General features: G+C 42.6%; 2 protein-coding genes across 2 annotated transcripts in view; both read left to right on the forward strand.

Moving 5' to 3' along the window:
• The first annotated feature begins 9,740 nt into the window (after positions 1 to 9,740).
• Positions 9,741 to 42,314, forward strand: LOC110493994 (fatty acid 2-hydroxylase). Its single transcript, XM_021568646.2, has 7 exons — positions 9,741 to 10,176; positions 35,749 to 35,838; positions 38,502 to 38,644; positions 38,866 to 38,966; positions 39,096 to 39,268; positions 39,551 to 39,803; positions 40,010 to 42,314. The coding sequence occupies exons 1-7, from the start codon at positions 9,895 to 9,897 to the stop codon at positions 40,075 to 40,077; spliced, it is 1,110 nt and encodes a 369-aa protein (XP_021424321.1). The 5' UTR covers positions 9,741 to 9,894; the 3' UTR covers positions 40,078 to 42,314.
• Positions 42,315 to 68,106: 25,792 nt separating this feature from the next.
• The window catches only part of LOC110494001 (anoctamin-10-like), a 15,592-nt gene continuing 11,609 nt past the window's right edge, over positions 68,107 to 72,089 (forward strand). Inside the window, exons 1-3 of the mRNA XM_036953388.1 lie at positions 68,107 to 68,284; positions 70,839 to 71,044; positions 71,370 to 71,543. Coding sequence (XP_036809283.1) covers positions 70,846 to 71,044; positions 71,370 to 71,543 — 373 coding nt within the window. The 5' untranslated portion in view covers positions 68,107 to 68,284; positions 70,839 to 70,845. The remainder of the gene's footprint in view (positions 68,285 to 70,838; positions 71,045 to 71,369; positions 71,544 to 72,089) is intronic.

Here is a 72,089-nt window from a genome sequence, read left to right on the forward strand (position 1 = left end):
ACTGTTCTGCCTGCGGCTATGGAACCCTGACCTGTTCACTGGACGTGCTACCTGTCCCAGACCTGCTGTTTTCAACTCTCTAGAAACAGCAGGAGCGGTAGAGATACTCTTAATGATCGGCTATGAAAAGCCAACTGACATTTACTCCTGAGGTGCTGACTTGTTGCACCCTCGACAACTACTGTGATTATTAATATTTGACCATGCTGGTCATTTATGAACATTTGAACATCTTGGCCATGTTCTGCTATAATCTCCACCCGGCACAGCCAGAAGAGGACTGGCCACCCTTCATAGCCTGGTTCCTCTCTAGGTTTCTTCCTAGATTTTGGCCTTTCTAGGGAGTTTTTCCCAGCCACCGTGCTTCTACACCTGCATTGCTTGCTGTCTGGGGTTTTAGGCTGGGTTTCTGTACAGCACTTTGAGATATCAGCTAATGTAAGAAGGGCTATGTAAAGAGATTTGATTTGATTTGTAGCGCCTTACGGTCAGATGCCGAGCAGTTGCCATACCAGGCGGTGATAAAACTGGCCAGGATGATACAACTGGCCACTTTTTGAGGATCTGGGGACCCATGCCAAATATTTTCAGTCCCCACTTCACGACTGTCTTGGGATATTTGGACCATGATAGTTTGTTGGTGATGTGGACACCAAGGAATTTTAAACTCTTGACCCACTCCACTACAGCCCCATCGATGTTAATGGGGGCCTGTTGTTCGGCCCGCCTTTTCCTGTAGTCCACGATCAGCTCCTTTGTCTCGCTCACATTGAGGGAGAGGTTGTTGTCCTGGCACCGGACTACCAGTTCTCTGACCACCTCCCTATAGGCTGTCTCATCGCTGTCGGTGATCAGGCCTACCACTGTTGTGTCATCAGCAAACTGAATGATGGTGTTGGAGTCGTGTTTGTCCACGCAGTCGTGGGTGAACAGGGAGTACAGTAGGGGACTAAGTACACACCCCTAATGGGCCCCAGTGTTGAGGATCAGCTTGGCAGACGTGTTGTTGCCTACCCTTACCACCTGGGGGCGACCCGTCAGGAATTCCAGGATCCAGTTGCAGAGGGAGGTGTTTAGTCCCAGGGCCCTTAGCTTAGTGATGAGCTTCGTGGGCACTATGGTGTTGAACACTGAGCTGTAGTCAATGAACAGCATTATCTGTTCACTGATCCGGTTCCAACCCCTAGTGGGAACATAAGTGTAGTTCTGGGAATGAATAGGGAAAATAATAGGATGACACGCTTGGTAAAAGGGACGCATTGTGTCATCATTTCATTGTTTGAATTGGGCCCCTGGTGCTCATGCTTGACTTAGACCACTTGAGAGGACTACTCTGTACCCAGAGGAGCGCTTCCATTGAGCATAAAGGTGTGCTGCTGTATGAAAGTATGCCTTATCTATGCTATGCTTCACATCATTGCCAGTAGAAGCTACATTATGTATGTTACATCCCATTCACAGCACTATTCATATACCAGAGCACACACGTACGCAGACAGACACAGACAGACACAGACAGACACAGACAGACACAGACAGACACAGACAGACAGACAGACAGACAGACAGACAGATGGGACACCTCATTCTAGGTTAAAAAAAACCCTGCTCTTTACAGTTCATCATGATTATATATAGGCCAGTTATTAATAACTTTATTTTGCCACAATTTTGCCAGGGGAAAAGAAACAGGGGAGACGTCCAGGCAGAAATGACTGAGAGCGGTCTCAACTGGTGTGCCCATAACCGAGTAAGATGGAGGACATTCATCAATGGCCTATGCTCCTGTCGTAGGAGCCCGAGGGTTTAAGTAAAGTAAGAACATTTTGCCATCAGAGGTGGTGTTGAATTACTGAGTTGAATCCAATTTGATTCCAGTCTTATGATATGAAGCTCATTTAAGTAATGTAAAAATCCTCCTAGAAAATGACAGGTTATTTTCCATCCTAATGCATGTTACTTTATGGGTGAGGAAAATACTCTCTGTTCTTCTGCCACCTATGGGGAGACTCTTGAATTGTTATAAAACTTACAGCACGGATGAGTGTTTTTAGAACGCTATAGAACGTTCATGTTTGTAGTTTGTTATCACAGCTTCTCTTAGAATTAAAAAGAAAATCATTGTGATAATTGAATAGTCATGACATGCCTTTTGTGTTGTTTTGTAGAGCTGGACTATGTGTCTTACTGTTCCACCAAGCATAATGATGTGTGAAAGTGACTGTTTTATGGAAGCTGTGCATGCCATTTTGAGTACTGCAAGCTTTGACCATGTGGGCCCCCTAGCAATTCAAGGTTTAGCCAATGAGGTTCAGCATCTTGCCATTTGAGTGAAAGCTAGCAAGAGGCCTGTCCCACGTTATCCAATGAGATTGCAGGGCGGGCCAAAGAAAAAGTAATGATGTGGTGCACATATCGACACATATGTGACATGGTATGCAATTTACAGGGGCCACTTTTGTCTCGTGAGCGCTACTTTCAGAACTACTGGCTAAAAAGTATAGAGTACTGGGGAATATAGTACTGGAGAATATCTTTAATATCTGTGCTACCTGGAACTGCACTGACTCCAGCTTTCTCCAACAAAGAGTGCATGCTCCAGGTGGATCGCCAATAACACCTCGCCAGAAATGGACCTGAAAACTTGGCCATGGTAAACTTGGTCTCATTTACGTATATATCTAACGAAATTTACGCATTTGCGTAAAAAAAAAAGGAAGTCACACTCTATACACCGTGCTTCTACACCTGCATTGCTTGCTGTTTGGGGTTTTAGGCTGGGTTTCTGTACAGCACTTTGAGATATCAGCTGATGTACGAAGGGCTATATAAATAAATTCGATTTGATTTGATTTGATATACAGTTCGGAAAGTATTCAGACCCCTTCCCTTTTTTCCACATTTTGTTACAGCCTTATTCAAAAATGGATTAAAACATTGTAGAATACCCCATAATGATAAAGGGAAAACAGGTTTTAGACATTTTTGCAAATGTATAAATAAAAAAATATATTATTTACATTTACAAGTATTCAGACCCTTCGCTATGAGACTCGAAATGTAGCTCCAAGACAGAATTGTGTCGAGGCACAGATCTGGGGAAGGGCACCAAAATAAGTCTGCATCATTGAAGGTCCCAAGAATACAGTGGCCTCCATCATTCTGAAATGGAAGAAGTTTTGAACCACCAAGACTCTTCCTAGAGCTGGCTGCCGGGCCCAACTGAGCAAGCGGGGGAGAAGGGCCTTGGTCAGGGAGGTGACCAAGAACTTGAAGGTTACTCTGACAGAGCTCCAGCATTCCTCTGTGGAGATGGGAGAAGCTTCCCCTTCCAGAAGGACAACCATCTCTGCAGGACCACCAATCAGGCCTTTATGGTAGAGAGGCCAGACGGAAGCCACTCCTCAGTAAAAGGCACATGACAGCCCGTTTGGAGTTTACCAAAAGGCACCTAAAGGACTCTTAGACCATGAGAAACAAAATTCTTCCTCTGGTCTGATGAAACCAAGATTGAACTCTTTAGCCTGAGTGCCAAGCATTGTTGTCTGGAACCTGGCACCATCCCTACGGTGAAGCATGGTGGTGGCAGCATCATGCTGTGGGGATGTTTTTCAGTGGCAAGGACTTGGAGACTAGTCAGGATTGAGAGAAAGATTATAACGGAGCAAAATATAGATACTGTAGATCCTTGATGAAAATCTGTTCCAGTCCGCTTAGGACTTCAGACTGGGGCAAAGGTTCACCTTTCAACAGGACAACGACCTTAAGCACACAGCCAAGACAACGTAGGAGTGGCTTTGGGACAAGTCTCTGAATGTCCTTGAGTGGCCCAACCAGAGCCCGGACTTGAACCCAATCTAACATCTCTGGAGAGACCTAAAAACAGCTGTGCAGCGTCACTCCCCATCCAACCTGACAGAGCTTGAGAGGATCTGCAGAGAAGAATGGGAGAAACACAAATACAGGTGTGTCAAGCTTGTAGCGTCATACCCAAGAAGACTCGAGGTTGTAATCGCTGCCAAAGGTGCTTCAACAAAGTACTGAGTAAAGGGTCTTAAAATATTTTAGTAAATGTGATATTTCAGTTTTTTAAAATGTTTAATACATTTGCAAAAATGTATCAAAACCTGTTTTTGCTTTGTCATTATGGGGTATTGTGTGTTGATTGATGAGGGAAAAAAAATATGTAATCTATTTTAGAATAAGGCTGCAAAGTAACAAAATGTGGAAAAAGTAAAGGGGTCTGAATACTTTCTGAATGCACTGTTTGCTCCAAAAAATATTATGGGTAAACCTAATAACCAATGTTTCGGCAATGCAGTTCCTTCCTCAGGGTTTCATAATGAATGCTTAAACCAGGTTATGTAGACAAAGATTGCAATTAGGGTAACCAATGAACACAGTGAAGGGTGAGTTATAGTAATTAGGCTAATGAGGGATGAACATCAAGATATTGAATACATTGGGCTATTATTTGCATTATCATATTTCAACATGATTAGATATGGTAGAATACATGTTATTAACCTCATTCATCTTTGTTGTTTCATTTAATTTAATTTGTTTCATTGTTTCAATTTAATGTCCTCTTTGTTTTATGTCACCATCTTGTGGTTCAAACACAAGGCATAATAAACATGAGTAGTCAGCTATCACGATCTCCAGTAGACTGGGCCTCCATGGTTGCTTGAGAAAGTTTGAATCCTATGCAAAACTGACCCGTGTGATCACTTGTGCTGCCTGGAAAACATTGATCATGCAAGTGGTCCAGCTTTAAATGAAGTGCAACTTATGAAGGCTTCATAAGCACTACATACATTTGTCACAAATCAACTCTAACTGTATGTCATGCTCTATAAAGGGTTCGTAGATGGGGCCTAACTGTGTGATATAACCATCAATGTCAAATATGACAAAAACCTATGCTTTTTAAAGGGTGGCATAACCACAGCTTAATAAAGGCTTTAAAAATCATTCAAATTGAGGCTTCACAAAGCATCTATAACCTTGTAATATCATACATTTCTAGGATGTCCCAACCTCTTTCCCTCTTGGGTGCATAGCCAATATTGGACCTGACCACAACCTAAAATGCAGTTATGGAAGTCACATTACACCAGGCAACACTTACTGTACCTTGATGAAAGGCCCCAACATAAGGAAATTGAAAGTGGCTTTCTTCTGGAACTAAGTTACATCTTTCTCAGTACACAAACATGCACCAGACGGACCAGTCCATCTGGTATTTGCCAGAATTGTCCTATGATGACAAGTCTGTCCGTGGGTTCCATATACTCTAACGTATGGAATAAATAGGCCTATTCTAACTTTGTAGACTGCTTTGGTTCTAGACTACATCCACAGCTTTTAAACCATACTAAACCATCATTGCTACATTCACAGCTTTTAAACCATACTAAACCATCATGGCTACATCCACAAGTCCGACAGCAAGTGCACTCAAAATATCTGGTCTGATTACTGTTTGACGGATTATTTAGGGCAGCTTTGGACTCCGACCGACCTTAATACACTAATAAACCTGTAGCGACCTTAGCCCAACACCTAGCAACCTTGTCAAGTGAACCAGGTTGGAGTCCCTGTTGGGGCCATCCTTAAAATTCACTACATTAGTAAGGGCTATTTGACCAAAAAGGAGAGTGATGTAGTGGTGCATCAGATGACCTGGCCTCCACAATCACATGACCTCAACCCAATTGAGATGGTTTGGGATGAGTTGGACCGCAGAGTGAAGAAAAAGCAGCCAACAAGCGCTGAGCATATGTGGGAAATCCTTCAAGACAGTTGGGAAAAGCATTTCCGGTGAAACTGGTTGAGAGAATGCCAAGAGCGTGCAAAGCTGTCATCAAGGCAAATGATGGCTACTTTGAAGAATCTCAAATATAAAATATATTTTGATTTGTTTAACACTTTTTTGGTTACTACATGTGTTATTTCATAGTGTTGATGTCTTCACTATTCTTCGACAATGTAGAAAATAGTGAAAATAATAAAAACCCTCGAATGAGTAGGTGTGTCCAAACTTTTGACTGGTACTGTATATACAGTGCCTTCAGAAAGTATTCATACCCCTTGACTTATATCTCACACATCTACACACAATACCCCATAATGACAGTGAAAACATGTTTTTTGAAAAGTTAGCACATTTTTGGAAATGTAACTACAGAAATATCAAATTTACATAAGTATTCACACCCTTGAGTCAATACTTTGTAGAAGCACTTTTGTTGACGATTACCTGTGTGAGTCTTTTTGGATGTCTCTAAGAGCATTGCACATCTGGATTGTGCAACATTTGCTCATTATTAATTTAAAAATTATTGATTGATTGTTTATCAGTGCTAGACAACCATTTTCAAGTCTTGCCATGTATTTTCAAGCCGATTTAAGTCAAAACTGTAGCCAAGCCACTCAGGAACATTCAATGTTGTCTTGGTAAGCAACTCCAGTGTAGATTTGGCCTTGTGTTTTAGGTTATTGTCTTGTTGAAAGGTGAATTCATCTCCCAGTGTCAGTTGGAAAGCAGACTAAACCAGATTTTTCTCTAGGATTTTGCCTGTGCTTAAAGCTGTATACCGTTCTTTGTATCTAATGCCAATGACAAGCAATACCCATAATATGATGCAGCCACCACCATGCCTGAAAAATATTAAGAGTGGTACTCAGTGGTATGTTGTGTTGGATTTGCCCCAAACATAACGCTTTGTATTCAGGACAAAAAGTTCATTTTTTGCCACATTACTTAAGTGCCTTGTTGCTAACAGGATGTATGTTTTGGAATATTTTTATATGGTAGAGATTTACTTATTTTCACTTTGCCATTTAGGTTGGTATTTTGGATTAACCACAATGTTGTTGATCCAGCCTCAGTTCTCATATCACAACCATTAAACTCTTAACTATTTTAAAATAACCATTGTCCTCATGGTGAAATCCCTGAACAGGTTCCTTCCTCTCTGGCAACTGAGTTAGGAAGGACGCTTGTATGGGTGTATTGACACACAACCCAAAGCCTAATTAATAACTTCACCATGGTCAAATCGATATTTAATATCTGCTTTTCATTTTTATCTACCAATAGATGCATGTCTTTGTGGTTGAATCGGTGCTTGAAATTCACTGGTTGATTGAGGGCCTTTACAGATGATTGTATGTGTGGAGAACAGAGATGGGGTAGTTATTCAAAAATCATGTTTTCCACCAATATTGAACAGAATGAATCCATGCAACTTAATGCGATTTGTTAAGCATATTTTTTATTCTTTATTACCATAACAAAGGGGTTGAATAATTATTGACTCAAGATGTTCCAGCTTTTAATTTTTTATTAATAAAAAACAAATCTACAAACGAAATTCTACTTTGACATTGTGCTATTATGTGTGACAAAATCTGAACGTAATTCATTTTAAATTCATACATTATTTTAATAGCAGGTCACTGTAAAGTCCATTATCCCTCTGAAGAGTATGAATTTGTCAAGGCTCAGGAGAAGACCCAGATGCAGACAGTTTTGAAGTAACAAAAGTTTATTTCAAAAACAGGGTGGCCCGCAAACGACAGATCAAGGGCAGGCAGAGGTCAGTAATCCAGAGCAGAGTCAGAAAGGTACAGAACGGCAAAAACCCAGAAAACAGGGACTAGAGAAAGACAGGAGCACAGGAAAAACACTGGTAAGCTTGATGAAACAAAATGAACTGGCAACAGAGAACACAGGTATAGATACACTGGGGATAATGGAAGATGAGCGACACCTGGAAGGGGTGGAGACATGTACAAAGACAGGTGAAACAAATCAGGGTGTGACAGAATTAGGCTGTTTAAATCCTAAGCAACCTGCCTACTTATTGTTGGAAGTACAATAGACCAACATAACCACTGTAGTAGGCTAAAGCTGTGTGCTGGAAAACCTTGGTAGAGCATGGGTACACCTTGTGGTGCTGGTGAATTTCCTTTATTTTTCAGCTTCAGACCAATGCCTACTTCTCACTTAGTTTTTTGTTTTTAATATCCATGGTTTTTACACCGGAAGGTGATTATACAACATAATACAGCAAAACACAGTAATAAAAGTAAAGGTAAAAGTACACAATAACAAATGGCAAAATAAATAATGCATTTCAGTATTTATTTTAAATTAACAGCTGATTTTCCAGAGGGAAGCAAAAAACCAGAAACCCATTTAAACCAATATGGATTAAGCTGGAAACATTTTCCCTGATCTCTTTAAACAAGACGATTGAGAAAGCTCATGGAAAATGCACAAAATAATCAAAATGTACTTTAAAGTTTAAATGGCAGTACAAATATGAAAAGGGGAGTACTCACAGATTTGGAACAGACCATACACAAAGTGCTACTGATGGTGTGCAATGTACTGTGTGCATATCAATAAACGTCATTTGTTTGTCAGCTCCACGTGTGCCAGTTTGACGAATTTCTTAGCTTCTCAAATGAAAGAAAGTGGCCCCTGAAAATGAGAAACGTTTACAACCTGTGCAACATGTCGTGTGCATTTGTATCATACTACGGAAGAGGGTTACGACATCTTCCTTGATAGTTTGAGAGCTGGTCTCTCCAACTTTCTCTCCTCGGTAGTAGCAAGACGCACGCACAATACAAGTTAACGTCACACTGTCCCTTGCCACTCAACGATGCTCAACCAACCCCAAGACCCTTTTAAGAAAGACCTAATAAATTACAATAAGCATGAGTGCGGGTGTGTGTGTGTCGGGAAAGAGAGGGGGATGTCAAAAACGATACACGAAAGAGAATGATCAAAATCTCCCCTCGGGTAGGCGGACTTCGAGTCGCACCGCATTATTTCCGCCTCATGCAGAAATTCATGTTGCTCATTTGACCAGAGAAAGTGAAATATTTATCGAAATTAAAATAGACATGACGAACTGCTAATAATAAAAATGCAGGTATTCCGATACACGTGGCTACTAATTCAGTGCAGCTGCAGCGCGAGAATCAGGAGTATGTTTTATTAAAACAGTGTTCACAGTGCTGAATAAAGACTTAATCATACAACTCTTTGCTGTAATTTTTGATGGTTTCTCTATGGTCATAGCTTTAAAAGTGACTAAATCTCAAGTAGGCAGGTATCAAACTTTGCTGTGGAGTACTCGGCACGGTGACTTGAGCTATCAGATTGTCCAGAGCAGTAGGCGCACTTGATTTACGCACAGCTCTCCTGATCGGCCGGGTAGGCGGAGTTTGTCCCTTCAGTTCAGACAAATTAAATTGTTCAAAATGTGAACACTGCCTTTTCGGCGCACAGGGTTTCTGAATCAAGTGCACGTAAAGGCAAAAGCGCAAAGTCGAATAAAAAAAAATCTAGTAATAAAGGACCGCAAGCATTTATCGTCGGCTTTTCTACATAAATGTTTGGTGGTCGACTGGGAATACCTAGATGGTCGATCGACCGGTTGGTGACCCCTAATATAGGTTATTGGTATTGAGAGGCGCCTACACGTCAAACAGAACTACGCCCATGAGGAAATAACACGCATGTTTAACAGGTTCTCTATTAGACTAGTTTAAAAGTGAGTTTTTATTTGATCTCAACCACATCTGAACATGAATTAACAATGCAATAATGATCTCATAGCTGTAAACATTGGGGGTAAAAAATAAGCTCGAGCGCTGTGAAGTTGCAGAGCGAGCAAAACGCAGTTAGATGAAAGACTGAGCTTTGAGCAGTCTTGAGTGATGAATAATTAATGATATGCTAATGAGCTGGTCGAGTAAGCCCAGTCAGGGCTGAGAAATGAAGTAGAAGTTAGTACGCGGTCAGTCGGCCTGGGGGTCTTTACGCGCTGCTTTCGTTTATGCTTTTTTTTTTGTGGACACTTCAACATCGCAATGTCTCCATTGGTGTCCCCTCGGGTTTTCTCTGAGATGGAGGTAGCCCGTCATTGCACAAAATACTCATGTTGGGTATTATTGGGGACGAAGGTTTATGATGTGACGGGATTCCTTCGAATGCATCCGGGTGGAGAGGCTCTGATATTACACAGGTCAGGGAATGATGTCAGCCTGGAGATGGAGGGACCCCCGCACCGCCATTCCGAGAACGCACGGCGGTGGATGGAACAGTACTACATTGGAGAGCTGGACACAGACAGTAATGCCGATGAAACTCAGGTACAGGCTATAATACTCTGCTCTGATAGCCTACTCTAAAATGTAACCCAAGCATAATTTATTATCGAATCAAATCAAATTGTATTTGTCACATGCGCCGCACACAACAAATGTGTGTTTACAAGCCCTTAACCAACAATGCAGTTCAAACAATAGAGTTAATATAATATTGACTAAATAAACTAAAGTGAAAAAAAATCGAAACAATCAAAAATAAACAATAAATGTACATAACAATAACGAGTTAACTATATACAGGGGTACCTGGACCGAGTCAATGTGCCGTGTTTATGTTAGTCGAGGTAATTTGTATAGTGACTGCATAGATGATAAACAGCGAGTAGCAGCAGTGTAAAAACAAAAGGGGTCAATGGAAATAGTCCGGGTGCCCATTTGATTAGTTGTTCAGCAATCTTATAGCTGGAAAGTAGACTACAGTAAATTAAGACGATGTACATGGCGGTGTGATTTTCACGTCTGATTTGAGACACATTGCCTATTTGCATCAAACAACAATCTCACATTGCCCCTATTTGTAAACCACATGCATGTGGTTTACAAATAGGAGATGATGATGGCACAACAATATGTCTATTAACACAGTCAGTGGATTTGGGAGAAACTTTCCATTACTCTAATGGTTGTAGGCTACATGCAAGTCAGTCGCAGTCGGTGCTGTTTAAGTTGAAGGCAGGCAATTTTCTTTTTTCTTGAGCATGGCCTTTTCTATTACAGCATATTGGATGACTGTCATTCATATTCCATTCACCCAGTTCAATGTAACATTGATAGGTTTAGGCTACTACATGATACTCTAATTTTCCCTATACCCATCATGAGGTTGCTACAACCTAGCCTATGAATTAAAGTTTACTACGTAGGTGTACACAGGTCAAGAGAAAGATTTGAGGTGACAGACAGTGACACATTCAATACCACCTTGCATACTTGATTATAGTTCAACAGTTGCAAACAAGAGTTTCTATTGGACAAATTCAGATATGTTTATTCCCATTTCATTCCGTTTGCTTCTGTTTAAGAAACGTTTTTCAACAGAATCGGCTAAATGAATACACCCCTGATCGGACATAAACCCAGTTCACTTTTACAGCAGCCACGTTGTATTCCTTCTCGCATCTACCCACTCTCCTCCTCAAACCTTTTCCCTTCGCTTGTGGACTTCAATGCACAACACATCAGCTGTATGCGACCAGGCTAAAAAACCTTTCCAAGCCAAACCATGTCATAACCGCTACACAGCCTACCTCATTGTCCCCATATTAGCTAAAGTAACGTCATAGTCAACATAGCTGATAGAACTAGAGTTAATAAACCCGCTACAATTATGCAGTAACGTTAGTGTACAGTACAGTAAGCAGTTTAGCACTTACACCGGTGGGCCCGATGGCAATAAATTAGTAAAACCAAAAGCTTACCTTGACTTGGAAGAGTTCCAGTGTTGTGTTGGATAGTCATAGCCAGCTAGCTAATATAGCATCCCTTTGATTGAGCTGGGTGTTTGAGTAGGTTAAACTAGCTAGCTAGCTGCATTTGCTGGCAAAGAAAGTGAAAGTGAAAAACAAGACAAAATATAGTTCTCTCCCTCTCTTGCTTCTCTATCGTTTTTGAAGAAATTAATTTGTTAAAAACTGTAAAGCTATTTTCTTTCTCTGAGTCATCTATCACCACATGTTATGCACTGCAGGGCTAGCTAGCTGTAGCTTATGATTTCAGTACTAGATTCATTCTCTGATCCTTTGATGGGATGGACATGTCAGTTCATGCTGCAAGAGCTCTGATAGGTTGGAGTACATCCTCTAGATGTTGTCATAATTACTGTGTGAGTGAATGGAAGGGGATGAGAACCATGGGCCCCCTAGGTGTTGTATTGAAATCAGATACAATTTTATTGGTCACATACACATGGTTAGCAGATGTTATTGCGAGTGTAGCGAAATGCTTGTACTTCTAGTTCCGACAGTGCAGCAGTATCTAACAAGTAATATCTAACAATTACACAACAGATACCTAATACACACAAATCTAAAGGAATGGAATCTAAAGGAATGGAATAAGAATATATAAGTATGTGGATGATTAGTGACGGAGCTGCATAGGCTAACATGCAATAGATAGTATAGAATAGAGTATATACATATGAGGTGAGTAATGCAAGATATGTAAACATTATTAAAGTGGCATTATTAAAGTGACTAGTGGTCCATTTATTAAAGTGGCCAATGATTTCAAGTCTGTGTGTAGGCAGCAGCCTCTCTGTGCTAGTGATGGCTGTTTAACAATCTGATGGCCTTGAGATAGAAGCTGTTTTTCAGTCTCTTGGTCCTAGCTTTGATGCACCTGTACTGACCTTGCTTTCTGGATGGTAGCAGGGTGAACAGGCAGTCGCTCGGGTGGTTGTTGTCCTTGATGATCACCCTCTGGAGATCCCTGCGGTTGTAGGCGGTGCAGTTGCCGTACCAGGAGGTGATACAGCCCGACAGGATGCTCTCAATTGTGCATCTGTAAAAGTTTGAGGGTTTAGGTGACAAGCTAAATTTCTTCAGCCTCTTGAGGTTGAAGATGCACTGTTGCGCCTTCTTCACCATGCTTTCTGTGTGGGTAGACCATTTCAGTTTGTCCGTGATGTGTACGCCGAGGAACTTAAAACTGTCCACCTTCTCCAATGCTGTCCCATAGATTTGGATGGGGGGTGCTCCCTTTACTGTTTCCTGAAGTCCACGATCATCTTCTTTGTTTTATTGACGTTGAGTGAGAGGTTATTTTCCTGACACCACACTCAGATCCCTCACCTCCTCCCTGTAGGCTTTCTCGTCGTTGTTGGTAATCAAGCCTACTACTGTTGTGTCGTCTGCAAACTTGATGATTGAGTTGGAGGCGTGCATGGCCACGCAGTCATTGGTGAACAGGAAGTACAAGAGGGGGCTGAGCACGCTCCCTTGTGGGGCCCCAGTGTTGAGGATCAACAAAGTGGAGATGTTGTTTCCTACCTTCACCACTTGTGGATGCCCCGTCAGGATGTCCAGGACCCAATTGCACAGGGCGGGGTTGAGACCCAGGGCACCAAGCTTAATAATGAGCTTGGAGGGTACTATGTTGTTGAATTCTGAGCTGTAGTCAATGAACAGCATTCTTACATAGATATTCCTCTTATCCAGATGGGATAGGGCAGTGTGATGGCGAATGCATCGTCTGTGAACCTATTGGGGCGGTAAGCAAATTGAAGTGGGTTTAGGGTGACAGGTAAGGTGGAGGTGATATGATCCTTGATATGATCCTAGTCTCTCAAAGCACTTCATAATTCACAGAATTCAGTGCTACAGGGTTAGTCATTTAGTTCAGTTACCTTTGTTCCTGTACCCAAGAATGTAATGGTGGCCATCTTGAAGCATGTGGGGACAACAGACTAGAATAGGGAGAGATTGAATATGTCTGTAAACACACCAGCCAGCTGGTCTGCGCATGCTCTGAGGAAACTGCTAGGGATGCCGTCTGGGCCGGCAGCCTTGCAAGGGTTAACACGTTTAAATGTCTTACTCACGTAGGCCACAAAGAAGGAGAGCCCACAGACCTTGGTAGTGGGCTGTGCAGGTGGCACTGTATTCTCCTCAAAGCGGAAAAATAAATTGTTTAGTTTGCCCGGGAGCAAGACGTGGCTGGTTTTTTTTGTAGTCCGTGATTGCCTGTAGACCCTGCCACATGCGTCTCATGTCTGAGCCGTTAAATTGCAGGTCAAGTGCACAGATGTTGCCCTACCGGAGTTACACAGTAATAGTGTTACTGCTATTGGCTTCACGACTGACAATTGGACCAGCGATATCAGCCCCATGAGCATGCTGATTCTGACAGCACAGTGGGTCGTCGAGGATTTCGTACTGAGGAAAGTCGTATTTCATGCTCATGAATGTGCTGGTTGTCATGCCGCTGCTGCCATTTCAATGGCATTTGAGAACATGTTTGAAACTGGAAACATTAAAACACTAGCTATCTCTATTCGAACAACTGACTCGAGAAATAAGCTCATCAACTGCGCCTGCAGCAGACGTGATACCCTCTGTCATGGCATTGAAACGCCTGCTCAACAAAACTGCAGACAGTCTGTGAACAAGTGATTCGGTGGCATTCTCTCATTACTGTCCACTACTTTGATGCAGACAAAAAACAGGTTTCACGTGAAATGTTACAGACACAGCTGGACAAGATGGAAACGGACACAGTGACAGTGCGCATCGAGGAAGAGAGGCCATGGACAAACAGACAGCTGAAACTTCACTGTTTGTCATGTATGATGAAATCCTGGTTGAGAATGAAACGACTGAACAAATGAACAATGAAACAGCACAGCAAGTAAGTGAAAGAAATATGTTTTGATGATGTTTTACTGTTAATGGAAATGCAAACAAAATAACTTTTTGGTCAGTGTGGTGTGTGTGTAAACTTTATTTAACTAGGCAAGTCAGTTAAGAACAAATTCTTATTTTCAATGACGGCCTACACCGGCCAAACCCGGACGATGCTGGGCCAATTGTGCGCCGCCCTATAGGACTCCCAATCACAGCCGGATGTAATACAGCCTGGATTCAAAGCAGGGACTGTAGTGACGCATCTTGCACTGAGATGCAGTGCCTTAGACCTCTGCGTCCGTGTGTGTGTTAACTATTTAACTGTACTAGAATGCTTAAAAGGCCGCTAAAATTTTAAATATCGGTTATCGGTATCGTCTTTTGGCAAGGAAAATATTGGATACCGGTATCGGCCAAAAATGTCATATCGGTGCATCACTACTTATAACACTAAGTTTCATTGGTCGACTCTGACTTTTGGAAACTGTTGCTACCTCTACAACCGCATCATAAAGTGTGAGTGTTGCAGAGAGGAGGTAAGGGATGCATGTGGTTGTCACTGCCTTGATCCTGTTTACTACAGTTAAACACGGTCACTGTGTTGATCCTGTTAACCACAGTTAAACACTTTACTGCTCCCTCATGCAAGTCTTTATGTCTAAGTATGGCATTCTCCTCTCTGTCAAAGTCTTATTTTATCACATGTCAATTCAAAACATTGGGTTCAGTTTCAATTGACAGGCTTGTGTTTACAGTGCTGTCAGGGTTTTGCATTGATTATAGTGCTGGTATTATAAACAAGAGTTTTGGCGATGCGCCTCTTGCTTATTCAGTGGTCCCTTTATGTAAACATTAGGGACCAACCCAGAGGACAATTCTCTTCACATCCTCCCACCCGCCCATTAGCCCATCTTCTGTCTCTCTTCGAGGTAGCAGAGGATGGAGGTACTGGTAGAGTAACGTAATGCTGCCGTGTCATAGGAGAGACGTTAATGGATGATTGTGTGATCCATGTCAATTCTTAATTGGATGGCATAAATGGGGGAAATTTGGAATAGAAATTGGAATTTGTTTTACTCTCTGACTTGACTGGAATTTTGATGGAATTGACCCCAACCCTGTTTTGTTGCTCTGGGTTTGGCTACTCAGAGTGGCATTCTGCTGTCTAGTATTTTGTAGCCTATCTTGTGTGTATGAGAAAAGACACTAATCTGGCTTCTGGCAGGCTTCCGTGCATTGGCAGGGCAGAGCAGCTTCGTCTAGTAAGATGAGGGGCGGGAGTGTGTGTCTATTTGTCAATAACTGCTGGTGCGCAATGTCTAATATTAAAGAAGCCTCAAGGTATTTCTCGCCTGAGGCAGAATACCTCATAATAAGCTGTAGAGCACAATATCGATAAAGAGAGTTGTCATCTATATTATTCGTAGCCGTCTATTAACCACCACAAACCAATGCTGGCATTAAGGCTGCACTCTACGAGCTGTATAAGGACATAAGCAAACAAGAAAATGCTCATCCAGAGGCGGCACTCCTAGTGGCCGAGGACTTCAATGCAGACAAACTTAAATCCATTTTACCTCATTTCTACCAGCATGTCACATGTGCAACCAGAGCCAAAAAAACTCTAGACCACCTTTACTCCACACACAGAGACGCATACAAAGCTCTCCCTCACCCCGCATTTGGCAAATCTGACCATAATTCCATCCTACTGATTCCTGCTTACAAGCAAAAACTATACCAGGAAGTACCAGTGACTCACTCAATACGGAAGTGTGTCAGATGACGCGGATACTACACTACAGGACTATTTTGCTAGCACAGGCTGGAAAATGTTCCGGGATTCCTCCAATGGCATTGAGGAGTATACCACCTCAGTCACCTGCTTCATCAATAAGTGCATCTAGAGACGTCGTCCCCACAGTGATCGTACGTACATACCCCAACCAGAAGCAATGGATTACAGGCAACATCTGCACCGAGATAAAGGCTAGAGCTGCCGCTTTCAAGGAGTGGGACACTAATCCGGTTGCTTAAAGAAATCCTGCTATTCCCTCAGACGAACCATCAAACAGGCAAAGAATCCTACTACACTGGCTCTGACACTTGTGGCAGGGCTTGAAAACTATTACGCACTAAAAAGGGAAACCCAGCAATGAGCTGCCCAGAGCCTACCATACAAGCTAAATGCCTTTTATGCTCGCTTCGAGGCAAGCAACACTGAAGCATGCATGAGAGCACCAGCTGTTCCAGACAACTGTGTGATCACGCTCACCATAGCTGATGTGAGCAGGACCTTTAAACAGGTCAACATTCACAAAGCCGCAGGGCCAGACGGATAACCAGGATGTGTACTCAAAGCATGCGCTAAGCAACTGGTAAGTGTCATCACTGACATTTTCAACCTCTCCCTGACCGAGTCTAATACCTACATGTTTCAAATTGACCACCATAGTCCCTGTGCCCAAGAAATCAAAGGTAACCTGCCTGAATGATTACCGCCCATAGCACTCACGTCTGTAGCCATAATGTGCTTTGAAAAGCAGGTCATGGCTCACATCAACACCATCATGCCGGAAATCCTAGACCCACTCCAATTTGCATACCGCCTCAACAGATCCACAGATGACGCAATCTCAATCGCATTTGACACTTCCCTTTCCTTTCCCACATGGACAAAAGGAACACCTATGTGAGAATGCTGTTCATTGACTACAGCTCAGCGTAGTCAACACCTTAGTGCCCACAAAGCTCATCACTAAGCTAAGTACCCTTGGACTAAACACCTCCCACTGCAACTGGATCCTGGACTTCCTGATGGGCCGCCCCCAGGTGATAAGGGTAGGCAACAACACATCTGCCACACTGATCCTCAACACTGGGGCCCCTCAGGGGTGCGTGTTTAGTCCCCTCCTGTACAACCTGTTCACCAACGATTGCATGGCCAAGACCTGGCAGTGTGGTACCAGGACAACAACCTCTCCCTCAATGTGAGCAAGACAAAAGAGTTGTACGTGGACTCTAGGAAAAAGATGAGCCACCCAGAATATTTACATTGATCCCCCCTTTCATTTTACACTGCTTCTACTCACTGTTTATTATCTGTGCATAGTCACTTTACCAATTACCTCAACTAACCTGTACCCCACGCACATTGACTCGGTACCAGTACCCCCTGTATATAGCCTTTTATTTTTTTACTTTACTTTATTTAGTAAATATTTTCTTAACTCTATTTCTTGAACTAAATGCCGAAATCAGTTTCGGTTTTCAAATCTGTTTAGGAGTACTGACTGTCCAAACAGCAAGCTACAAGTGACCAAATTTAATGTGTGTGTATTCAGGCCTGGTTTGCACATTTTTGGGGAATATTCAGCGGTGGAAACTTTCCGTGGGAATTATCGGAAATATATGCAAATTAATATTAATACCATTTAAGGAAGGACCAGTTGCGCTCTGAGGAGGCTGATGTTGGTGGGATTTGGAGGATGATGGAGGCAACAGGGGAAAGAGCCTCAGATCCACAAAGTCCCTTCTACCAGGTGGCTGATGAGATATGTTGGCACGACTGCCATATTGCATCACCATCCCAAAGCCCTCGCTTGGAAGTGTACTTCGCCAGACTGCGAAGAACCTTTCCCACATCCAGGCCAAGGTGGCGAGACACGGTAGTGATGACGCCATAGGCCTTGTTGATCTCTGCACCAGACAGGATGCTCTTGCCAGCATACTTGGGGTCCAACATGTACGCTGCGGCGTGTATTGGGCTTCAGGCAAAGTCTTCATGCTTTTTGATGTATTTCAGAACTGCAGTTTCCTCTGCTTGTATAACCGATGTGAAATGGCTAGCTAGTTAGCGGTGGTGCGCGCTAATAGCGTTTCAATCGGTGACATCACTCGCTCTGAGACCTTGAAGTAGTTGTTCCCCTTGCTCTGCAAGGGCCGCGGCTTTGTGGAGCGATGGGTAACGAGGCTTCGTGGGTGTCAGTTGTTGATGTGTGCAGAGGGTCCCTGGTTCGAGCCCGGGTATGGGCGAGGGGATGGACTAAAGTTATACTGTTACATTGATGCTGTTGACCCGGCTCACTGGTTGCTGCGGAAAAGGAGGAGGTCAAAAGGGGGGTGAGTGTAACCGATGTGAAATGGCTAGCTAGTTAGCGGTGGTGTGCGCTAATAGCGTTTCAATCGGTGACATCACTCGTTCCGAGACCTTGAAGTAGTTGTTCCCCTTGGCTTTTGTGGAGCGATGGGTAACGATGCTTCGTGGGTGACTGTTGTCTGTGTGCAGAGGGTCCCTGGTTCGAGCCCGGTATGGGCGAGGGGACGGACTAAAGTTAAACTGTTACACTTGGAGCAACAGGGAAGTGGGCAGGGCAGTACGGATTTCTTACATCTGCAAGCAGAGTCTGAACATCAGACAGGATGGCATTGTCTCCCTCAATCCGTGCAATGGCTACTGCTATAGGTTTCAGGAGTTTCAGGCTGCTTACCACTCTCTCCCAAATGCATCATCCAGGAGGATCCTCTTGACGGGGCTGTCCATATCGGCAGACTGTGATATGGTCATTTCTTGGAAAGACTCCTTCCCCTCCAGGAGACTGTCAAACATGATGACAACACCAGCCCAATGGGTGTTGCTGGGCAACTTCAATGTGGTGCTCTTATTCTTCTCACTTTGCTTGGTGAGGTAGATTGCTGCTATAATTTGATGACCCTTCACATACCTTGGCTCTCCATTTCCTTGGCTCTCTTGTTGAGTGTATCCATTGTTTTCAGTGCCATGATGTCCTTGAGGAGCAGATTCAATGCATGAGCAGCATAGCCAATGGATGTGATGTGAGGGTAGACCAAGTAGCCTTCATGTTCGCAGTATTGTCTGTCAACCTTCTATGGTCCAAGGTCATTGATGACTGCCTTCAGCTCATCTGCAATGTAGAAACCGGTGTGTCTGTTGTCCCTTGTGTCTGTGCTCTTGTAGAATACTGGTTGAGGGGTGGAGAGGATGTAGTTAGTTATTCCTTCCCCATGAACATTTGACCACCTACCAGAGATGATTGCAATACATTCTGCTTTCTCTATGATTTGCTTGACCTTCACTTGAACTCGATTGAACTCTGTATCTAGCAAATGAGTAGATAAAGCAGGTCTGGTTGGAGGGGTGTATGCTGGGCAAAGAACACTCAGAAATCACATTGCCTGTGAGCATCAGAGATGAACCAGTTGCATACACAGCTCGAGCAAGACATTCATCAGAATTTATCCAGGAAGACCATAAGCTGTTGCTATCGATAAGGTGTCTGATTTTTCATTTTCACCTCGAATAGAAGTAGAGGGACTTTTGTCAGAGGTTGCTTGTTGTGAGCGCTGAGGGAACTTTATGGAGTTGGCCAGATGGTTCTGCATCTTTGTTGAATTCTTCACATATGATTTGGCACAGTATTTGCAAATGCACACAGCTTTTCCTTCTACATTAGCTGCAGTGAAATGTCTTCACACATCAGATAGTGCCCATGGCATTTTCCTGTAAAGATGAAGGAAAAAATAAGTTTAAGAAAACCCAAATACAATTCCATGTTGTAACGTCTGCTTCAAACTCACACTCTCAAACACATAGATCCCCTGAACACAATCACCTGAATTCTGATCACCTGTTCACACACCTGTATGTCATTATCACACAGTATTTAGTTCAGTTCTTTGCACACACTTCTATTCAGAGCTCTGTTTTTCCCTTTAATTTAATCCGCCCGTGTATGATAGTTTTTTACTTTTTGGACCCCCGGTGTATGACCTTCTGCCTGCCCCTGGACCCAGCTACCTGCCTCCTCCAGTAGTCCTTTATAAATCAACACCTGCTGCGCCCTGCGCTTGAAACCATCTCTCTGTCTCCCATAGTGTTCATTACACATGTACAGATAAATAGTTAGGCAGTTAAATTAAACAACTCCTTTGTAGGATAAATGTTTTAAAATGAAACATGTATGGAAACAGGTGAATTAACACTTCTCAGTTAGTAGGCTCAAGCAAGCTAAAACCCACATGGTAGCAAAAACTAACTAGCAGAAATTGTTAACAAGTCAGAAATTATTTAAACACATTTTGCTGTAGACTACTATTTACTAGTTAACAAAACATAATGTATGTCATATAAAATATATTCACCACACCCAGTATTGTAATTAAAACTTACCAGAAAGCTTCTAGTCCTTGGCTCAGACAGTGTAGTAGTGTGGGCTCAATAGCATCTCATTAGTGTGCAAGATCTTGAGAATCAGCTGTACATGTGATGGAAGAGTGCACTGTGCATGTAGAGGGTTAAAATTCCATTGAATTGGGGATAGTTTAACCAAAATATGCCACAAGACCTAAAATTGCCTTCTGTGTATCCCACAAAAAAATTTACTGATATAAGCTAACTGTTTTGATGAATTTAAGAAAAATTACCCAAATTCCTGGGCTTAACTTCCCATGGAACATTTCCAGAAAAATGCTGGAAATTTACCGGAAAGTTTCCGACCCTTTGCAACCCTAGTTCAGACAGCAGTTATTTTATGACAAGGCTACACTAGTTGTCATAGTAATGATGGGTTTGTGTTCAGTGGTGTAGGCTGATTGGTGGTGGTGCTAGTGTTTGCTATCACTAAGAAGTTATGTGGCAAGCTAAGGTAACAACAATGCCTGCCATGGACGTTTCCCAGTTGCTTTGCATTTTCAAAATCATTAGGTTAAGAACATTTTTAAAGCCTCAAAGGATAAGATGATCCAACTTTCAAAACAAGTCATTTTTTGGCTAGCCACAGCAGTCAACTAGCTAGCTAGGTAGCTGTTTAGCTTTCTAGCATAATCACTAATTTGTTTGTAAACAATTAACAAGCTAGTTAGCTACCACATGTTCTTGTCAAACTGTCAACAGAGCAGCTAGCAAGCAACAAGATATTCCAAATAGCAGTCTAAAAAACACTTGAGGGCAAAATAAATCAGATTTGACCATTCAGACATGTCACATGGCCAGCTAACAGATTTATATCGGATTTCAAACCATCTATAAAGATGGTTTGAAATGTGGCTCGAAATATCCGATTCTATGTGCTTTTTGGCTGTAGGAAAAATAACAGATTTGAATCGGATATGCAAATAAACAGTCACTTTTTGAGTCACTTCAAACTGCCAATGTGAACATGGCTTCAGAGACTTACCCAAAAACATGTAATGTAACATGTAATGACTCAGGGTTGAATACTTATCTAATCAAGATATATTAGTGTTTTATTTTTTTGTATATTTTTTTTAAATAGTTGCATTTTTCAATCACATTGACATTATAGAGCAGTGCTGCCCAACCCTCTTCCTGGAGATCTATTGTCCTGTATGTTTTCAGTCCAACCCTCTTCCTGGAGATCTACTGTCCTGTATGTTTTCAGTCCAACCCTCTTCCTGGAGATCTACTGTCCTGTATGTTTTCAGTCCAACCCTCTTCCTGGAGATCTACTGTCCGGTATGTTTTTAGTCCAACCCTCTTCCTGGAGATCTACTGTCCTGTATGTTTTCAGTCCAACCCTCTTCCTGGAGATCTACTGTCCTGTATGTTTTCAGTCCAACCCACTTCCTGGAGATCTACTGTCCTGTATGTTTTCAGTCCAACCCTAATTTAGCACATCTGATTCAGCTAGTTAAGGTCTTATTGAGCAGCTAATTAATAGAATCAGATGTGTTAAACCCACAGGATGGTAGATCTCATAGATGAGGGTTGGGCAGCCCTGTTATAGACTATTGTGTGTAGATTGTTGACCAACAAACATAAGTTAAATCAATTTTAATCCCACTTTGTAACATAACAACATTTGTAAAAGTCAAGTAGTGCGAATACTTTCTGAAGGCATTGTATTTTTATGTGTGTGTGTATGCATAGGCTTTTGTGAATGGTGAATGTTGGCCATCTGGCCTGATGTGACCCTCCACAACTCTTTAGGACAGAGTGCCCTCAGAGAAAAAAGCTCTATCAGTGGGCTGATGATAACATTTTGGGAGGAATTTGTGAGGGCAGTCGGTGGTGCCTCAGCCCCGAAGGAATGTTTCCTCTTTATGGATCGGAATCACATTTTTTCTCTCAAAGGCCTTATTGTATTTCATCACTCATCCCCAGGGACATGACCAAGCATTATGCAGCAGGCTACTGAGGGGGTGGAAACTAGAGCGCCTCAAACGTTCAGTTTGTAGCCGCCATCTCATCTCCTTTTGTAATTTGACGGCAGAATTCATTCATAAAGTATATTTTATCTGCTGCAGTTGGCCTACGTTTATCATTGTGAATGCTAGTGTTGTTTAGCTTCTGCTTCCATGGAGACAGTTGTCACAAGCCTTCAATTGGCACACATCGTCATATGTAGGTCCCTCAGGTAATGCTCTACAACTGCTGGTTCGAGCCAAAGGGTGGTGAGGGAATAGGGGGATGTAAGCGGGGAGGAGAGGGCCGGAGAGAGAACAGGTTGTGAGGTCCGATTGATTAAGACGCAGCACAAACACAGCCGGCATGTTTCACCTGTCCTGTCTGAGGATGGCTGGCCTGCTCTGCCACAGTAATTGGAATAATATGTGGCGTGGGACCCTGGGAGAGGCAGCAGGGGCAGAGTTGAAGAGGTGAGACTGTCGTCACCAGGATATAGAGAGATCCAGCGGGATCTTATTGGCTAGTGTGGCAGGGTAGTCCCACACATGAGGAGCCCTGAAGACTGACAGAGACACAGCTGCCTGTGGCAGTGCTGAGGGGTGAGGGATGCCATGCTACACTGTTGCTTTATATGTCTCTGCAGCCTCCTGATTCTCCTTACCCCTCCCCATCAGGAGAGCCAGGGATAGTCAGTTTCTCGCTCACAGACATCATTTTGTATGATTGCAGACCAACTCATTAGTGATGGGGGAAAACATCAATCCAGTTATATTATTTTTGACAATATGGTTATATTTTTGCACTGGTCGGCTGTATTTGTGCCACTTTTTAAATAGTGAGCCAACATGTTTTTAGCACGTATTTTCATGACTGATCAAAACTCACTTTTCCACAACTCTCTCTTGTCCCTCTGCAGCAGACATGAGCAGCAAAATGTTTGGAACATCGAATCACAATAAAATCGCACTATCAAATCTCAATACATATAGAATTGTGAGAATCACAATACGTATCATATCGGCACCTAAGTATCATGATAATATCGTATCGCGTGGACCCTGTCAATTCCCAGCCCTACAAATGATACTGTAGCTGTTTAGCTAATAGGTTTTTGCTAACATGCTTAATTAATAGGACACTGCACAGGTCAGATTGTATAGCAAGGAGGACAAAAGGTGCTCTCATGATCATTTCTCCCATAGCTCTGTTTATTTCTAACACAGGCCTCTCTCAGCCTCCAGGGCCTTGAGGACCACTATACTAGAGCCTGTCTGTTGGTATTTATATAGGAAGGACCTAACTCTCAACGCCAAGTCAAGTTCATTGTTCAAGCACCACCCACCAATTCTCTGTCATGTGTATTTATAAACTGCCTATGGCTAAATGGTAGTAGCTCTATAACAAAAACGTGTTTTTATAAAACAAACCGTTAAAGGGTCGGTGAGCAAGTTTGGAGTGAATGACTGAAGGCACACCCTGGACCAGCATTTGGCTCATGTTAGGCGTATCTTGACAAGCTATGGTGATCAGTAGTTTAGCAATTGCTGAGTAACTGTAATCTTGGGTGGGAGGTTATTACCTCTCCCTTTAACAAAGTAGAACATCCATCTGGGTCAGCATGAACAGGAGCCTATCATTCCATTACTTACTTACTTCTTCTCCCAAACACATCCACACACCCTTTAAAACAATAATATCAGTGATTAAGTGGAAGGTAAATATCTCTCATGCTGAGCTAAGAGCACGTAGAACATATAAAATGATATTTATATTCCTATGCTAATATCAGCGTTGTTCTGGTAATTTATGATATGCATGTTAGCACACATGAACATGTGGATAGACCTTTGCACCTGGCTTTCCCAATTTGTGAGCAATGAACTACCTGCCACTAGTTATGAATCTGTGTATTGAAGAATCTCCCCAGTTTCCATGTCAAGAGATTTTCTGTGGTTGTCTGCTGCTCAGACTGAATCTAGGTCAAAACTCACTGGTCATCATGCCCATATCGTGTTTGAAGTCTATCATGGTTCTCCTGGTTTATTGTGGTAATATAATGGCAGTCTCTTGTCATACTCTGTGTATGTAGTAACAGGACACTCGGGCCAAAACGTCTCCAGCTACAGTTTGTCTCTGATTTTAGTACCATCCTCATCCACGATTGCGTGTGTGTGAATGAGAGTAATCTTCATTTCTTGCCAGTCAGGTTTGACTGGCTTTGTTACTAAGAGAAGCTGAGTGATCCTGCTAGTGTGTGTGTGTGTGTGTGTGTGTGTGTGTGTGTGTGTGTGTGTGTGTGTGTGTGTGTGTGTGTGTGTAATGAGAGGAAGAGGAGAGGGAGTCACCCACCTCCGCACCCTGTCACTGTTTCTCTCCACAACAAGTCTTCCACAATGAAAAGTCAGATGTTTTGTGAAAACATGAGAGACTGCTCTTACATATTCTAACAGAGCCATTTCAACTGATGTGTGTTTGAGACTGATCTGACAATGACACTCAGTAAATGGTTCTTATGTACATGTGTGTGGCAAAGGGGAAGTACACTTATCTCTCTAAACTCTGTAGCCCGTCCGACTGTGTACCCCGGCACAGATATGATAGTGATGCTTAACCATTAACCAGGATGAGTCACAAGACCTCTTCACTGTGACCAGGGATGGAACTATTGATGACATCTGGGATACACCTTTTTTAACTCACGTACACAAAATCCACCACCCTCCTGCTGTGACATATTGACCGGTGATACTGTTACTTGAATAATACTGATTGTGTATCTGTCGTGTCTCCTCGTGTTACCCAACTACTCTGGCTACACCATTTCGGCCTCCAGTGTGGGCTCAAGGACTCCAAGAGTGTGACTGTGAACTTTGAACCTGTATCCACATTGGAAATGACCATACAGCCCAACCCAGCAACTGTTGGCAAACACTTGAATAATCTGCTTCATACTGTTAAAAAAGAAACTCCCTGCTTTCTTTTACTACTCCTTTATACAACAAGCTATCCATCCATAATCTCTAACAAAAGCCTTGACGTAGCATGTATTGAGATTGTGTTCTGTTCCCTCTTCTCAGCCATTGACTCACCCCACTCATTATCAGAGCTGCTCTCTGGATAGGAGCAACACTAGCCTGTTATGTGTAGGTCTACTTCCAGTCCAGTAATGTGAGCGCCAGTGGTTGCCGGTTTTGTCTTGACAAAGAATAAAATAACAAGGCAGGATTGTGCTGTGGCTCTGGCCAGCTGGGCGGGCAGTTATTCATATTGCCTGTCTGTGACCTCACAATTCCCCATCCTAAACCAAGCATTCCCCTCCCAAACCACGAGCCCGCGCCTTCCTCTGCCACACCCATCCGCCCAGTGCCCCACCAACACACTATGGCCCCTGTTCTGATGGTACCAGCCTGGACTAGGGTCTCCTCTGTCCATCCCCTTTGTTTTTTGTCACTCATTCTTTCCTTAATTCTCCTTCCCAGCCTATTAGATGGAGGACACACAGAGTGCCTTATTACCGTTCGCTCCCCCACCTCTCCTCTCAGTGTAGGGCTGAGAGGACCGGGAATGAAGAAGCTCTATTGTCTGACTAAATGACTAAAATGTAACTGCTCAGTTCTCCCAGCCTGCATGCCTCCACACCAGCTGCAACCAGAGACAATTACCCCCATTCCCTTGAAACACTCAGACCCGTACTGTAGAAGTAGCAATAGGGGTAGTACTGTAGTAGTATAGAAACATGCAGTACAGGATATCTCTTATAATTAATCTTCTAGGTTTAGTCACCAGAAAAGGTCACATCTTATTTTTGAATGAGAATATAGTTTGATGTCTGGCAATGCGAAACTAGGCCTAATTTTTCCATTACTGTCAATGCCCACACTTGGTTCCCTACTATGAATACAGGAAGGTGTGGTATATTAAAGCTATAAGGCACGAGGGGGTGTGGTATATGGCAAATATACCACAGCTATTGGCCATATACCACAAACCCCTGAGGTGCCTGATTTGCTATTATAAACTGGTTACAAATGTAATTAGAACAGTAAAAATAAATGTTTTGCCACACACATGGTATACGGTCTCATATACCACGGCTTTCAGCCAATCAGCATTCTGGGCTCGAACCACCCAGTTTATAAAAGGAATTATAAACCAGGTTCCAGCCATGAATGCTGATTAGCTGAAAGCCGTGGAATATCCGACCCTATACCATGGGTATGACAAAACATTTATTTTTACTGTTATAACTATGTTTGTAACCAGTTTATTTAAGTGATAATGCACGAGAAGCCAGTGTTTGGAGGATATATTGGCACGGGTGTTGTTAGGCCAGAGATGAAGTTGAGGGCCAGCAAACCGTGCCAATACATCCTCCAAACGCCAGCTTCGAGGGCATTATCACTTTTATACAACGGGTTAACAACATATTCAAATAATGATTGACATATTTTTAAAAACGTTATTTTTCTGAATTTATTCATACTATTTCATCCTTCCACAAGAAGGTTTCTACCCAAGCCGGCTGGCCATTCATTCTATCGGTTCGGTTGCTAGAGACACGACCCAGTTGTTCAGTCTTTTTGTTCTGTATCTATGGACGCGACCCAGTCGTTGGTTGTAAATGTTCCATTGCCGTCCTGGCTGGCAACATTCTTATCCTTTGCTTGCAGCCAGATTAACAGAAAAGTACCTGCATTTGCGTTTGTTTAAGCTGTTTTCTAGTGACATTTATTTGGATACATCCATAACAATGAGCTAATGAGGTGCTATTTCGCCTGGCATAGAGAATGTGCTCTCTCATCAGGACACTGTTGTTCAGAGGAACTAGCCAACAACACAGCTAACACAATCACTTCAAACTGAAGCTGGGAAGACTGCAAACTAGATGCACTTCATTTCGTTTTACCTTTTTTGAATTTACATTTATTTGTATATATCCATAAAAAGGATGTCAGCTGATTCATGATTTTGACTTGTTGAGAAACGCTGCCTGCCTGCCTGCCTGCCTGCCTGTCTGTCTCGTCCCGACACGTTCATTACTATGGGACAGCTGGAGATCGAATTTGAATATTGAAACAATGTTGCAAATGTCGGAGACAGACAGCAAGGTTTATCCAAATCTCCGCTGTTGAAAACTAAATGTTATTCTAAAAGAAATGTGAGATAATATCTAGATGCTTTTTATAGTATAGATCAAGTTTATAAATTGCCTGGCTGGGCTGATGAGACAGTGGATTGAGCAGTCAGATGGAACAGAGTAAATAGGCATTTTAACGTCACAGATTTAGCCGGTGGTAACTTGTGGCATAGACACCGGCTGGAATGCTGTTTTAACCAATCAGCATTCAGGATTAGATCCACCCGTTGTATAAAATAGCAATAAGACACCTCTGGGGTTTGTGGTATATGGCCAATATACCACAGCTAAGTTCTGTATCAAGGCCTTCTGTGTTGAATCATGCATAAGAACTCTCAGGCCTTATTGCTTAATTGTACACCCACAAACATCAGAGATGAGTGGTCCATGACCTTTGAGTACGTATTTTGTTAACCTAAATTGTATGCTGTGACCAGGGGTGTAAAAAGTGTATAGTACAGTATTTGCAAACTCTAACAGTAATTCAATACACCATGTCACCTCTGTCAATATTCCTTGCGTTCCACACATTGTCATAGTTCACATAGTAGGTGTATACACAGGCACAACCCTATTCTGTGTAGTACACCTAGTCAGATTTATGCCGGCTTGTCTTGCCCCAAGCGATGAAACTAATGTGTGCGCATGTGACTGTCTGTTTTCACATTTTGAGACTGAGTAGATGTCTGTGAGGGGACACTGTACTCTACGCTATGAGCTGATGGGAGGCCCTCTGTCCGCTCCTCTACTCTGATGTGTTACCATGGTGAGGCCTACCTGAGTGAGTGTGTTCAGTGGATGGGAGGTAAACTGGTCTGGTGTAGAGGACCTTACTTAATAGCCCTGCCTCTCTCTTAGCAGTATCCATCCCTCACTTACCCACCCTGGCTGAGCAAATTAAAGCCTTCCGCTCTCTCCTCTCCTCAGGCCCTCTCCCATTTCACATGGAATAGTCAAATCCCTACACACACACAGTACACACCGAGACACTGCTCTGCTGGAGCAGCTACCAGTCTAGAACTTCAACGGATAACTTTGTATTTTTTTATTCAATTATATTATGGCTTGCTATAAGTATCAGTAAGCTAGTTGATTTACACACTTGTTGGCTCTGACGCCTGTGTTCGGTTCACAATAACTTACCCTAAAGTTCAGGTCCATGTTAAGAGTGGCCATATTTCCACACATGCTGGTTTCAAATCAAAGCCATTGCCCAGGGTGATAAAAACTAGGCCCTGAACAATCATTGCCAGACTCCAATTTGCTGCTGATTCCAACCAAGCCTTCCAATAAGTCAGTGAACTCAACTCCGGTTACAACGTAGAATCAGTTCAGGTGCTTCTACACTTCTTCACTTTCTCAGTGGTCTTATGACAATACTCTCTTAAGACTTCTCTGGGAAATAATATGTTCTGTTCCTCTTCAGAAATGCTAACACGCCAGCTGTAATATTCAATGGCATTTTTAGTGTTGTAATACTTTTTTTTTTCAATTGTTTTGGTGCAGTTTTCACAAGTACAGTATGTGGTACATTTTCACAACCCTTAGTACAAAACTCAAAGCAGATCATCATAAAGGTAGTTGTTTCAAAACTTTTTCAATTGACTTGGTACAACAGACAAATTCATAGTAAATTCTTCTCCAAACTTAATCAGTGTTTGATGTTCGCTACGCATCATGATACATGATTACAATACAGGTGGAAGGTGTATGATTGGGCGACAGAGACTACCAGAGCGCTGGGCCAGTAACCGAAAGGTCGCTGTTTTGACTATCCAAGCTGAAAAATCGGTCAATCTGCCCTTGAGCAAGGCACTTAACCCTAATTTGCTCCAGTGCGTACCACTATGGCTGACCCTGTCGAACAGCACATTTCACAGTTCCTATCCAGTGTATGTGACAATAAAACATTATTTGTATTTTTTTGTTTAAAGAAATTGCCATCGCCATGAGCGTGCCACCCTCCTTCTGGCAATGGATGAATCAAATCAAATTTTATTTGTCAGATGCGCCGAACACAACAAATACACCTTACAGTTAAATACTTACCTAAAAGCCCTTAACCAACAATGCAGTTTTAAGAAAAAATAAGTGTTAAATAAAAGTAACAGATAATTCAAGAGCAGCAGTAAAATAACAATAGCAAGGCTATATACAGTTGGGACCGGTTCAGAGTCAATGTGCGGTGGCACCGGTTAGTTGAGTAATATAAACATGTAGGTAGAGTTAAAGTGACTATGCATAAGAAACAGAGAGTAGCAGCAGCGTAAAAGAGGGGAAGGGGTGGGTGGGGGGCAATGCAAATAGTCTGGGTAGCCATTTGATTAGCTGTTCAGGAGTCTTATTAATTTTATTTTTTTAAACCTTTATTAAACTAGACAAGTCAGTTAAGAACAAATTATTATTTACAATGACGGCCTAGGAACAGTGGGTTAACTGCCTTGTTCAGGGGCAGAATGACAGATTTTTACCTTGCCAGCTTGGTGGATTCGATCTAGCAACCTTTCGGTTACTGGCCCAACGCTCTAACCACTAGGCTACCTAGCTGCTAAGTCTTTTGGACCTAGACTTGGCGCTCAGTAATCACTTGCTACGCAGGAGCATGCAATTACATCAATACTGACCAATGTCAGGCTTGGAATTGCCATGCCAAAAGGTTTTTCCAAGGTGCATGAACAATGAGGACATGAAGTGCTTTACTGCGATGTCAATGAGAACCTATGACCAAATGCTCAAGACAGGATTTGTGCATCAATGAATGTGAAAGATGTCTTCAATGATCACACATGGGATAGAAATGATGGAAATTTGATTTTCTATTTTATTGAAGTGTATTGCCTTATGAGGAAACATTGCAATGTAATGTAGCGTAGCGTAGTACATTCAAAGGGAAATTGTGAATTGTTTGCTATAAAATTAACTGGGTGTTAAAACAGCTAATCAGTTCAGTTGCACTAATACATTGAAATATCAGTGAGTCATAAACCAAAGATTAAAACATGCTGAAGCTCACGTATGAACGGTGTGTCTGCCTCTGGTGCCATAAAAGTTCTGCCTAGGTGATCATTAACTTTGTATTTTTTTGTGCATCTGTTTATAACTGTAATTGAGTTTCCATCATGTGAGTTGACATGTTTTTTTTTTGCTTGTGTGTTGTATTTGCATTCAACATAGTTTAAGTAAGCTCATGGAACACATTTATAGTGCCTTGAGAAAGTATTTTATTGAAATGTATTGAAAATGAAATTCAGAAATATCTCATTTACATAAGTATTCACACCACTGAGTCAATACATGTCAGAATCACACCTGTAATCGCTGCCAAAGTTAAGTCTTTCTGGATAATTCTCTAAGAGCTTTGCACACCTGGATTGTACAATATTTGTACAATTCTTCAAGCTCTGTGAAGTTGGTTATTGATCATTGCTAGACAGCCATTTAAGTCTTGCCATAGATTTTCAAGACATTTTAAGCAAAAACTGTAACTAGGCCACTCCGGAACATTCACTGTCCTCTTGGTAAGCAACTCCAGTGTATATTTGGCCTTGTGTTTTTGATTATTGTCCTGCGGAAAGGTGAATTTGCCTCCCAGTGTCTGTTGGAACGCAGACTGAACCAGGTTGTCCTGGTTCAGTCTGGGAGTTGTCTGTGCTTAGCTCTATTATGTTTATTTTTATCCTAAATAACTCCCTAGTTTTTCCCAATGACAAGCATACCTATAACATGATGCAGCCACCACCATGCTTGAAATTATGAAGGGTGGTACTCAGTGACGTTGTGTTGGATTTGCCCCAAACATAATGCTTTTTATTCAGGACATAAAGTAAATTTATTTGCCACACAGAGAGGGAGAGAAATAATAACATTTTGGAACTTTTTGTGAGTGTAATGTTTACTGTTAATTTTTTTAATTGTTTGTTTCACTTTTGTTTATTATCTATTTCACTTGATTTGGCAATGTAAACATATGTTTCCCATGCCAATAAAGCCCTTAAATCAAATTGAGAGAGTGAGAGAGATGGTGGAAAAGGTTGGAGGAGGCAGAGAGTGAGATGTAGTTAGGATTTAGAGAGAACAAATGAGGTGTTGCGTAGCCGTGGAGATGCGTGAGTAAGAGGGCGGGAGTAGAGGAGGGTTTTGGTTAATCATTTGTGTAGCTGGAGAGTTGAGATGGAGAGAGCTGCCGCTTTACACCTGATTAATATTGCACCTGTCTGACTCTGAGAGGAGTTGCCAGGCAATGACTCGACCAGGGAGAGCTGAGAGGGGATGCCCGGGAGAGAAAAAGAGATGGCCTCGCCTTGTCCCTGGGAAAGGAGGGGAATGGGAAGACTATCACAGGACAGACATGATGGGAGGGATGACACTGAAAGACAGACTCTAACCCTAGATCACAGGGAGGCGAACCTTCACCAGGTAGTTTAGGTCAAATGTGTTGCTCAAGATACCACAGATCAACTCTGTGACAGGAGGGTTTAGACTAGGGTCAATAAAACCATCTCTTACCCCCACTCGTAACTTGAGCTATGAAATTCACCTTCAGAAATGAGCATGGGATTCATATTGGAATATTCGCCTGCCCTTTTATAAGAATGAATGATGGAATCTAAAGTTATTGTTGAAAAGTTAAGGATGGAGGTGTGTTCCGTTGTTAAATAGTTACTTTGTCGCTTTGTGTAAATAGTCAACACCCATAGTCAACACCCAATGCAGGGCATTGGGTTACAAACTGAGGCATGCCTCTGCCTATTTGTTTTAATTGTACAAACTCCTCACGTTACATTTCACTAAGCTTGACAGCATGGCTATCCAAGGATCTAGTTATCCTTCCCCTCCCTATAATTTTCACCCACTTAGTTTTATGACAACCTATAATATGGCTGAATCATGATGATCAGCTGATAGAGCTACCCTTTGAGATTACTTGGTCCTGAGCATAAACCCAGACAGCCATGTAATGTGCCCTGAGACATACATAAAAGGATGCCTTACCAAACAATATGAACTGAAAGAAATGCGCTTTAAGATATAATCAGGGCTGTGTCCATGTTACGTCCTTCCCATTCTTCAGGGCAAATTGCAAAGGCAGACGTATATGCTCTATGCCTCTGACTCATACAGTCAATAAATGGGAGAATGTACCGTGCCTGTTTGAGTGAATGCAAATAACATCTGATCATCATGAGTGTAATGGTGGACACTGGACATCATACTCAGTCCATACAGGTGGCAACGCTGATACTATAATGTAATTAAATAATCTGGAGTATAGCCATGGGGATGTGCAGAAACAAATACCTGTTATGATTCGCCACACACACACACACATCTAAACCAAATTGTATGTACCCATGGTAACATTATATTGTGCATCATTTGCTTTAGTTTCAAGGTTTAATTTCACATGTACAAGTAAAGTAAAATGCCTTTCTTGAAAGCTCTAAACCCAACAATGCAGTAATCAATGTAATACTAAAAATAACATAAGGTAGAACAAAAACACGAAAGCAATAAAAACAACACGAGAAAGTAAGTAAGCACACTACTGTGTATGTGTATCTATATATATATATATATATATATACAGTGCCTTGCGAAAGTATTCGGCCCCCTTGAACTTTGCGACCTTTTGCCACATTTCAGGCTTCAAACATAAAGATATAAAACTGTATTTTTTTGTAAAGAATCAACAAGTGGGACACAATCATGAAGTGGAACGACATTTATTGGATATTTCAAACTTTTTTAACAAATCAAAAACTGAAAAATTGGGCGTGCAAAATTATTCAGCCCCCTTAAGTTAATACTTTGTAGCGCCACCTTTTGCTGCGATTACAGCTGTAAGTCGCTTGGGGTATGTCTCTATCAGTTTTTCACATCGAGAGACTGACATTTTTTCCCATTCCTCCTTGCAAAACAGCTCGAGCTCAGTGAGGTTGGATGGAGAGCATTTGTGAACAGCAGTTTTCAGTTCTTTCCACAGATTCTCGATTGGATTCAGGTCTGGACTTTGACTTGGCCATTCTAACACCTGGATATGTTTATTTTTGAACCATTCCATTGTAGATTTTGCTTTATGTTTTGGATCATTGTCTTGTTGGAAGACAAATCTCCGTCCCAGTCTCAGGTCTTTTGCAGACTCCATCAGGTTTTCTTCCAGAATGGTCCTGTATTTGGTTCCATCCATCTTCCCATCAATTTTAACCATCTTCCCTGTCCCTGCTGAAGAAAAGCAGGCCCAAACCATGATGCTGCCACCACCATGTTTGACAGTGGGTATGGTGTGTTCAGGGTGATGAGCTGTGTTGCTTTTACGCTAAATATAACGTTTTGCATTGTTGCCAAAAAGTTCAATTTTGGTTTCATCTGACCAGAGCACCTTCTTCCACATGTTTGGTGTGTCTCCCAGGTGGCTTGTGGCAAACTTTAAACGACACTTTTTATGGACATCTTTAAGAAATGGCTTTCTTCTTGCCACTCTTCCATAAAGGCCAGATTTGTGCAATATACGACTGATTGTTGTCCTACGGACAGAGTCTCCCACCTCAGCTGTAGATCTCTGCAGTTCATCCAGAGTGATCATGGGCCTCTTGGCTGCATCTCTGATCAGTCTTCTCCTTGTATGAGCTGAAAGTTTAGAGGGACGGCCAGGTCTTGGTAGATTTGCAGTGGTCTGATACTCCTTCCATTTCAATTTTATCGCTTGCACAGTGCTCCTTTGGATGTTTAAAGCTTGGGAAATCTTTTTGTATCCAAATCCGGCTTTAAACTTCTTCACAACAGTATCTCGGACCTGCCTGGTGTGTTCCTTGTTCTTCATGATGCTCTCTGCGCTTTTAACAGACCTCTGAGACTATCACAGTGCAGGTGCATTTATACGGAGACTTGATTACACACAGGTGGATTGTATTTATCATCATTAGTCATTTAGGTCAACATTGGATCATTCAGAGATCCTCACTGAACTTCTGGAGAGAGTTTGCTGCACTGAAAGTAAAGGGGCTGAATAATTTTGCACGCCCAATTTTTCAGTTTTTGATTTGTTAAAAAAGTTTGAAATATCCAATAAATGTCGTTCCACTTCATGATTGTGTCCCACTTGTTGTTGATTCTTCACAAAAAAATACAGTTTTATATCTTTATGTTTGAAGCCTGAAATGTGGCGAAAGGTTGCAAAGTTCAAGGGGGCCGAATACTTTCGCAAGGCACTGTATATAGGGTCAGTATGTTCCAGTACCATATTTACAATGTGCAGGGATACTCAAGTGATAGAGCTATGTATTGGTGTAAGGTATTAGGATATATGATAAACAGAGTAGCAGCAGAGTATGTGATCAAGTCAAATCCAATCAAATTTTATTGGTCACATACACATGTTTAGCAGATGTAATTGCGGGTGTAGCGAAATGCTTGTGTTTCTAGCTCCAACAGTTCAGTAATATCTAACAAGTAATATCTAACAATTTCACAACAATACACACACATTTAAAGTAAAGGAATGGAATTAAGAATATATAAATATTTGGACGAGGCATAGACTAGAATAGAATACAGTAAATACATATAAGATGAGTAATGCAAAATATGTAAACATTATTAAAGTGACTATTATTCCAATTATTGAAGTGGCCAAGGATTTCAAGTCTATGTATATAGGGAAGCAGCCTATAAGGTGCTAGTGATAGCTATTTAACCATCTGTTGGCCTTATATGTGAGTGAGTGTACGTGGTGTATATAGAGTCTGTATAAATGTATATGCGTATTATGTGTGTGTGAGCAAATGATGAAGTGAGTGTTTGTGCGTGTGTGTTGGGAGTGTCAGTGTGCGCGAGTGCCTTAATGGACATCCTGCCATGTTCGCATTTTGAATTGCAGCTCACAACCTTTGTCTCCCGTTGTTCCACAGACAGTGAGGGAGAGGAGGAAGACCCAGGAGCACACTGTGGACGAGGAGCCTTCACCCCTCAGCAAATGCAGTCAAGTCGACCTAGACACGGTGAGAGAAAAATAAAGGGAGAGAGAGAATCAGAAAGAAAACTGGAAGAAGAAAAGAGTAAGAAAGTTCTAGAGCAGTGTTTCCTTTTTAGGTTACTGTACCACCAATTGAATTTAGCTCTGGCCGGAGTACCCCTGAAGTACCCCCTCGTGCATTTTACCAATAGGCCTATGGTCTCATGAGTCCTCTCAACTACCCCTGGTTAAGAACCACTGATCTAGAGGATGCCCGCAGGGTCCTCTGGACTTCCCTCTTTGATCAGGCTGAACATCAAAACCTAACCACTGCAGGCTTTCAGCCAGGCAGGAAGTGACAGGTGATATCAGGGGTTGGTTATGGGGTTCAACTACAGTCAGAGTAGAGTTGAGCTCAGATCCCAGAGCCGTACTGGGTCGTCATTGGCCCAACACTGTGAAGCTATGTCTCCACCCTCGAAGCATCGTTACCCATCGCTCCACAAAAGCAGCGGCCCTTGCAGAGTAAGGGGAACAACTACTTCAAGGTCTCAGAGCAAGTGACGTCACCGATTGAAACGCTATTAGCGCGCACCCAGCTAACTAGCTAGCCATTTCACATCGGTTACACAGGCAGTGTAGCAGGCAGCCAGGGTTGTGCAACATCAATGTGTCTGGTCCAAGGCCCTTGAGTTCAACGCTCTTGCTGCTCTGACTGTGGCCTGTAAGCTACAGTACACTGCTGCATTGACACATCGTAAATTCACTCTGGCTATCTACTCTGATTTCAGAGCACTCATCTGAATAACTGATGAATTTCCGAATGCTCAACACCCGTGGAATATGTCCGGTGTCAGTTAAACAAATATTAATTCAATTGTTGCCAGCAGCAAAGTAATACTAGTCACAAAATGCTCTGGATAACATGAAAACAGCCTAACCAGCTCTGCTAGGGTGAGAAAAATGGTCAGAGTGAGGTGTTCTCTCATGTATGTCTGGAAGTTGCTAGCAAGATAGAAAACTTTAGCCAGTTAGCTTGGGTGCTTGACTGCCGTTGTGAGGTCAGAACGCTTGGATCAACCCTACTCCTTGGCCAGAGAGTCCAGTGTGGGCTCTGAACCCCACGAGAGCGAAACGCTCTAAATTTACGAATGCCCAGAGCACACTCTGAGCACTCTCTGGCACTCCAAAGTGAATTTACGAACGCACACATAGAGTGAGAGAGTTGGGAAAGATGGAGACGTGACCACGCACAGTCATTCACCCGGCTTTGCTAAAAATTGTGTGCCCACACATTTTCACAGCGAATTATTGAAGACCGTGGGGGAGCTGCTTCGGGGCATTCATAATCATAGCTTATGACCGTTTGTAGTAGATATGAAGATATGTGGAAGGTTTATCTGTGTTCAGTATAGATAGACAGGGTACGGTATGCAGGGAGAGATTCCTTTGTTCTCACTAACAGAACAGGTATTTCTCAGGCCTTAGGAATGTTTTTGATTAGCTAGTGAATAGCAGCGAGTCACCTTTACTTTGCAACAGGGGCGGCCAAGGCCAGCTGTGTGTGTTTGTCATTGTGATGCGTTGAGCGATGGCATGATGCTTGCCATTGCTTGTTACATACCTAGTGCAGCGTCTCTTCTCTTGGCTCATTCAGCCCTACATACTTACACAGTGGAGGAATCTGTGGCCTGAATACCATGACACCTTTGTCACTCATTGTTATATTATTGACCTGCTTGTTTGCTTTTCAACACATACCTGACTGAAACCCCATTCCTCACTTTTAACCTCCTACCCCAAGACAATCGATGTCCTCAATGAATGGTTTGTTTACATTTTTGTTTCTCTAAATTGATCCAAACTTGTCTACTATACTGCCCTACCAAGCAAAAAGGAAGTAACTGCTCATTTGTAACTGGTCATTTTTGCTACATTAAATACATGCTTAATCATGTGGACAAGTATCCTGCCTCGTATTGTGTTTTGGAGAAAGTGGGGTTCATGTTAGCAGTAACTGCATAAAGTAAATAAAAGTAATTTTTCTCAGTTCCACACTATGAGCAGTTACTGCCTTTTTGCTTGGTAGGGCAGTATAGTAAATATATATTTCATGCAGTCTATATAAACCTGACCCACCCTATAATTTATTACAGTGCAGAGGAGACCATGACTCTAAGAACAAGCCCATCTCAGTCTGCCTGGTCTCTATCCAAGGTCACGTTAACGGTTAAAGGAGACGTTTAGTAAAGGGTATGGACAGATATATGATCTGCAGATCCTTCACAGAGATTGGATCACGCGATTATCAGGGAGTTGCACAACACCTCTACTTCCTGGGTCTGAAGTGTGGTGTGGTGGAGACTTTCCCGTGGACATCTGTCTCAGTCTCTCTACCGCCACCTGCTGGACAGAACACCATCAGTCAGGAGGGCCAAGCCAAAGTGATCTCACTGTCACATAAAGTTATGACTGAAATAAGTTATCGAGTCCAATTTCCATTGGATTTCGATTCTCCATGAAAAAGATGCAATTTGACAATTCAAGCTTTTAGGCAGAAGTGGTGCTAATGGGGTTCTAAAACATTAGAATCACCTTGTATTGTATGATGCTGTATGAATGTATTGTACTGTTGTGTTGTGTGCTGTAAGCCTTAAGCTACTGTACTGTGTTGTAAGTTGAGCCGTGGCTCCCCTGCTATTCCTGCAGGACCTGGTGGACTGGCGGAAGCCCCTGGCCTGGCAGGTGGGCCACCTTGGAGAGAAATATGACACCTGGGTGCACCAGCCTGTGGACCGGCCCATTCGCCTGTTCGGGAACGAGTTTTTAGAGGCCAGCACTAAAACGTCCTGGTAAGAGAGAAGAACGTACACTTCGGGACGGTTTTCCAGAAACAGATTAAGCCTAGTCCTGAACTAAAAGGCTATTTCAATGGAGACTCTATTAAACATACTTTTAGTCCCAGACTTGGCTTAATCTCTGTCCGATAAATCGGCCCATACAGTGTAGAAATGCACTTATCCCAGAAAGATAAGCTTGGGTTTAAATAAGTCATTTGATTGTCTGCATGTAGGTACATGGTCCCTGCTGTGTGGATGCCACTGGTCTTCTATCTCAGCTGGTACTGCTACACCACCTTGGCACTGGAGACAACCAGACTGTTTGCCAGCACAGGTAACAGACCCAATCATATCTCTGTCTCTCTCTCTCTCTCTCTCGCCAGCCAGCCAATACATGCTTTTCCCCATGTACAGTCTAGTAGATATCTATATCCTGTATCTGTCCCACCACCTCCATCTCCAGACTACTCCGTCTTGGTGCACAAGTACAGCTTTCCCCTCATCTTCATAATGGGCATGGTCATGTGGACCTTCATCGAATATTGCATTCATCGCTTCGTCTTCCACATGCGCCCGCCCGCCCACAACTATTACCTCATCACCATTCACTTCCTGCTGCACGGACAGCATCATAAGGTGAGATACGGACATACACAGAAGAGTGAATGATACTCTGGAACTAAATGTTAATGTCTTTTTTTTTAAACGGATAAGTACCTACATGTGTTTAATACCTCTTTGGTTTATGATTAATTTGGAATTCAGAAACTTGGGAAACTGCAGGAGGATATCATTTTTGTTCCAAATCTAGGCCAAGCCATATGCATAACTGATAAAACCAACTTTTTCAGTAACAAGTCAATGTCTATCTGCTCCTGAACTAACACCATGTTTAATCCTGCTGTTTCCTCCCTTCAGTCACCCTACGATGGCTCCCGCCTGGTCTTTCCTCCTGGCCTGGCCTCAGTGGTAGTAGGCAGCTTCTACCTGCTGCTAACCAAGGCCTTCCCCGAGACCCTGGGGGTGTCCCTGTTTGTGGGGGGGCTGTTTGGGTACGTGGTGTACGACATGACCCACTACTACCTTCACTACGGCTCCCCTCAGAGAAACACCTACCTGTACAGCCTCAAGGCATACCACGTCAAGCACCACTTTGAGCACCAAAGAGCAGGTAAGAAGGACCAGAATAGTCTCTTTGCATCACCATACTTCTGTTGGCATAGTAACTTCTAATGAAGAGAATGAGGGACATAGAATGTGAAGTATATGACCTCAGACTCTTCATACGTCTCTGCAGTTCAGCGTATGGTTCTTATATCTATTATACCTTATGACTCGGTCCGCTCACTGATGACATGCATTGGTTTCCCCCTGCAGGGTTTGGAATCAGCACCACATTGTGGGACCATCCGTTCAACACTGTAATCCCCGAACAAACCTTTTAGAAGACCCAACTGAATCTACTCTCCAGAGAGGGGCGACCTTCCCCCCATCCCTCTTACACCTGACAACTTAACCCTTCAATAACCCCCACCCTGAGACTCCAGCATGTCCCTCTAAACTACTACAAACCAGTCTGTCTGTCTGGCTCACTGCTTCACTGCTACAGTGCTACTCTCGTCTCCGAACAAAACAAAACACACTTCTCCATAATGTTCCACCTGCTAGTCAAAGCAGGAAGGTATCTTTTCAGAACTGGAGGGGGTGCAGGGTCCGGGATGGGGAACATGTTTATATTTCTTTATTGTTTGTTCATTTTGCTTATAATGGACAAAAGGATACAATTAAGATTGTATATGACTATGATGCTGTAAGGATGAACTTACATGCAGTCCCAGGTTCTAACGGTCAACATCCCACCAGAGACAGTAGAGAGAGTGATTTGAAAGTGAGAGAAGGAGTGTGCATGTGGAAAGAGAGGAGAATGAGTGATGTATAGGAGGGTGAAAAGTGAAAGAGATTACACTTGTCCTTATAGAAGCTGTCCAAGTTTATACATTTACATATACCTTTAAGAAAACTCAGGAAAGCCCCTTCTCTACCCCTGGAGTGTTGATGCTGCAGAATGCCCTCCTCTATTCTAAAGGTCAAGCGTTACTAATGCTCTTCCCACAGAAAAAAAGCTTTTGACAGCATGTGCTCACCAAATCCAAAGATGGTTCATCTGTAGTGTCTTGCCTTCACTGGGACATTTCCATAAAATATTCTGTGGGAAGGTATGAAGGGAGCTGATTTACTCGTTCACTATGTTCATATTAATGTATATTTCAACATAATGTCTATTTGTATTCATTAATGGTATGACTAAATATATAGAAATATGTGTGCAAACAAAGAGATACTGTATCTTTCCCATTCCATCTCTCTCATATACACTGGTTTGTTGTTGACATGTCAAATGAAGCTTCAGAATGAGTTGATGTTTTACTAGGTGGAGAGAGAGATGGAGTCGGATGTATACATCCTGATTTTTGTGTGGGTGGATGTATTGAAGGATGGCTGGATACGTGGTGTTATGGATACAGAGACAGAACGCTGAGGGCATGAGACCGGTCTATCAGGTCTCCTGCTGTAGGGAGCAGCACGTGGCTAATGTGATAAGGTAAAGGATGGGGCCCAATTTATATTAGGACCTCACTATAGGTGCCCGTTCTCCTCCCTGCATGTAGGGTGATGACCTAGCGTCAGACTAAAGTGTAGGAGACCCTTGGTTCAGTTACAGGTTGATCCTCAGCTGTTCTGACGAATTGTTTTCAATCCTAATGTTTCTATCTTCTGCATTCCATGAGTTTTTGTTCATTCCCTTCTTGATTTTCTTTACAGTTTTAATTAACCCTTAGGTGAAGCCACTACAGATGAGCCCAAATACTCCTACTGTTCCTCAGGAGACCATGGAAACAGACAGGGGACTGGGGCCTGACGAAGCCCATGTGGTCTCAGACAGTGATTTGAACCATTAGTTAGGTCATGTTAGTGATAGTATATTGCTACAGTAAGGAAGGCTTCCGGGGGCCACAGTCTCCTATCACCTCCAAGGGCCTTGATTGGGGGGATTTATAAGACGAGAGTAATTCTTCATTGCAAAAATATTGTGTGTAATCCAGCATGTACTTAACTGTATAAAAATTGCAGTGGGGGTGGGAGTTATCTGTTTGGAACTCAGGTCAGGGTCAGGGGTCGGGGTTGGGTTGGGTTGTGTTCACACTGTATTCAGACAGAGAGCGGTCAGCAGAGCATCAGTAAGATATCCAGATTAGCATCAAGGACTCACATTACAGTACTGAGATGATGCATGTTCAAACCAATATTTGTACTCATGCTTATGATGACTTGTAATGATGAACTTTTTACATGACTTGATAAAGAACCAACAATTGTTGCGATGTCAATAATGATAATAGTGCTGAAAATAAGGATGATGTTGATAATGATAATAATGATGATGTTGATGCCCCCTCTTCCCTGCCCTCCCCTCAAGCTTCTGGTTGGGTTAAAGTAATAATACATACATATATATTTATAAACAACTTGTAAACTTTAATACTGTCAAGTGGAAATATCTCTGCTAAATTATGCATTTAAATAATTTTCCAAATCTGTTTACCACAATACATATTTTAACTTTGTCTATGCAAATGCAGATATATCTGTAAATAAATGCCTGTATATTTCTGATGATCAATTGTTTTTGAGCCAGCCCATTTTTGTCTTCTAAACCTACTATTATATTACACTGCTCAAAAAAATAAAGGGAACACTTAAACAACACAATGTAACTCCAAGTCAATCACACTTCTGTGAAATCAAACTGTCCACTTAGGAAGCAACACTGATTGACAATAAATGTCACATGCTGTTGTGCAAATGGAATAGACAACAGGTGGAAATGATAGGCAATTAGCAAGACACCCTCAATAAAGGAGTGGTTCTGCAGGTGGTGACCACAGACCACTTCTCAGTTCCTATGCTTCCTGGCTGATGTTTTGGTCACTTTTGAATGCTGGCGGTGCTTTCAGTCTAGTGGTAGCATGAGACGGAGTCTACAACCCACACAAGTGGATCAGGTAGTGCAGCTCACCCAGGATGGCACATCAATGCGAGCTGTGGCAAGAAGGTTTGCTGTGTCTGTCAGCTTAGTGTCCAGAGCATGGAGGCGCTACCAGGAGACAGGCAAGTACATCAGGAGATGTGGAGGAGGCCGTAGGAGGGCAACAACCCAGCAGCAAGACCGCTACCTCCGCCTTTGTGCAAGGAGGAGCAGGAGGAGCACTGCCAGAGCCCTGCAAAATGACATCCAGCAGGCCACAAATGTGCATGTTTCTGCTCAAACGGTCAGAAATACACTCCATGAGGGTGGTATGAGGGCCCGACGTCCACAGGTGGGGGTTGTGCTTACAGCCCAACACCATGCAGGACGTTTGGCATTTCCTAGAGAACACCAAGATTGGAAAATTCGCCACTGGTGCCCTGTGCTCTTCACAGATGAAAGCAGGTTCACACTGAGCACATGTGACAGACGTGACAGTCTGGAGACGCCGTGGAGAACGTTCTGCTGCCTGCAACATCCTCCAGCATGAACGGTTTGGCGGTGGGTCAGTCATGGTGTGGGGTGGCATTTTTTGGGGGGGCCGCACAGCCCTCCATGAGGTAGCCTGACTGCCATTAGGTACCGAGATGAGATCTTCAGACCCCTTGTGAGACCATATGCTAGTACGGTTGGCCCTGGGTTCCTCCTAATGCAAGACAATGCTAGCCCTCATGTGGCTGCAGTGTGTCAGCAGTTCCTGCAAGAGGAAGGCATTGATGCTATGGACTGGCCTGCCCGTTCCCCACACCTGAATCTAATTGAGCACATCTGGGACGTCATGTCTCGCTCCATCCACCAACGCCACGTTGCACCACAGACTGTCCAGGAGTTGGCGGATGCTTTAGTCCAGGTCTTAGAGGAGATCCCTCAGGAGACCATCCGCCACCTCATCAGGAGCATGACCAGGCGTTGTAGGGAGGTCATACAGGCACGTGGAGGCCACACACACTACTGAGCTTCATTTGGACTTGTTTTAAGGACATTACATCAAAGTTGGATCAGCCTGTAGTGTGGTTTTCCACTTTAATTTTGAGTGTGACTCCAAATCCAGACCTCCATGGGTTGATAAATTTGATTTCCATTGATCATTTTTGTGTGATTTTGTTATCAGTACATTCAACTATGTAAAGAAAAAAGTATTTAATAAGAATATTTCATTCATTCAGATCTAGGATGTGTTATTTTAGTGTTCCCTTTATTCTTTTGAGCAGTGTATATTCTTTGCCTTTAGTAATGGCTGGTAATGAAGGATTGATGTCATACAGCATACTGTACATTTCCTCTAGGATCTGCTGAGACACTGGTCTCAGAAAAGAGGACCCTTCACTCATAAACAACAGAGAACTAAGGTATGCCATCATCTGGCACATTGCCGCGCCATAAGCAAGAAAGCAAGCTAGTAGTGGTATAATCCATCAAGGAGTATATTTATTTAGTATAATTCAGAAGGAGCTTTGTCACAAACTCCACTAACTCCAGAACATTTTTGCATTTATATTGAATAATTTCTTTAAGTAAAATATATATCTTTATAGTCATTAAAAATGTATATCTGTGCAGTATGTATGCCGCCTGCTGATTAGTTCATTAGTGTGGCAGCTGTGGTCTGTGAGTCTGTGCGAGCTCTGTGGTAAGGTTCTGCACGGGACTGATATCTCCATTCCTCTTCCGCCAGCTCCTGCAGCTTTTCCCACTGCACCCGCTCACTCCCAAAGTTTTTTTAGTCCCACTCTCACCTGCTACCACAAGAACTGGTTCCGAACCCGACCGCAGTCGTACAAATGTTGTTTTAGGCGTAGGCTATGTGATGCAGCTCGCTTGGCAGCCATGGTCCACCCAAATTTTGGGCCATATAGGCAATATAACAATTTGCTAAAATAACATAAGTTAAATGAACAGAGACTCTCACATGGCAGGGTTATACCTATCAGCTAAACATAGTTTTAAAGCACATTAGGCCAGAAAAGAGCTAATGGAATGGCATCAAACCCCTGGAATCCATGTGTTTGCTGAACGGTGCTTTCGGAAAGTATTCAGACCCCTTGACTTTTCGACATTTTTGTTACGTTACAGCCTTCTAAAATTGATTAAATAATTCAGCTGCAATCTACACACAATATCCTATAATGACAAAGTAAAAACAGGTTTTTAGAAATGTTTGCAAATGTATTACAAATAAAATACAGATATCTTATTTACATAAGTATTCAGACCTTTTGCCATGACACTCGAAATTGAGCTCAGGTGCATCATTTTTCCATTGATCATCCTTGAGATGTTTCTACACCTTGATTGGAGTCCACCTGTGGTAAATTAATTAATTGGACATTATTTGGAAAGGCACACACCTGTCTATATAAGGTCCCACAGTTGACAGTGCATGTCAGAGCAAAAACCAAGCCATGAGGTCGAAGGAATTATCCGTAGAGCTCTGAGACAGGATTGTGTCGAGGCACAGATCGAGCGAAGGGTACCAAAACATTTCTGCAGCATTGAGGGTCCCCAAGAACACAGTGGCCTCCATCATTCTTAAATGGAAGAAGTTTGGAACCACCAAGACTCTTCCTAGAGCTGAGCAATCGGGGGAGAAGAACCTTGGTCAGGGAGGTGACCAAGAGCCCGATGGTCACTCTGACAGAGCTCTAGAGTTCCTCTGTAGAGATGGGAGAACCTTCCAGAAGGACAACCATCTCTGCAGCACTACACCAATCAGGCCTTTATGGTAGAGAGACCAGACGGAAGCCACTCTTCAGTAAAAAGCACATGACAACCCGCTTGCAGTTTGCCATAAGGCACCTAAAGACTTTCAGACCATGAGAAGGAAGATTCTATGATCTGATGAAATCAAGATTCAACTCTTTGGCCTGAATGCCAAGACCTGACAGAGCTTGAGAGGATCTGTAGAGAAGAATGGGAGAAACTCCCCAAATACAGTTGTGCCAAGCTTGTAGCTCATACCCAAGAAGACTCGAGGCTGTAATTGCTGCCAAAGGTGCTTCAACAAAGTACTGAGTAAAGGGTCTGAATACCTATGTAAATGTCATGTGAAAATAAAAGCCTGTTTTTGCTTTGTCATTATGGGGTATTGTATGCAGATTGAGGGAAAAAACTATTTTGTCAATTTCATAATAAGACTAACCTAACAATGTGGAAAAAATCAAGGGGTCTGAATATTTTCCGAAGGCAATGAATGCTGAGCAAAAATATAAATGCAACATGCAACAATTTCACTGAGGTACATTTCATATAAGGAAATCAGTCCATTTAAATAAATTCATTACGCCCCAATCTATGGAGTTCACATGCCTGGGAGGCCATAGGCCCACCCGCTGGGGAGCCAGGCCCAGCCAATCAGAAACAGTTTTTCCCCACAAAAGGGATTTATTACAGACATAAATACTCTTCAGCTGTCCGGGTGGCTGGTCTCAGACAATCCCACAGGTGATGAAGCCGGATGTGGGGGTCCTGGGCTGGCGTTGTTACACATGGTCTGCGGTTGTGAGGCCGGTTGGACGTACTGCCAAATTCTCTAAAATGACGTTGGAGGTGGCTTATGGTAGAGAAATGAACATTACATTCTCTGAGAACAGCTCTGGTGGACATTCCTGCAGTCAGCATGTCAATTGCATGCTCCCTCAAAACTTGAGATTGTGTGAGAGAACTATGTTGTGTGAGAGAACTGCACATTTTAGAGTGGCCCTTATTGTCTCCAGCACAAGATGCACCTGTGTAATGATCATCCTGTTTAATCAGTCAGCTGGATCGGTTATTTTAGCAATTGAGAAATGCTCACTAACAGGGATTAAATCAAATCAAATGCTATTTGTCACGCAAGTACAACAGATGTAGACCTCAGAGTGAAATACTTACTTACAAGCCCTTACCCAACAATGCGGTTTTAAGAAAAATAAGTGTTAAGAAAGTATTTAATAAAATAAACTGAATTAAAAAATAAATAAAATAAAGAAGAAAAATATAAAATATAATTAAAATAATTAAGTAGTAACAATAAAATAACAGTAGCAAACTGTTGTGGTGGTATGCAAATTGGAGTGGGTCTAAGGTTTCAGGGATAATGGTGTTGTTGTGAGCCATGACCATCCTGTCAAAGAACTTCATGGCTACAGATGTGAGTGCTACAGGTCGGTAGTCATTTAGGCAGGTTACCGTGGTGTTCTTGGGCACAGGGACTATGGTGGTCTGCTTGAAACATGTTGGTATTACAGACTCAGTCAGAGACAGGTTGAAAATGTCAGTGAAGACACTTGCCAGTTGGTCAGCGCATGCTCGGAGTACACGTCCTGGTAATCCGTCTGGCCTTGTGAATGTTGACCTGTTTAAAGGTCTTACATCGGCTACGGAGAGCGTGATCACAAAGTTGTCTGGAACAGCTGATGCTCTCATGCATGCTTCAGTGTTGCTTGCCTCAAAGCGAGCATAGAAGTTGTTTAGCTCATCTGGTAGGCTGGAGTCACTGGGCAGCTTGTGGCAGTGCTTCCCTTTGTAGTTCTGTTAAGTAATTTTGTAATAAATTTTCATCAATTCCAATTATCTTTATCTGTCTGAAACCCAGAGGTTGTAAAGTTCTGGTCTTCAATAAAACAGACAGAATTCCCAGCTCACAATTGATCAGATCCCGATTTATTTGCGAGAGCTCTCCAGTTTTCACAAATACAGTGGGTGGAACAAGTATTTGATACACTGCCGATTTTGCAGGTTTTCTTACTTACAAAGCATGTAGAGGTCTGTAATTTTTATCATAGGTTCACTTCAACTGTGATCCAGAAAATGGATCCATAAAATGACATTGTCTGATTTTTAAGTAATTGATTTGCACAAACATCTCATTCCAAAATCATGGGCATTGCCTCCATTGCTAGATTTTAGCGTGTGTTTACCACATGGCCTCACGTGGGGCTAATGATTAAGAGTGTGTGAACGATGATGAATGGCTGTAGACAAAGAGCTCTCCAGTAGGTGTACCAAAATATTCAAATGTCAATTTCTCAAAAGTGGAATTACAGGTTTATCAACTTTCAAAGCAGAATTACTTTCTCATTGTTCGTCAACTGATGATATACAAATTTCTAGCTCCGAGTCTACTTTTATCTAATGTAAAAAACACCATTTCAAACTTTTGCTACATAAGACCGAATCGATGCGGTCGGTCACAATTGTGAGGCTTTGCCTCTGTACAGTATACAGAGATACAACCTGTTACATCAAGGCAGAGGAAAAATAAAGCTAGATAGGTAAGGAGGAAAGGAGTGGGGGAAAGGGGAAAAAAGAAGAGGGAATGAGGGACTGTACGGTATTTCAATAAAACACAAAATACGTTGCTGTAGATTGTCCATAACTCATACAAATACTATACTAGTTGAAGTTTACATTAAACTATCATATTTCTTTCATACAAACACAGTGCCTGTGGACATGTGTCTCATTACCGTAACAATTATTCGAGTTAGTGCAAAATCTCCAATCAGTTTTTAACTAAGTTTTATTCACCAGTGATGCATTATCTTGAAGAGTGGTAGAAGTTAAGTCATTTTTTTCTGATATGCCTTCAGAATGAGGCTCTTTTTCTCAAACACCCCCTTTACCCCGCTTGCCCTTCTCATGACCGAAATATCTAAAATTGAGAAAAAGTCTGATTTAATTTTACTATAATTTTATAATTTCATTTTAAATATTTTATGTTAAATTCAGTTTCCATTAAGGGAACAATGTAAATTCGATTGATTTATTTATTACTTTTCAGACTATCTGATCAAAAAACATTATAACAATTATGAAATCGATAAATACAGATTATAATCTCAGTGATCCAAGAGGGCATTTTGTAAAAAATGACATGAGAATTTTTTGGTCAAATGTCAGTTTCATGAGAATGACCCACACTGTGGTCCTGAAATTAAGGTAGGGCTTGGTCAGGGGTCATGAACACAACTGTAAAAACACACACACACACACACGCACACACGCACACAAGCACACACGCTACGGATATGTCCTTGTAGATGGGTGAGTCGGAGTTCCAGGACAGGAATGCAGTGAAACTTCTTCCCTTCAGGGTGTGGAGCTTTGTGTGTTTATTTTTACTCTCTAACAGGCACCTCCTAGCTGCTTGCCTCAGTCTGTCTGCAGCCCCGGGTCCTTTGACTGTCCCACAGAGTAGAGGACTGCATTCCTGCAAGATAATCACGTAAACTGGGGCCCGACAGAAATGATTGTGTCGCAGTGCACATTTTCATGCTGCGTTCGGGAGCAGGCGGTCAGAAAAATCTTTTGAAACGATCGTCTTTCTGTTTTGTATGCCTTAGCCTATCTTTGTTGCATTATTCACATACTATCATCATTCACTGCTTCAAGTTCAGTATCCTACTCAGGGGCACCGCCAGAGAGTTTGGGCCCCATGAAAAGATACAGTTGAAGTCGGAAGTTTACATACACCTTAGCCAAATACATTTAAACTCAGTTTTTTCACAATTCCTGACACTTAATCCTAGTAACAATTCCCTGTCTTAGGTCAGGTAGGATCACCATTTTACTTTAAGAATGTGAAATGTTAGAATAAAAGTAGAGCGTGATTTATTTCAGCTTTAACTTCTTTCATCACATTCCCAGTGGGTCAGAAGTTTACATACACTCAATTAGTATTTGGTAGCGTTGTGCTATTGTTTGTACAGATGAACGTGGAACCTTCAGGCATTTGGAAATTGCTTCCAAGGATGAACCAGACTTGTTGAGGTTTTGCTGATGTCTTGGCTGATTAATTTGATTTTCCCATGATCTTAAGCAAAGAGGCACTGAATTTGAAGGTAGGCCTTGAAATACATCCACAGGTACACCTCCAATTGACTCAAATTATGTCAATCAAAAGCTTCTAAAGCCATAACATAATTTTCTGTAATTTTCCAAGCTGTTTAAAGGCACAGTCACCTTAGTATATGTACATTTCTGACCCACTTGAATTGTGATACAGTAAATTATAAGTGAAATCATCTGTCAGTAAATAATTGTTGGAAAAATTACTTATGTCATGCACAAAGTAGATGTCCTAACCGACTTGACAAAGCTATAGTTTGACAACAAGAAATTTGTGGCATCGTTGAAAAATGGGTTTTAATGACTCCAACCTAAGTGTATGTAAACGCCCAACTTCAACTGTATCAGATTGGGCCCCTCCACCACAGGCCACACCAACCCTGCCCAATTGCTGTAAACACACACCTCCAAAACCCAATCGACCCATTCAAAGCTTTAAATAACTCTACCTTGCAGGCTTGCAACTCTCTTGTAGTTAAACATTTACTGTATGATATTTACTGACAGTGAGCTGTGAAAATATAACACTGTGCAGACATGCATGCAGCATTCTGCATACAGTGGAATTCACTATTTGATGCAAGACTGATACCCTCGATAAGAAATGTGCTAAAAGCCATCTTTTTCAGTCTAAATGTAATTTTAATGAATCTACTTAGTGGATGGGTCACTAACATCTAGACATGTACACATGTTCATGTAATACAATAGATACAATAGTTCCCCTCTCTTCACTGGGATTCTCTGCCTCTACCCCTATTACAGGGGCTGAGTCACTGGCTTACTGGTGCTCTTCCATGCCGTCCCTAGGAGGGCTGCGTCACTTGAGTGGGTTGAGTCACTGACGTGATCTCCCTGTCTGGGTTGCCTCCCCCTTAGGTTGTGCTGTGGCGGAGATCTTTGTGGGCTATACTCGGCCTTGTCTCAGGATGGTAAGTTGGGGGTTGAAGATATCCCTCTAGTGGTGAGGGGGCTGTGCTTTGGCAAAGTGGGTTGGGTTATATCCTACCTGTTTGGCCCTGAGCCCTGGGACCACCTAGGACCATGCCTCAGGACTACCTGGCCTGATGACTCCTTGCTGTCACCAGTCCACCTGGCCGTGCTGCTGCCCCAGTTTCAACTGTTCTGCCTGCGGCTATGGAACCCTGACGTGCTACCTGTCCCAGACCTGGAGTTTTCAACTCTCTAGAGACAACAGGAGTGGTAGAGATACTCTGACTGATCGGCTATGAAAAGCCTACTGACATTTACTCCTGAGGTGCTGACCTGTTGCACCCTCAACAACCACTGTGATTATTATTATTTGACCCTGCTGGTCATCTATGAACATTTGAACATCTTGGCCATGTTCTGTTATAATCTCCACCTGGCACACCCCTCACAGCCTGGTTCCTCTCTAGATTTCTTCCTAGGTTCTGGCCTTTCTAGGGTGTTACATGCTTATACACCTGCATTGCTTGCTGTTTCGGGTTTTAGGCTGGGTTTCTGTACAGCACTTTGAGATATCAGTTGATGTAAGAAGGGCTTAATTAATATATTTGATTTGATTTGAATAGATGACCGTAATCACCCCCAGACCCACCTGGCTAATTTGATGGGCAACACATACTGAGCAGCTCACGTTATAAACAGATTTGTGCTACATGGGAGACCAATCCTAACTCATCTCCCAGTAGGTCCAGCCCATCCGTTATCTCAGCCAATCATAGCTAGCGGAAAGGTGCCTGTCTGTTTCTGTGACTAAACCAACTAGGCCCGAAATGAACACTTTCATTCATATTTATGTTATTAAGAAACATGAAAGTTCACATGTTCCAGAAGGAATTTCTGCTAAAAAAAATGTGTTGCCGCTTCTGTGAAGTAGTGACATGCGAAATAAGCTTAGTTTCCTGAAAGGAGTCACAATTAATTGGTATATACAGCCTGAAATTAAATCCTGTAAATGTTCCTTTTGTTGTGACTGGACTTTAACATTAATCTTAAGACTGTTATGTTATGTTATGTTTAATTGTTACCCGATTCAATTCATCATGTAACAATTAACTCATTAGGATCTGGGGCACCACGAGAGCGGTTCTTTTTTTTATTTTTTATTTCACCTTTATTTAACCAGGTAGGCTAGTTGAGAACAAGTTCTCATTTGCAACTGCGACCTGGCCAAGATAAGGCATAGCAGTGTGAACAGACAACACAGAGTTACACATGGAGTAAACAATTAACAAGTCAATAACACAGTAGAAAAAGGGGAGTCTAAAGGGGAGTCTATATATACATTAAAGAGGTACCATCTCCCAAATTAAACTCTAAAAGGTGTCACATCTATAAACAGTCAACCTAGTAATCATAACCCCGTATTAATGATATCATAATTCTGAACAGTCGTAACCTCCTTGCATCTGCAAAAACCAGAGCCTTACTTATGATTCAGTACTACACAAATTGGCTTAATTATTTATTTACTAGCTAATTAAAAGGGAACACAGGATAAACGTACACACTTTGCACAAGTTATTAACTGGAGACTTAATATGCTGAAAACAGGTCCCTAGCGGAATGACAACAACATGGCTGCTTACTAAAGAAGAGATGGAGAGGGAGAGAGAGAGAGAGAGGGGGACAGAGACACTTAACATTGGTACATTCAGAAACTAATCTCACCTACAGTAACCAAATACTTTATACACAAACCGCCACCCGCTTTGAGTAAGAAACCATGACATGCCTGGGTTTGCTCGATCTCTTGGTGAACAGGGACGCCTTGGAAAGGGAGTTGGGCCTTTTCGCGGCACGCTTGTAAGGCTCTGATTGTCCAAAATGGTTCCAACAAGTATTCTACTGTTGTTCTTCTCTGTAGTTGGTCAGTATCCAGTGACTTGTTGAATAGTCCTGAACAGAACTACAGAGTTGACTTTCCTTCAATTCACTCTTAAAGAGGCTTCTTTGAAGATAGGCTAGCCAGCCGTATCGATGGTTTGAGCAGAGTAACATAATGATCCTACTTAAATTCGCTTTCACAGATACTTTACTTAGGCAAGCTAATCAACCGCACCAGTGATTGTCAGAGAGGTGAGTTTATCGTCTCTGCCTCGTGTTGAGATTCAAAGTTCAAACCACTTTAAACTTGCAGCGGCAGCTTCACGTCTTTCTGGTCTGATATGTTAATTTATTAACCCATCATTCATACAGTTTGCAGGAAAGGGGCGCTTCCGGCAGGCTGACACGCTCTCTGACCTCACTCAGGGGCGGTGACTACTCACTGTACAAAGTTATAAAAAACAATTATCTCTTATAGTTTTTCAAATCCCTTTTTCATGTTACATTGCACAAAGCATAGGTTGGAAACTTTATACATGTGCTGGGTATACTTTCCAAGTTACAATATTTCCTTTATAACATTTTTAATGACATCACAAAATAACAATCAAAATGACATTAGTGTTCTATATATCGCCTCTGACCATTCCCCACATTCTATGTTAGAAATATTGTTCCAGTATTCACTTTTGAACGTGTAAGAGTTTCAGTGGGAAAAGTCGGTTGAAAAAGCACATTCCTTTGGTGAATTTGGAGAGGGAGAGCCTGGATCTTCATCCTTGATTTACAACAGGACGTGAGTTGTTAATCCCCACCAGTATATTTGCCGGGGTAAGCTGTCGTGGACATTCTACACCATGTCATGGAAATTACCACTAGGGACACTCAAAGTCTATCTTAAATGAATCATTGTTTATTGTCAGCGCGCTGGAGAGTTTGCAACAAACTCAATGCACCATAGTGAACGTGTGTTAGGAGCACTAACTGGGCAGTCCCGTTAGTTTCCTTATGTACTGCAGACAAATCATATTTGCATGATTTAGCTTATTCATCATTCATAATTAATTAACATTTTCTTAATTCATGGAACAGACCAATACCTCATGAGGCTTCTTCTCTCTAAGCTGAGACCTTGAAACTAAGATATCTTTCGTTCTTAAAACAAGGTCTGGGCATACTGCCAAATTGCACATACTGATAAGTGAGGATTTGTTCACTTGTCATTTGCATGAACACAGTAATTGGTTATTAGAACAGCACATGAATAGAACACAGAAATTAGTTATTAGAAAAGCACAAGTATAACATTTAAATCACAAAGCTAAATTATTTTCCCAGTTTAATATGCTGCTTGTGTATTCATTCCCATATCAGCTAAAAATAAAATCATCATCATGTTTTGTTCACAGAGAAGAAAGCATATGGCTAGCTAAAGTAGTTGGCTACAGTAGGTTCTACCATTTCACAATAGCCTGGAATCACTAGTAATCATAACTTCTAATCAGAATACCTTTTTGGGTGTATTCTTGTTGTTTGGTTTACTGTTTGAACAGTTGCTGAGATTATATTTGGTTATTAATGCAAAATAGGCTACTTTGATGAATAGCCTATAGATCAGATCGAGGAACAAAGCTACAACACTAGCTCCACGGTTGCGGAAGGAATGATATGGCAGGTCTCAATTTTCAGGAAAAATGTCAAGTATGCAGTGTCCGTCTTGCAACAGAGATTTCAATCGCAAGGGGGCGTTGCGTTTCCACTCTGTTGTGGATTGTACCCCATTCAAATGAATGACATCATAACAGAGTGCTTATGGGTAATGTGAATGAGGCGATCCCAGTCTGAGCATTCTAACTGTCTAATAAATACTATTGCAAATAATATCATTAGGTTGAAGTGGCGACCAGTCATTCAGGGCAGAGCAGCACCTGTTTTGAGCCCCACCTGCCTGTTTAGCCATTGTTTTTGTTTTCTTAAGTAAGGAAGATCCAAATGCAGGCGTTTCAGCCAAGCTCAATGCATTTGGTGGTGGTGGGGCAGCCAGCAGAAAATACAGAGCGTAGGGGTTGGTAATGTTCTCTAGTTGCGCCGTGATTGGCTCAGTGTTCTGTCATTCATGGAAACACTACATCACCACAAAATCTACAGGGAGAGATTGAAAATTCAAGTCCCTTGGGTGCTTCTATAGATGTACATTAGAATTGCCCATCCAAGAAGGCTCAAGGTAATTGGCCACAGATAATATTATGTCAAATCACGTTATATCTACTGTCATGACATGGCCCATTCTGGGTGTAGATCGTGGCTTCCCCCTCTCTCACTCTCTCCTACACCCAGGTTCTGTTATCTCAGGTTGTAAATTCCTGGTAGAGACTCTTTGTTTTTTCATGCAGAGAGAGAGACCGCAGAGTGAACAAAGGATTTCACGTGGCCGAACTCCTAAATCCCCAAAATGGGAGAATGAAACAATATGTCCATGTGGTTTGTGGACACTTAAAGGACAGCTGTGTTGAGTGTGTTTCATTTGGGTACCTCATGAAGGACAGGAAACACACATAACTATATCTCTGAATGTGTACATTTCTTAATTATGGTGTTTGCATCTAATTCTTGTATGAAATGAATGAGTAAAGATGAAACTATTTGTGAAAGGATGTAATGTGATGTTAACCTTTCATTTTGAGAGAATTGTATTCCCTGTAAAGTTTAACTAGTGTGGCGTATGAATCAGAATTAGTTGGGTAACATAGATAGTTAAGATGTTTTATCTGCATAATAATATGCTTATGTGATACACTAGTTATTAGAATGTATCCCTTCGGGACTCTGTTGTTGGCAGTTGCACTTCTTCTCTCAGCTGGGGCTCAGTCAACTGGGGCTCAGAGAGGGGAGAGGTCAGGCTTGTCTTTCACATGTCCCTGGTGCTATGCAGAATATCAGAAAGGGAAGAGGACAGGGGGGAACATAGTCTTCATATGTGAATGTGTCTTTACCTATTCTTAAACCATGTGAAGGGATGGCGTGATTAATGGAGAACCAATTACTTGTCTCCACAATGTCTGTGTGCCAGTGACGCCCTCCTTTGGGGGGATGTGTGTGGTAGTGTCTGCAGCCATTGTATGTCTTCTCTGATGTTGCACTTATCCTGGGATAGTGTATGTCCTAGAGGCTCACTCCCCTCTCAGTGAGCTTGTCCAGGAGTGTGGTCAAGAAGGGGTTTTACTTGAGATGGGAGTATCTGGAGTTGACAATTGATTTATGCCATTGGTCGAGTTGGTGTTTTTGTGCTATGAGTACCAGGAACGAGATCGGAACCTCGTCTTAGGGGCCAAACTGAACGATAATTTATAGCGAATGCTATCTGGCTACATGATACTCCTTTCTCATTTAAAAAGTCTCACCTTGTGAACCATTACAAATATCTGTGGTTTGTTATGTCGACTAGGGGGTGGATCTTTGCTATAAAAGATCTCAGTAGCCTTTTTTGTTGTGGCTCTCTCAACGAATCATCTGAGGTTTATTCGTCGACAAGCCACCGCTATTGCAAAGCTCTCACTAATAAAGATTAAGCTTAAGTATAACTCTGACATGTGTGATAAGCTTCTCTCCTCATTTGATAATACAGAAATGAACTACCACAATTGGCGACGGGGTTGGGATGTGAATCTTCACTTGGTGACCGCTCCTGATGACCTGGGTAAATCGTGCACAATGGATCCCTCAAACTTGGGATCTCAGGGAGACCACACTTCAGGAACGAAGCAGATGGACCAACCTAAGATCTGAGAGGCAGCGAGCCGAGTGGATACCACATCCCGAACATAGTTTTAAAAAAAAGGAAAAAAAAGAGGTGAGCAAACCACACTTGAAGTTAGCCTCTGTTACGTCGGCTCGGAGTGTGTATTCCTGTGTGAGGGGGGCACATTGGAGGCATAAGCAGGGCCGAGTCAGAGGAGAGTAATCTGAGAGTTTGTGGACTCAAAGATACTCTGCCACTGGTCAGTTGCTGGTGACTTAGAGCCGTCCTGACACTGAATTGATCACAGTGGGGATTGGTGCAGTCTGTAGGGTCGAGGGGCCAGGGTGACTGTGGGTTCTGTGTGAAACACGGTACTTGGTGAAGCCCTATTGGAAGAAGGACCTCGTTCTGAAAAAGTGTCTAAGTGACCCTCAGAGGTGGTGAAATCCAATTATTTTAAATGTGCTAGCCAGATATGCCCTGGGTTACCCTGTGTGAGTGTTTTGTTTTGGGACCACTAGGTAATATTTTGATAACGTTATGGGTTTCCCTGTACATATAGACAGGGCTTGAAATCCTGTGTAGGTAATCTTTGTAGGAGAGTTCTGTGTGAGCATCTGACCAATCCTGTGTGGGTGATCATTAAAGTTCTGTGTGAGTACCTAAGAATTTCTAACGTTCTATATGGATTCTGTGAATATATGAAAATATGATGAACTGTATGTGTAAATAATTGATTACTACAGATTTGAAAAAGTAATAACCTTCAACAACCCATACGTAGACGTACGAAGGTTCAGAGTAGGCTCTTTATGGAAAATTTGTTAGGTTAAATCATTATTTCACTGTCTAAATGCTTATGGGATTTTTTTCTGTCTGGGTATCACATTTAAAATAAAATTGCCCATAAAGCCTGAATATTATATTTTTTCTAGTATGAGTGGAGTTGCTATATTTATTGAATAATATTTTTTCCCATAAAGTTAGAGATTATTAAGGAGGAACTGTCTTAATAAGGTGTAGGTGCACAAGGTATTTTATTCCAGGGACAAACCCTGATGTTGAAATTGCAGACTATAAATTTAGGGTAGCAATACATTACAGAGACCGTATGGACCCTGTGGGAATCCTGTGGGCATACAGTCTGACAGACCACAATTGTTAGTGTAAGGGGACATAGAATCTACCATTGCAGAAATTAATAGAGATATATTTTTAGGGTGAAACAGTTGCTCCCCAATGGATAAGATAAGACTCACATAGAAACCCCCTAAGGAATGCAAAGAACCAGGCATTCCAGACCCTCCTAGGAGGGACCCTCCTACCCTCTTACCTTTATTTAACTAGGCAAGTCAGTTAAGAATAAATTATTATTTTCAATGACGGCCTAGGAACAGTGGGTTAACTGCCTGTTCAGGGGCAGAATGACAGATTTGTACCTTGTCAGCTCGGGGATTTGAACTTGCAACCTTTCGGTTAACGCTCTAACCACTAGGCTACCTTGCCGCCTTGAAGGTTATGGTAGATAAATGGGGTATGGATATTCTGGAACAGGTACCACTATGGCATAGAGAGGGTGGTTTTCCTCTGACAGGGACACTAAGTGTGACGCTGTTAGATGAGATAAGACAGAAATTGGTAGAGAAGCAAGGTGAACTAGGGAAAAAGGATAAAGTGGACAGGGTGAAATTCAGGAAATGGGAAAGGGAAGCTGACAAACGAAAGAAGAGACAAGACCCATTTCGGGGAAAACCCTGTCAGAATATGGTAGTTCAGACTGAGAGGAGAAAAGAAGGGGAAATATGAATCAGTGAGAAAGAATAGGAAGGATGATGATGACAGAGACTGTCCCCCTCCGTACTGTACTCCTCAAACTCTCTACTTAGTGTTGCCGGACCTCCCTCCTCCTCCGCCACCTCCAGCTGGATGCAAGACCACTACAACCTGCAGCCCCACCCCCTGTCTCTCCCAACACCACAGTGATTGATCGTCTGGCACGGAGCCTGGCTGACGCCCTGAAAGGGTCTGGAGTGACCCCGGCCGGTCCCACTGGAGGCGCTGTGGGGGGAGCACACCAGAAGGGAAAGAAGACCAATAATCCTTTTCTCAAGGCTCCTCCATTCAGCTCCAGTGAGGAAAGTGAGGACGGAGGGGCATCCTAGCTGACTCCCCTGCTGAAGGACCGTCTACGGGCCAGGACGGAGAGGCCTGTCTCCCCATAAGACCCAGCATCCGACATGTATCGACAATACCCTCTGATGGCCTGTCCCAAGCCTCAGCCTCGACCTGATGATGCTAATGCTGCTGCCGCCGCAGCATGGAACCCCATTGTGTATGTCCAGAGAACGTGGAGACATGATGAAATCAAAGACATTGTAGAAGACCTACCAGACCCAAGTAAGGACGCTGTGAAATATTCAGCAGAGATGAGGGTATTGGTGGGTCAGTACAAACCATCTGCAGATGAGATAACCTATATCTGTAAAAAAAAAAAAAACTGGGACTCAGGTGGACAGATGTACAGGGACAGTTTGATTGCAACTACCTGTGGGCTGAGAATGGTGCATAGTATCAGGACCAGATAACGGCGCTGCTGGCCAGAATTGTGAAGATGTATCCAACTAAGACCGACTGGACTTGCATCAGAGAATGTACTATGAAGAAAGAGGAGGGCCTGGAGACTTTCAGAAAGAGACTTGAGACCTGTTTCAGGCTACACAGTGGTATCAGACCAAACGAGCATGCATATGGGGATCTGCTGAAAGACGCCCTGGTGAGGGGTCTGACACCGGGCCTAGAGAAAGTTGTGAGGACTACCTGCATCAGTTGGGAGACTGAGCCATTTGCAACGGTGGTACCGCACTGCAAGCATGCTGAGAGACAACAAACTACTCAGAAGGAAGAAAAGATTAAGGAAGAAAAAGTGAAGACACTGGCGTCATGGAACCACCCTTTTCTAATATCACATTTACATACATATTAAGACCCTTTACTCAGTACTTTGTTGAAGTGTAGCAGTGTGATGTTGTTCCCCTAGATTATGCACCAAGTTGCACACAAGGACCAATTCAAATAGGCCAGGTCAAGAGGGGATGTTAATAATTTGATAATAATAATAATAATAATTCAGTGTATTTTTTAAATTTAATTACAGCTGCATAGCTAATGTTTTTCTTTGGTGTACAAACACTTTTTTATATCAATATTGTACATACATGTGATTGTAAAAGTTTTGTATATTTTGGTTTGGCCCATCGCGGGTTATCTGTATTTCCGTACCCCCTTATTGTTCTCTTTTGCCTGACCTTCGGTTAGCAAGGTACAGTATGTTGTCCTTGGCTCCGAAATTGTTTAATATAAAACCGTCATAATGTTACACAATGTACTGTTATGCTACCATAAGTTTGTTACAATGTGGATAATATAAAGATTTGTGTTAACAAGTTTCACAAAGCTTGCTAACTAGGGTATATATTGTAACTTGTGAGTACTTGGGACAGTGTTTGAGTGAGTGTCCATGTGCTTGTCTCCCAGTCCCTGCAGCTGAAAAACATCCCCACAGCATGATGCTGCCACCACCATGCTGCACCGTAGGGATGGTGCCAGGTTTCCTCCAGATGTGACACTTGGTATTCAGGCCAAAGAGTTCATTATTGGTTTTATCAGACCAGAGAATCTTGTTTCTCATGGTCAGAGAGTCCTTTAGGTGCCATTTGACAACTTGACAACTTCTGGCGTTGCCATTTGACAACTTCCGGCGCCGACAGAGATGGCCGCCTCGCTTCGCGTTCCTAGGAAACTATGCAGTGTTTTGTTTTTTTACGTGTTATTTCTTACATTAGTACACCAGGTCATCTTAGGTTTCATTACATACAGTCGAGAAGAACTACTACTACTACCAACAAAAATAAAAACATAGATTACGCCAGTTATTACAAATAATTGAATAAATAAGCACATTTTACACTGGAAATAAAACATCTACTTGAATAAGTGTCATCCCTTGCATGAGGGTGGGGACAGGGACTGTGGCTAACAGGCCCATCCCTTGCACAAGATCAGCGTCAACTCACCATCAGTACGACCAAGAATATGTTTTTCGCGATGCGGATCCTGTGTTCTGCCTTTCACCCAGGACAACGGAATGGATCCCATGCAGCGACCCAAAAAACGACTCCGAAAAAGAGGGAAACGAGGCGGTCTTCTGGTCAGACTCCGGAGACGGGCACATCGTGCACCACTCCCTAGCATTCTTCTCGCCAATGTCCAGTCTCTTGACAACAAGGTTGATGAAATCCGAGCAAGGGTAGCATTCCAGAGGGACATCAGAGACTGTAACGTTCTTTGCTTCACGGAAACATGGCTCACTGGAGAGACGCTATCGGAGGCGGTGCAGCCACGACAGAAACAAACATCTTTCTGGTAAGAAGAAGGGCGGAGCCGTATGCCTTACGAGACATGGTGTGATGAAAGAAACATACAGGAACTCAAATCCTTCTGTTCACCTGATTTAGAATTCCTCACAATCAAATGTAGACCGCATTATCTACCAAGAGAATTCTCTTCGATTATAATCACAGCCGTATATATCCCCCCCAAGCAGACATATCGATGGCTCTGAACGAACTTTATTTGACTCTTTGCAAACTGGAATCCATTTATCCGGAGGCTGCATTCATTGTAGCTGGGGATTTTAACAAAGCTAATCTGAAAACAAGACTCCCTAAATTTTATCAGCATATCGATTGCGCAACCAGGGGTGGAAAAACCTTGGATCATTGTTACTCTAACTTCCGCGACGCATATAAGGCCCTGCCCCGCCCTCCTTTCGGAAAAGCTGACCACGACTCCATTTTGTTGATCCCTGCCTACAGACAGAAACTAAAACAAGAGGCTCCCACGCTGAGGTCTGTCCAACGCTGGTCCGACCAAGCTGACTCCACACTCCAAGACTGCTTCCATCACGTGGACCGGGACATGTTTCGTATTGCGTCAGATAACAATATTGACGAATACGCTGATTCGGCGTGCGAGTTCATTAGAACGTGCGTTGAAGATGTCGTTCCCATAGCAACGATTAAAACATTCCCTAACCAGAAACCGTGGATTGATGGCAGCATTCGCGTGAAACTGAAAGCGCGAACCACTGCTTTTAATCAGGGCAAGGTGACTGGTAACATGACCGAATACAAACAGTGCAGCTATTCCCTCCGCAAGGCTATCAAACAAGCTAAGCGTCAGTACAGAGACAAAGTAGAATCTCAATTCAACGGCTCAGACACAAGAGGCATGTGGCAGGGTCTACAGTCAATCACGGACTACAAGAAGAAATCCAGCCCAGTCACAGACCAGGATGTCCTGCTCCCAGGCAGACTAAATAACTTTTTTGCCCGCTTTGAGGACAATACAGTGCCACTGACACGGCCTGCAACGAAAACATGCAGACTCTCCTTCACTGCAGCCGAGGTGAGTAAGACATTTAAACGTGTTAACCCTCGCAAGGCTGCAGGCTCAGACGGCATCCCCAGCTGCACCCTCAGAGCATGCGCAGACCAGCTGGCCGGTGTGTTTACGGACATATTCAACCAATCCCTATACCAGTCTGCTGTTCCCACATGCTTCAAGAGGGCCACCATTGTTCCTGTTCCCAAGAAAGCTAAGGTAACTGAGCTAAACGACTACCGCCCCGTAGCACTCACTTCCGTCATCATGAAGTGCTTTGAGAGACTAGTCAAGGACCATATCACCTCCACCCTACCCGACACCCTAGACCCACTCCAATTTGCTTACCGCCCAAATAGGTCCACAGACGATGCAATCTCAACCACACTGCACACTGCCCTAACCCATCTGGACAAGAGGAATACCTATGTGAGAATGCTGTTCATCGACTACAGCTCGGCATTCAACACCATAGTACCCTCCAAGCTCGTCATCAAGCTCGAGACCCTGGGTCTCGACCCCGCCCTGTGCAACTGGGTACTAGACTTCCTGACGGGCCGCCCCCAGGTGGTGAGGGTAGGCAACAACATCTCCAACCCGCTGATCCTCAACACTGGGGCCCCACAAGGGTGCGTTCTGAGCCCTCTCCTGTACTCCCTGTTCACCCACGACTGCGTGGCCACGCACGCCTCCAACTCAATCATCAAGTTTGCGGACGACACAACAGTGGTAGGCTTGATTACCAACAACGACGAGACGGCCTACAGGGAGGAGGTGAGGGCCCTCGGAGTGTGGTGTCAGGAAAATAACCTCACACTCAACGTCAACAAAACTAAGGAGATGATTGTGGACTTCAGGAAACAGCAGAGGGAACACCCCCCTATCCACATCAATGGAACAGTAGTGGAGAGGGTAGCAAGTTTTAAGTTCCTCGGCATACACATCACAGACAAACTGAATTGGTCCACTCACACAGACAGCATTGTGAAGAAGGCGCAGCAGCGCCTCTTCAACCTCAGGAGGCTGAAGAAATTCGGTTTGTCACCAAAAGCACTCACAAACTTTTACAGATGCACAATCGAGAGTATCACCGCCTGGTACGGCAACTGCTCCGCCCACAACCGTAAGGCTCTCCAGAGGGTAGTGAGGTCTGCACAACGCATCACCGGGGGCAAACTACCTGCCCTCCAGGACACCTACACCACCCGATGTTACAGGAAGGCCATAAAGATCATCAAGGACATCAACCACCCGAGCCACTGCCTGTTCACCCCGCTATCATCCAGAAGGCGAGGTCAGTACAGGTGCATCAAAGCTGGGACCGAGAGACTGAAAAACAGCTTCTATCTCAAGGCCATCAGACTGTTAAACAGCCACCACTAACATTGAGTGGCTGCTGCCAACACACTGACACTGACACTGACTCAACTCCAGCCACTTTAATAATGGGAATTGATGGGAAATGATGTAAATATATCACTAGCCACTTTAAACAATGCTACCTTATATAATGTTACTTACCCTACATTATTCATCTCATATGCATACGTATATACTGTACTCTATATCATCGACTGCATCCTTATGTAATACATGTATCACTAGCCACTTTAACTATGCCACTTTGTTTACATACTCACCTCATGTATATACTGTACTCGATACCATCTACTGTATCCTGCCTATGCTGCTCTGTACCATCACTCATTCATATATCCTTATGTACATATTCTTTATCCCCTTATCCCCTTTATCCCCCTTTGGAATTGTTAGTTAGATTACTTGTTGGTTATTACTGCATTGTCGGAACTAGAAGCACAAGCATTTCGCTACACTTGCATGAACATCTGCTAACCATGTGTATGTGACAAATAACATTTGATTTGATTTGATTTGATTTGGTAAATTCCAAGTAGGCTGTCATGTGTCTTTATTGGGTTCTTGGTCACCTCCCTGGCTAAGGCCCTTCTCCCCCGATTGCTCAGTTTGGCGGAGTTGCCAGCTCTAGGAAGAGTATTTTTTTGTTACCCTTCCCTGTGCCTCGACACAATCCTGTCTCTGAGCTCTACGGACAATTCCTTTGACCTTATAGCTTGGTTTGTGCTCTGACATGCACTGTCAACTGAATCAATTGAAACAGGACGCACGTGAGCTCAATTTTGAGTCTCATAGCAAAGTGTCTGAATACGTATGTAAATAAGGTATTTCAGCTTTTTTTTATACATTTGCAAACATTTCTTTAAACGTGTTTTTACTTTGCCAATATGGGGTATTGTGTGTAGATTGATGAGGACATTTTTTTATTTAATCAATTTTAGAATAAGGCTGGAACATAACAAAATGTGAAAAAAGTCAAGGGGTCTGAATACTTTCCGAATGCACTGTAAACATTACACAACAAGTTGGAAATCGTAAATTCAACAATTAGTTATTTTTCTAATGAATCAGTGGCTAACTGCAAGAGTTGCAAAGCAATCACTAGCCTGCTCTTCAGTGGAGATGGTGTGTGGTCCAAGTCTGGGTTTAAGGGTCTCTTTTACAAGTTTAAAAGGATAAACATTCCATGGGCTAGAAATGGTTGAATAAATTGGCCATGCTGTCAATCCAGCATGACTTCTGCCGCATTCAGAACAACTTGAAACTTGGAACTGGGAAATCTCAGACTTCAGTGAGTTCAAGACCACTGGGAACTGAAAAAATGAGCTCCGACTGGGAAAATACATTTTGAACGGTCATCCAACTCAGAATTCCATGTCGGAAACTCTGGCCTCTTTCTAGAGCTCTGAGCTGAAGATCACTGACATCATGATTCAACCCTGTTTCTTTTTCCTAGTTCCCAGTTGCCTTGAAAACAGCATAAATCATGAGAATGCCAGCCTTTGATGACAAAGTTTGATTACATAATTTGCCCACAAGAAAGACTGCCTCACCACCTTCCTGTTCAAGAGAGCACAGCACAACAAGGTGAGTCCATAAATGATGTATTATGCCAGGGAGATATGTATATTGTAGCTAAGAAAGTAATACTAAGTGTATGTTGAATAGTAAGCTGTGCCTCACCCTAATAAGTTGGTCCCTTTTCCCCTCATAATTTAGCCTACTGTTCTGACTTAGTGGTGCACATGTAGCCTATAGCCTGTTTTAGAGAAATGTCATAATCGAATATTGTAAGAGCTTTCATTGTCTGCTTATATGCCACCTTTATTTATCATAGGGTTCTGACTTGCTGTACAGGGAGAATACTGTAAGAACTACCCATGTTTTGAATTCTGTCGCTGTACATTTTAAAAGTGCTGAACAAATAGTTATAATGACTATGTCCGTCTTAGCTCGCTCACTAACCAGTTGAACGTTAACTGGAATATTTGTTTAACTGGCTAGCGCATCATGCTTTGTGACATAATGTGTTAGCTATCCCTACTTAGATAATGTATTTTTACTTATTGCATCTGCATGCTTGTTGCGTTCTCCTTGGTGCACTCGTCTGTGAGCTGTCTGCTCCTTTTAAATAGTATCATCTAATCTGTTCAAAACAGTGGCAGAATGTGAAATAGGTGTATTTATGCTCTTGTTCAAATGCACAGATCACTTTATATATCTTCTCCGAGAAACTACTGGTAGTTCGAAAACTTGGCATCATATTTCTGTCATGCTGCTTTGTTGACAACTCCAACCACCACCACCCTAGGAATATTACAGCCTCTATTCAATGCGTTCTACATGTAAGCACTTGCGGCAGCATAGACATAGGCCGTTAAACTCAGACTAGTAGTCTAACATAATAAAGTTAAAGTACTGTTTCTTTTCAATAAAATGTACATATGTTTTAAATGTTTCTAAAGACCTGCCATTTCAAACTAATAATGTATTTATTTGTGAAGATACACCAGGTGTTATACTGTATTAGTCCCCATAGCATGTTGCCCTGTCACCTACAGTACAACATTATGAACACCACAGGAAACAATACAATTGGCCAGCCACAGTCATGCTTTTTTGTCCTACCAGATCCACGATAATAAGGTTCTAGCTAGTATATCCCTCTAGCTAGTATATTCCTCTGTCCTTCAACTCTTGTTGGATGTAGATATCTGGTTTATCAGGTACCAAGCTTCCGTGACTGTTATGATAATGTATTTAGTTAATTACAATGGGATTTTTGCTTTAGAACCATCTTTACTTGATAGAGCAGATCTAGTCTCACGTGCGGAAGTAGACCATCTGGTGTAAGTTCTGACTGAGTGCATATTTAAGCTCCCGAGGACGGACCATTTACTTTGTGCTCTTAAAATGTATGCTGTGGCAGTTCCCCCTCATAGCAAATAGCTGGCAATACAATCCAAGCACTGCCTATTCGCCTGCGGCGCTTCTGCTACTAGCAGAGTCAGTGATGGGCAAAGTAGTAAGTTACTGAACAGCAGGCGGAGCTGGGAGGTGCTTGTCAGAAATAAAACAGACAGCGCTCCACACCCTGCAGGGAGGTAGAAGTTTCACTGCATTCCTGTCCTGCAAATCATTCTCACCCTTTTGCAAGGACAAATTTGTTGTGTCTGTTTAGATCTGTGTTCAGGACACCTGACCAGGCCCCACCTTGATCTCAGGACCACAGTGTATGTATGTTAGTATGTGTGTCAAAACGTCCCATCGGAGGGGGTGTGGGCCAGACATCCACGTACGCCTATTGACCTAAACCTCAGCATATAATCAGGCACCATATAGTCCCTCGTTCACTCTCCTTATTCTTTCTCTCCCCGGCTCCCTTCCTCCTTCTTTATCCATCTTTCATTTTCCTCGGACTAAGATGGCGTGGTGCTGCAAGCTCTGACCCGAAGCTGTTTTGTGAGTTCTGACCCAGCTTTGCTATTTTGTGATTATTTTGGCTTTTATTTTTACTTTAATTTCACGAAATGTATCCGCTATCATTTATTATAACCAACAACTTCTGAACATCAGATCAACAGTTACTTACCCCAATTCCGACCCAATTTTTTGGAGTACCCAAGAGAAAACCTCGCTGTTATAGAGGAAAGACCGGGGGAATCCTAGCAAATTAAGGTGAATGGAACACCACTTTCGGTGAAACATGGCTTTGGACAAAATACCCCCTATGGCTATCCAACTCGATGCATTCTCCCTTCACAGAGGACAGGACAGTAGAGTCAGGGAAATTGAGAGGGGGAGGGGTGTGCCTCTTCATCAACAATAAACGGTGGTCTGACTCGATCTCAGTCATAGCCTCGACCCATTGTTCGCTCGTCTTGGAATACCTAGTAGTCCAATGCCGACCATTCTACCTCCCAAGGAAGTGTTCAGCTGTTATTGTGAATGTTGTATACATTCCACCGCAGGTCAAGAGATATAACAAGCTGGCAATTACCGAACTGTAGGAAGCCATAAACAAGCAGGAAAACCTACATCTGAAGCTGTCTTCCTTGCCGCTGCCGATTTTGATTCTGCATCATTAAGACACATGATGCCCATCTTCCATCAACACGTCCCATCGCCACTAGGGGGATAGAGTCCTAGACTACTGTTACTCTACCCACAAGTAAGCATACAATACCCTCCCTTGTCCGCCATTGGTCAAATCAGATCATGACTCCATACTCCTGCTTCCTGTTTACAAGTAAACACTTGTTTACAAGCAGATGTTATCCCCATGGTGAAGATTCGCTGCCTCCTCAATTAACCCTGATTAACACAGAGGTTGAAGCTAAGCTAAAGGAAAGGGCTACCACACACAGGGCCATCACAGGCAACCTTGAGGAACAAGTACAATAATTCTCCCTACGACCTCCGCAGAGCCATCAAATGAGCAAAAGGACAATATACGAATAAAGTAGATTCATATTACACAGGGTACGATGCCGTCGCATGTGGCAGGTGCTACAGTCCATTACGGATTAGACCCAGCCATGATCTGCCCAACGATGCCTCTCTACCTAGACGAACTCAACATATTTTATGCATGCTTCAACAGTAACAACACCGTACAGGGGGTGAGGTACCCCACCGAAACAGAGGACTGGGTGATCTCGCTCTCCGAGGCCGACATGAGTAAGGTCTTTCATCTGGTCAACACTCACAAGGTCGCGGGGCCAGATGGTATTCTAGGGCGCTCTCAAAGCATGCACATTTCAGCTGGCAGGTATATATTGTACATTGTAATTTTCAACCTCTCCTTGTCCCAGTCTGTAATTCCCACCTTTTAAGATGACTATCATCATTCCCAGTGGTGTAAGTAAAACTATTTTTAAGTACTACTAAAGTAGTTTTTGGGGGTATCTGTACTTCACTTTACTCTTTATATTTTTGACTACTTTTACTTCACTACATTCCTAAAGAGAATAACTTACTTTCTACTCCATACATTTTCCCTTACACCCAAAAGTAATACAATTGTGCCATCTGGTTTGCTTAATATAAGCAATTTGAAATGATTTTGCAATTACATTAACTTTTGATACTTAAGTATATTTAAAACCAAATAGTTTTAAGTAATATTTTACAGGGTGACTTTCACTTTTACTTTTAGGTATCTTGAATGTATTGTGAGTGGACCAAGTATTTTGTCTGTTGCTCTAAAGCGGAAAGGTGGAATAAACAAGTTGGGAGCAAGTTTTGTCATTTGTCAAGTTCTCTGTTGAGGTATCTTTTCTTCTCCCACATGCCCACACAACCAAGCAAGATCTCACAAAAGGATAACACAAATCTTCTTCTTTGCAGGAATTAGGAAAACAAGGTGAGTAACCTTTAACTATAGCATAAATTACGGGTGTGTCACCATCTTAACTATACGTTCGTGGAGAGCTCATTTCTGGTGGTGGTGAGAATCAGTGTTTGCCATTCCCGTGAGGTAGTCCGTTCCTTTCTTCTGTCGTCTGTCAGGTAAGTCTCCTTTTTCCAATGGTTTCCTCTGGTTCCTCTGGTTCTCCTGTATCTTATGTAGGAGGAAGAGAATATTTGGTTAGTGCCGCTAGGTGTGCTTAATTGCCTCTGATCTCAGTACTCACGTGCTAGGCTGGGATACTCAGTGGACACAGCCTGCCTCCTGGTGGTCTTTCCACAGTATCTTAACTTTTACTCAAGTATGACGTTCTGGTACTTTTTACACTACTGATCATTCTTCTTCCCAAGAACTGGACCACCTTGTAAATCAAATGCTTACTTACAAGCCCTTAACCAACAATACAGTTCAAAGAATAGAGTTAAGATAATTAAAAACATGATCAAATTAAAGTTTATTTGTCACTGAATACAACAGGTGTAGACCATACAGTGAAATGCTTACTTACAGGCTCTAACCAATAGTGCAAAAAAGGTATTAGGTGAACAATAGGTAGGTAAAGAAATAAAACAACAGTAAAAAGACAGGTTATATGCATTAGCGAGGCTATAGAAGTAGCGAGGCTACATACAGACACCGGTTAGTCAGGCTGATTGAGGAAGTATGTACATGTAGATATGGTTAAAGGGACTATGCATATATGATGAACAGAGAGTAGCAGTAGCGTAAAAGAGGGGTTGGCGGGTGGTGGGTGGGACACAATGCGGATAGCCCGGTTAGCCAATGTGCGGAGGCACTGGTTTGTGGTATAGTTAAAGTGACTATGCATATATGATTAACAGAGAGTGGCAGCAGCATAAAAAGAGGGGTTGGGGGGGGCACACAATGCAAATAGTCTGGGTAGCCATTTGATTACCTGTTCAGGAGTCTCATGGCTTGGGGGTAAAAACTGCTGAGAAGCCTTTTTGTCCTAGACTTGGCACTCCGATACTGCTTGCCATGCGGTAGCAGAGAGAACAGTCTATGACTGGGGTGGCTGGGGTCTTTGACCATTTTTAGGGCCTTCCTCTGACACTGCCTGGTGTAGAGGTCCTGGATGGTAGGCAGCTTAGCCCCAGTGATGTAGTGCCTTGCGGTCAGAGGCCGAGCAGTTGCCGTACCATGTTGCAGCTGTAAAACCTTTTGAGGATCTCAGGACCCATGCCAAATCTTTTTAGTTTTCTGAGGGGCAATAGGCTTTGTTGTGTCCTCTTCATGACTGTCTTGGTGTATTTGGATCATTCTAGTTTGTTGTTGATGTGGACACCAAGGAACTTGAAGCTCTCAACCTGCTCCACTAAAGCCCCGTCGATGAGAGTGGGGGCGTGCTCGGTCCTCCTTTTCCTGTAGTCCACGATAATCTCCCTAGTCTTGGTTACGTTGAGGGATAGGCTGTTATTCTGGCACCACCCAGCCAGCTCTACTGTACCTATCTATCTATACTTTACTTTTCTTTTCTTTACTGTACTGTACTCTACTTTTCTTTACTGTACTGTAATGTACTGTACTCTGCTGTGCTGTGCTCTATTGTACTGTACTGTGTTGTATGGTGCTGTCCAAACTTGTGAAACATAGATGTCTATGTTTGGGGGAAAAAATCAAGGCTGGTCAAGACCAAATCGGAACCAATTTTAGATGTCGATGTTTGGGCCAACGTCCGTGGACATTTAGATCAAGGCCGGTCTGTGCTTAGTGGGCTGTTACCCTCTCCTCTCCGCATCACATGCAAATGGGACTGCTCTCTAACCTGTAGCCACAGCCTTCTATGGCCATTTGAGATCTCCATGTAAGTCGTTGATGGATTGATTGATTGAGTTTTTAAAAAACATAGGGGACATTCACATAAAAAAACTTGACAGGAATATTACAAAATCCTCAATACTGGTCCTCCCTTGCCGATATTGTGTCACGGCTGCTGAAATAGCTCTCAAAAGCCACTACACATCGACAGTGGTTAGGAACTAGTCCCTTAGCCTTCTCTGCCATCCCCGACCACCGCGTGCATTTGTTGTTCAAATAGCCAGCTAGCTAGCTATCAAGCCAAACAAGTAGACCTTTCATCTCAGTCCTGCATCTCTATAAGTCAAGACAACCAGATGCTGGTGAACAAAACCCAAAGCAATCAAAACCCTGTATGACCCCCATGTCATTTCAGCATTGGTAGGAAGAAGTTTAGTCCAAATTGGATGTTGGGTACTATATTTACTGAATATTATATAAATCCTATAATTTAAAATGGCCAATTTAGGTGCAATTTATTAGCTTAATTTCTCAGATCAAATTATATTTCAACCAAATAATAATGTCTAACTGCAGAAACCATTTTAGAACACTCAGATGGTGGGTGTCGGATCCTCTTTGTTGTGCCTTTTTGTTGTTGTTGTTGGAACGACCCATGTAATGTGTGTCTTACAGAGTTTGTAACAGATACAGTAAAACTCCTTGTCCTCCTCACACTGCCTCTCCACAGGGACGTGATGATGTCGCTGGAGGATAAAGGCTCTGTCCAGACACAGACTAAGGTCCTGTCCCAGGGCTGCTGGACGCAGGTCAGCTGTCCCTGCTGTGTGTCTAAGCAGGTGGAGCCCCTGGTCCTCATCCAGCTGTCAGACAGCGTCCAGCCTGTCACTAAGAGGTGGCTCATCTCCCTGATTGAAGCTTCAAAGAGACATGGAGGTGAGAGGTCAGGTCAGATAGAGTCAGCAGCAGATCAGAGGCCTGACTGTTCTTCAGTCTGTGTTGCTTGTTTTGTTCCAGCCGAGTGCTATTAACACATCTGATTCAACTGATTCACCTGGGCTTGATGATTCGTTTATTAGTTGAGTCTCTAGTTTCAAAGTAGTCAGCTAACATCAGGTTAATCCTGATGAAATGTTGCACAATACAACTGCAGGGGCAATCTGTGTATCTTAGTTTATTAGCTGAATTAAGTGTCAATAATTCACTCACTGCAGTAGAGGCAGGAGTACTGTAGTTGACCCTCTCCTCCTCCCTGGACTAGGAGCAGCATTGCTGGCCCACCCTGGAGAGGATGAGTGTGGAAATGTGATTGTGGTGTCTGCTCCTCGCTGCACCCTTCTCAGAGCCACGGAGGATCTGGGTCTGTGTAAGAAATACCGCAATGAAGAGATGGCTTCTTTCTCCTACCACGACAGAGACAACTTCACCAATGTTGGTAAGAATGTTGGTAATAGTGGGGGAAGAGTAGAGGGATATTAAAGGTAATAGCAGTTACAAGTTGTAACAGATCTTCAGCACCCAATACACCTTCTGTAGGAATATAATCAACAAAATACACATTCACTGTTGTAATAGTGTGGTAATATAGACAAAATTACATATTAAATGTAATATACAGTACCAGTCAAAATTTTGGACACACCTACTCATTCAAGGTTTTTCATTTATTGTTCTACATTTAATGTTCTACATTGTAGAATAATAGTGAAGACATCAAAACTATGAAATAACACACAAGGAATCATGTAGTAAGCAAGACAAAAGTGTTAAACTAATCAAATATATATTTTTGATTTTAGATTCTTCAAAGTAGCCACCCTTTGCCTTTGACAGCATCACTCTCTCTAAACCAGCTTCACGAGGAATGTTTTTCCAATATCCTTGAAGCAGTTCCCACATATGCTGAGCACTTGTTGGCTGCTTTTCCTTCACTCTGCGGTCCGACTCATCCTAAACCATCTCAATTTTGTTGATGTCGGGT

Source organism: Oncorhynchus mykiss, chromosome 2 (genome assembly GCF_013265735.2).
Source record: "Oncorhynchus mykiss isolate Arlee chromosome 2, USDA_OmykA_1.1, whole genome shotgun sequence".
Classification (NCBI taxonomy): Eukaryota; Metazoa; Chordata; class Actinopteri; order Salmoniformes; family Salmonidae; genus Oncorhynchus; species Oncorhynchus mykiss.

What these genes read in the sequence shown, in the direction of transcription:
- LOC110493994 (XM_021568646.2), top strand. Translation starts at nt 9,895, where the DNA reads ATGTCTCCATTGGTGTCCCCTCGGGTTTTCTCTGAGATGGAGGTAGCC. An exon ending in GCCAGCACTAAAACGTCCTG is followed by an intron (nt 38,645 to 38,865) that starts GTAAGAGAGAAG and finishes GTCTGCATGTAG; the next exon opens with GTACATGGTCCCTGCTGTGT. An exon ending in CAGACTGTTTGCCAGCACAG is followed by an intron (nt 38,967 to 39,095) that starts GTAACAGACCCA and finishes CTCCATCTCCAG; the next exon opens with ACTACTCCGTCTTGGTGCAC.